We start from the raw sequence: 72089 nt of genomic DNA, 5'->3' as shown, positions 1-72089 counted from the left end.
TGATGTCATGAAAAGACATGATAGGATTATCAAATTAAAAAAAAAATCAACTTTTTTTCATTACAGTCGTTTTATGCTTGAATGGGGAGAACCTTCAGGTGACGGTGATCATCGTCATCTCAGATGATCCCAGTGTAGTACAAGATCTACAAAAATGGCGCTTTTTTGCCATTTTTTTGGTGTCTTACTACTACATTCTGTGCTTCTCTTTTCTATGTAATGCCTGTAGGGAATTTCAGCAGTGACTTGCACAGTGAAATAGCAGCAGTGAATTATTTAAAATAGGTATAGTCACTTCAGCAGGATTTAATAATTAAAACCCCCTTTTAAGAAAAAGCCACTCCACAGAGAGAATGGAGAGCCCTCGTTTGAGAGCTGGTGGCTCTGGCCAGGAGCCCTCAGGTTTCTGGATTACCATGGAATTGTCAGATCTGACGGGTACAGGAAGATCCTCTCAAGTGGCTTGAAATCTGTAGTGCTGTTTGCTTTTTTATCCCTGCCTAAATTCAGACGTAAATTATCATTGCACATTCAGATCATTAAAAAATACTTTTCTCTTCTTTCCATTGCTCTCTTCCATTTATTAAGTATAATTGTTTAATAATGTAAGTTAATTTAATAACTTGAATGTGTAACTTTAAATATTTTATTCACAAACCCAGGCTTTTCAATATAAAATGTGGAACACTCCCTCTCGCTGTGTACATGCACACATGTATCTGCTTAGAAAAGCCTGTGCCTGGCTTTTTATTTTCCTCATATGTAGGTATAAATCCCTGGGAAGCCCAGTGTAAATTGTGCTCTTAGCTTTGCATTACAAACAGCTTCATGTAGGAAACCAGGCCGAGAAAGGTATTGCCTAAGGAGGTCAAAATGTTTTATTTCCTGAGAAAACAAAGCGGTTGCTATGGGACAGAAAATTATCTGATGCTGGCTTTCACAGAGACCTGTGACTGGCTGGAATTAGAATATTCAAACCACAGTAGGCAAAAATGTTGATTTTTCTGGGTTGTATTTGTGGAAGATTTTTCTTAGTGGAGATCTGGAAACTTTCAAGAACAATAAAGAAGCAGATATTTTTCTGTAGGGTACAATGCAATTGTTTTTTCTTTTCAGTTCTCCTCTGCAAATGAAACATTTGTTTAGTCAAACTGCTTTTAAATACCTGTGAAGAAAATCACAGTCCTTTTGAGTGCTCAATGATGATTTCTTGATGTGTCACCTCATACAAATAATGATTTTGTGTGTGTGCGTGTAGCAATATAATTAAAAAATCTAAGCAATTAAGAAAAGTTATTATCTAAATTTAACAATAACCTGCTTAGAAGGTATTTTTAAATGGTGGAAAGCTGAAATATCATGTTTTTGAAATGCTGCTGTGTGAGGTTTAAAGGCATCATCTTTTAATTTACCAAAGAGAATTACTGACTCCAAGGTAGCTGGGCAGGCTGGGGGTTATTTGGCTCTGTAGAATGTCTCAAGATCCACCAAAACCCTTCTAATTAACTATCTTACCCCATCCTCCAGGTGTAAGAGCTATGGCTTTGTTTTTTTCCCATGATACTTCCTATGACACAGCAATTTTTAAGAGCCCCATCCTCTCCAGGGGAGAGGCTACAGTGTCACACCAGGTCTGCCTACGTGGAGACTGGTAAAACCAATTAATGTAACTGCAATTAAGCACCAGGGACATGGAAATGGTAGACCTGTATAGGTATTTGGTGCCTAATGCTACAGAAAGGTACATTTTGAAATGTATTTTTTTTTTCCCTGGTTGTATGCCTGTGCCCCATTGAAGTGTATCTTTCAGAATTCAACAAAAGGGACATAGAAAACGCATTTAGTGGTGAATCCACCATCCCTTGGCAGCAGTGCTTTTATGGGCACTTTTCCTTATCCAGAAGGATGACAACCTGGCATGTCCAGAAGTTGTGTAGAGGCTTCTCAGGTGAACCTTCATGGAATGTCTTGTTGGCTCTGTAATTCTTGCCTTGCCAGCCCCTCCTGACTCAGAAATCACGCATGAGCCGTGTTCCCTTCTGCTCCTTGGTCTGGGAATGTGCTGCAGAAACGCCCAAGCCCAACAGGGCGTGCTGGATTTTGCTCTGTGCTTGCTGCACTAAAGTGCTTTTGTTGCTCACATGAATTACTTAGTCTTGTACTATTTGTTATAAAAGATCTTAATGCCCTTCCTAGGTTATTATGGACACTAAATTTTAATGCCTATAGATTAGTAGTGAGTAAGTGCCTTGCTAATGCTTGAAAAAAAATTAATCTGTTCTTGACTGAAACAAAAAATAATGTTTTTATTCCTTTCCTAACTTTATTCCCAACAAATTGGAGATCTTTGTTATCCAAAGAAATTTCTGCTGTGGTCATGTGTGTAAGTCCCACTAGCTGAGTGTGCCTTGCATAACTGCATGCAAGAAGTGCTGCTCCACATCATCCTGCTTTTGGCATGAATAGCTGAGGATGTGATCTTGTAGCATGATTAGCCTTCTGAGATCCTCCCAAATTCCCTGAGAGCTTCTAGCCTCTACTATCAAGCTAGCTAAGTTTTCCTTGTGCTGGTGACAGGCTTTTTCTGAAAGTGCTGTATTTTGAAAAGTTACTGAAGTCAGCAGTCCTGTGAGAGAGACCATTTGCTGTTGAGTGTGATCATGATTTCTGTCCTCAGTGTGTTTGTGCCTCCATTTGCTCAGAAATACCCAGTTAGTGCCATCAGTAATGAATATCTGCTTTGTTTCAGTTTCCTGTCTTCTTTTCTGCATTTTTTCACAACTGTTCCCTAAATTTTATCTCACAGTAATCCTCAGGTTCCTGTTGAACTACTTCATCCCTTCTTTACGGTGTCTTTACTCAGTCCCTTCATCACAGGCTTCTCTGGAATGACAGTGTTGTTTTCTACCAGCCAATCTGCTGAACTATCTGTACTTACACTCCTTTTATGAGCTTGTGGGGTCTGTTCATCACTGCTAACACAGCCCCTGGACCCTGAGGTTTCTTCTCTCCTCTTCTTTTTTGTCTGTATGTGTTTGCATGTCTTTCCTTTGCAGTGCTACCTGTCAGTGAGGATGTGATTCTTACCTGGCATTAACAGTTGTGTGTTGGGAGGTTTGTTCTCTAGGCATCACCTGCACTGGGTAGGTATTGGAAATGCAGAATATTGATAGATGCCACGTTGTAAAAGCCAAGAAAATGCTCTTCAGCCACAGAGCAGTAGTTAGGAGACAGCTGCTTCCCTCCCAGACTTTTTCCTGTAGGGGAGAGTGACAGAAGAGATAAGAAAGATCAATTGGATTTACAGAGGTTTTCCCGGGCATAATAGTGCATAGCAACAAAATCCCTGGCAGTTCCACCCTTTAAGGAGCACAGAGGAAGGTTGGAATCGGTCAGTGAGTCTTAATTAGCAAGCAAGACTCTAAAATAAAATCCACACTGAGACAGAGTAAGGTGATGATAAGGAGAGAGAATCTGTATTTTGTTTATGATGTTATTTACCAGTAGCAATGCCTTTTTTCAGAAAAGGCTGTCCATTCTGGCACAATGATCAGAATGTCTCAGGTAGTCTCTTCTAAAGAAGGCTGACAACCTTTAAATGCTCAGCTTCTTGATTATGAAAGCTGAAAAAAGTACTAAGTCAGAGAAAACTCTGCCTGTTCTTTTAGATACAGGACTACTGAAGCACCAGCTAAAAATGAGTTTCCTAGTTAATATTTGGAACCTTGTCTATTGAAATAGTGACGTTTGAAGAATGAAATGGAAGGCTTACTGATTGTTCTCTTCTTGGATCTGTACTCTGGAGAATCTACAGTTGTGACATTTTTCACTTCTCCTCCACAGATTATTCCACTCTCTTGTTGGATCAAAGCAGCAAAAGGGTTTGCTTAGTCTAGGTTGCACTAGAATACAGGGCAGCAGGGGAGGCAGGAGTAAACTGCACTATCTGCACAGCTTTTGGATAGAAATATGACTTGTGGTCATGATGGGCTGTGGAGAAGCTACTTGGCTTCCACCTTACCTGTGTGCTCTTCCCAGTTACGTGCTTCGGTAAATCCATGAACTGTGGTTGTTCAAAGAAGTGATGGGGGAGAGGAGAATTACTTTTGAATACCTTCTGTGCTTTTATAGTGTCCTACATAGAACTCTTGTTCTCTGTCTGGCATCATTCAAATATTCCTTCTGTTTTTTGACAGAAAACTGAATCCACAGCATCAGAATCCACAGCAAAAGATACACCACCTCCACTGCACCTAGCATTTAAACACTTGTGTCTTTCCCTTTAGTCATTACTTGAAAACCTGTAGATGAAGAGCTGCAGGTGCTCCAGTGTCAGAGCTCTGTGACTCTCTCAGTGGTGGAGGAGCTTGCTCAGAGCCTTTGCTTTCTGCAGCGTTTCCAACACAAATTTAAATCACTAATTAGTCCCTCCTGCATCCTCGTCATTGACTGCACTACTTTTGGTCGCTGTATGGTTTGCTAAATCCTTAGCTGGTGGCTGGTGTTCAGTCTGAGAGAGCTCTGAGCAGAGGCTGCAGGAACTGCACTTCCCTGCCACGTGCAGCCTCCCAGCATCCACTGCCTTCTTGTTTTACTACATGACATACACTTTCCTGAGTCACTGAGGATTCCTAAGCATCTTAAAGCAGTAATCCATTTTCATTTTCTCAATTGAAAATCTCTTTCAGATTATATCTCCCAGATTCACTGGGAATCACTGGAATTTCGCTGTATTTTCTTCCTGTCTTCCAGTCCTTCCACCTCCATTTATACTTTATTTTTTGACCTCAGAGGTGTCTTGTGAGTCCCATTTTTTCTCCTCCTTTTCTGCTAATAACTCATTTGATGTTCCTTGCAGCTTCCTAGTATAAAGTGAAGTATGGTCCTAGCCAGGGGGACTTAAGGTGAATTACTTCTAAATTTCTTGCCAAATTCTTGACCAGGAAAAATTATTCAAGGTGATTCTGTAGAAATTTTCCTCAGCTTTATAAATTTCCATATATTCTTGTTCTGTTTCATCGCCTTCAACTAGTCATTTTCCAGCTGAGAAAATGGTCTTAGGCTTTCCTGATTTCCACTGGGAACATGGCATGGGGAGTGAGAATCATCTGGGACTGTGTTTCTGACCCCTGTTGCAGCAGAGGTGTCCTGGGGGCTGTGGTCAGCTCTCTGTTATCTCAGGCAGTGCATCCTGAGAAGCTGGAGCTGCTGGGGACTCTTCCAGGATTGCTGCACCACAAGATTCCAGTGAAATTGTGTCTGGTGTTCCCTGCTCGAGCTGAGGGCTGGACATTTCCCTTCATTTAGGTCTCGACCACAAATATTAGTAAGCAAAAAATACCCTGCAAATGATCTGAATTTGCTTCACAACTGAAGCTTCCTAATGTAAGATCTGAAATACGTATTTTATGTTACCCTGTTTTATCTGTCCTATCTCCTTTTTTCTTTGGTACACAGTGTATTTTCCATGGGCACTTTTTTGTTTATAAAGATATACTGTTTATTCCTTAAATTTCTCATGGCCCTGACCTCTGCCCTTGAATTTATGAGTACAATCACCACCTTATTTTAGGTGTGCTTCTGTAGATGACCACAGGCTGCATCCCAGGTGGCTGATGCCAGATGATCCTCCATGCAGTGAAGAATACATGTGCAGTTTGCTTGTTGATACAATTGCTCTCCTTTCTCTGATCCTGTTCTTTTTTAGACTTTATTTGCATCCCTTCTTGTCCGGAAGAAAACAGAGTTATTTTGAAACTTGAACACGGAAGTCAAATTTCATTGTAGTAGTCATGATGTCCGGGGGTGTGACTGCCAAATAATATCCAGAACACTTCTATTTTCATAGTAATGTCTTGGATGTCAGCCATGCATTTTCCACTGAATTAATGAATATCACATCTACCACTGCTGCCAGAAACATAAGAACAAATAGGAATGCTTCTGAAATAGGATGTACATAAGATTGCTTTTTGATGATGGGTTTAAAGCTTGCACCTTGTTTATACTTTCAATTATTTACCTGCTCTGACTTACTAACCTATATAAACAAGGAGTCCTTTTTTTGTATTCTTGTTACACAAAATCTGAGCCCAGCTGTCAGTGCAAAACTCGATCTGCAGGCAGCATCAAGAAACGGGGGGAGAGGGGGGAAAGGTCTTTCCTCAACATTTTCAAACATTATAAAACCCAACTGGTAATGCTGTGAACCAGGAATAGGTGTAGTATTGTGATATCACTTTAATCATTAATCCACCTCAAAGACTCTTCAGTGAACAAGCCTTCCTTTCTCAATGGGATTAACCATTGAGAACATTACAAATGCTGCAAACACCTACATATTTGTACAGAGATAACCCCCTGTTATGGCAGATACTTGCTTTTTTTATCTTTTCTTAGTTATACCAGCGTGATTCATTAACAGTTATTTTTGAGAGGAAGAAATCTAGGCTACTAATATAATTTAAAATGCTGTTACTTTAATGAATAAGTCAGCAATGTTTTAGTTTCTGTTTAACAGCGAGTGTCTAAATGGAACTAAGGATAGCGAGACAATTATCAGCGGAAATTATTGGGTTTTATCTTTTGAAGATCCTGCTTAATAACATGACTTTAGAGCTTGCTATCCTCTATTTAGAAGAGAAGAGATTTTGGGGGGTGAATGGTTGTGTTGCATATCTACAATCTTTAGCATACAAGACAGATGGAAATTTGCAGGGAGAGACTCTCTGCTCAGGTAACCCAAATGTGGTCTCAGAAGTGTCAGTGTGACTGAACTCGCTGCTCAGCTCCACTCTGGAGTTCACATGATGAGAATAAGAGCAAAGGAGGAATTCTTGAAGATCATAGAAAAGAGAGATAATGTGCAGAGGATAATGTGGGTGCTATAATGGTGTCCCTCACTGTTCACAAACACAGCTTCTTGCTTTCTCAGGTGTTGTGCAAGTGTATGGGGTATGGATGTCTGGCTTTTTCTACACTCACAACTCCCAAAAGTATCCTCTCCTTAAATTCTCTGCTCACTGCAGATTCATGGGCTTCAGGGTGGTTGCAGATTCAAAAATTTTGTTCTCTTGGTGCTTAGTTTGTGGTTTTGTTGGTAGTACCTGTGCCAGGATAAAAGTGGGCTCCTTTTGCTGCTCTGCTGTAATGTAAGGGTGGAAGTGATAATGCAAGTTTTTTTGGCATTAAATACATCATAAAGTAGTGTGCCCCTCTGGGAAGGCAGCCAGCAGAGTGAAAAGCTTCCCCAGTTCTCTAGTTGCTTTTCTGCCCAGCTATGTCTCCTCAGTAAAATACTGTATTCTTTACTCAAGGAAAATATTACCCTCAAAGTGCAATAAGCTGTTAAAAAATTATATTATTGTCATATTAGTGGCTTGATTGTTCCCTCCTCTCTTCACAACTAAATTTTGGCATATGAAGATAGGTTGATTTATTTCCACTGTTTTTAAGTGTTTATAGGTTGCAACCTCTTAGAAATCTTTCTCTTCCCAAACCTGTTTTCTTGTGGCCAGCTCCTCCTCCCTCCCTACCCATTTGTCTTGGTTGCTAATTTAATGTAACTTTGCCATAGCAGGGGATCTTCTAGAAATTCTCTCTTATATGCCATTTCTTTCCCCTTGGCTCTGGGAGATGGGAAGATCACCCTTTCAGAGCTGGTGGTGGAAGCAGTGAAAGGCAGCTGTAGCCATGAGAAGAAGGGAAAATTCAATTGAAAAATGGCAGTGAAGGACACCAAGATTTGAGAGTGGGAGATGAGGGAGGAGCTGGAGCTAAAAGAAGATATTCTGGATCTGTTTCTTTGCTGTTTCCTTATCATTCCTGCCTTGGCTAACTCACACCCATGCATGAATTCCAACAAATAAGTTTGCCCAATACTTCCCACCCTCTGAGTACACTTGTCTATGTAAATTGTACTGGACTAACACTTGTGCCTCTGTCACGACATTTGCCCACTTTGACCACTTACACATTTGGAAACTTCTACAGGAGTCCAGTCTTTTTTTTTTTTTTCTTCTCCCCATTGAGAGCATTATACACTTTTTAGTTATGAAAATGGTGTTATTCTAAATAAAACTGACATGATCCACCAACACTTTTGGAAGCACAGATGCTTTGTCCCACTATTTACTAAAGAGGTTCACACTTAGATTAAAGCAGTGAAATCAGATCACTGAATAAGGCCTGTAACAACATAATGATTTAAGGAATTCGTGGAGAGCTGCTGGGAGGAAGAAGGTTACACAAAGGCAAAATCAGATTATTTTCTGTACAATGCCAGAACACAGAAAGACCATGCAATCCAATATTGGTGCAGTTTTTTTGCTAAGCATCTTGTGCAGTTTTACTTGTCTTTGTTCTCCTCTGCAACATCAGACTGCAACCCACAAACTTACACCACAACCCACAGATTCAAATACTGCATCTGAGGCCCATCAGTGTCAGACATCAGAGGAAGAGTCAGGTATCTTTGTTTGCAGGAGCCACCAGCCATGAAATTCTCTGAATGACATGGTTTTTAATTTATTTTTTTCCTCAGCATAAACTGTGTGGGTTGGGATATGCACAGCCCCCTCATGTTAAATGATATTTTTTCCCAACTCAGTGTATACATAATGTGAAGAATGACATTAATTTGTTGTGTACTCAATGCTTCTGTGTGGTGCTGCATCAGGACAAGATTTTCCAGTGTATTATTAGTGGAGAAAATTTCTTCACCCTTTCACCAGCTTTATTTAAAGAGCACAAGAGTTTGTAGTGGGATGTAATTATAGTTGATTCATATTTTCTGTCTTATTGTTGGAGGTAAAAGAATGCAGCTTCGGGGGTTCACACTTGACTGCTTTCAGTTTAAGTCTGAGGTGAACAGATCTTTCTGTCCAGATACTGTACAAGTTGTCAATCTCTTGCTTCAATGACACTTCTGAGTAGCTGGTTGCTGATAGTCTGCTGCTGTATAGATGAAACATTCTGGATGAATTCTGCTTACTGATGAAAACAGACCTGGAAATCAGCCCAGTTCATATTTAAAGAAATCAATTACAACAAATAGTTTCATGTTTTATCAACTGCAAATCACCCCCTTGCCTTTTTTGAAAGGGTTCTCAATAACTATTTACTTCTTAAAAAATTCTCTTTTTCCTTGCCTTTACAGCCAGCAGAGAAAACTCTTTGTTATCTGTGTGCACAAATATATGGAGGACAGACACACATATTTACCTTTCTTATTTGTATTATTCAGAGTAGGATTGGATGTTGCTTTCAACCCAAATATGCACAATAGAAATGAGGGGCTGTGAGTGCTCTGGGAGCATAAAACCTTGAGAAACCCTTGTTGGAGCTGTCCTTCCCATGCCAGGGAGAATGCTCTGCAGGAACACATCTGCATAAAATACAGGCATTTGTTTGGCTAAGGTGCTGCTTTTACATCATGTACTTGTTAGAATCAAAGTGAGCCATCCACATTTTATTCAGATAGGCTGCTTGCTTCGATGTTGCTGATGGACTTGAGTCATGTTTTTAAATTCCCCTTCAGCTATTGTAGCTTTCTCTCGATGCATTTGCTTTTCTCTCTCTCTCTCTTCAAGCTGCTACTTGCAAGACATCTCCCTCATTATTGACCATTGTTTCCTTCCCCTTCCAGCCTTTCACACACAATTGGAGGGTTTCATTTTCCCACCTTTTAAAACCTTCTATTGTTCTGTTTCTGTCTGCACCCCTGACCCAGATTCGTCACACAAAGCAACCTCTCATCCTTGGGGACCGAGGTTTTATTTCAGCTCTCAGGTAAATTCTGATCTGTGTATCTGTATCGCTGCTGGCAGAGCTTCAGATATTTGCAGGTGCTGCCACACTGAGCCTGGCAGTTTTTCTTTTTAAAAAGGGAAACGCCATGAGATTCGAGCTCTTTTGGATTGGAATTTCTACTCCTCTTACCTTCTAACCTATCAAAGAGGTGTCAGACACTGGCTCTGACACGTGGCAAGTTTTAAGCAATACCCAGCGATTTTTTAATGTAATCTAAGTAGAAGATTCTCTGTCTTTACTTGATGTTGTATAAGCATCTCAAAGTAAAGCCCTGAGGTGAACATGTCTCCCTTCTGCAGACACGTGCAGCTCTCGGAATGTTTTTCTTGCATTGCTGCTGTAATCTGAGTGAAGGCTTGTTTAGAATCATGTGAGCATGGCAAGAGAGAAGGGTCTTCATTTCCCGTGATTTTAATTTCGCTTATGTATTGTAGCTGTACATTCATCAGCTTTTAAATTCCTTTGGAATCTACCTGCTTACACCTTAGCTGCATTGTTATTAAAATACTTGGGAATCGAGTGAGGTGTTTTCTGCAGAACTGGAGAGCTTGGCAGTGGCCAGTTAGCTCCATCACACGAAGAATTACCTGTGGTTGAGCTGTCCACAGGGCTGTGCCTGAGCTGAGCGCCTTCCCAGCTCCTTGGTGCTGGTTTTTAAGGATGTTGTGGTGAGAAGTTGCTGGGGAGAGCAGCGTGACACTGCCCTGCTCCCAGAGAGTGAGGGCTGGGGATGGTGATGGAGCGGCAGTGCCCGGTGATGGAAGGGGTGTCTGGCACATGGCTGTGGAACTCACACTGCTATTTTTTGCTTTTCCTTCTAATTGATAGCTTCTGCCATCTGTTCCCGAGCCATCCCTCTGCTGTCCTTTCCTACGCAGTCTCCTGCTCCCGTTCCACCCTTCAGACTCAGCCTGGCTGCCTCAAGGTTGCTGGTTGGTGCCACTGGCAGCTGGGTGCTGAGAGGTTACTGACAGTGGCAGCAGGGATACCACTGAAGTTGGTGCAGCTAAGGCTCCTCCAGCATGATTTTGGTGGGCTCACGTGCTTCTTTCTGAGAAAACTCCCCAGATATTTTTGCAGAAAAATACAAAACCCAAACCCTTCGCTTTATAAAATAGGTTTAATTGTGTGACTGAGTTGAATTCCTGAATCTGGGTTCCTGACCACCTTGTGGCTTTCTGAAATGAGTAAATACTCTAGAACACTGTAGCAACCTAGTTTAGGTCCCCCACTCCCCCCCCACCCCACCCCCAAGAGCCTTTATGTACTTTACTGTCTCTATTTGAATCTCTCTCTCCTTGCCTAACTCTCCATTTGGTGGCTTAACATACAGGAACCCTGTTTTATAGTGGAGAAAAATGCATTTCTACATGCTAAGAACTGTATTTTTAACAGAAACCTAGATGTTAAAGGGATTTTTTTCTGTCAAGAACTCCAAAATTGACAAAATCAAACAAGAATAAAATCAGAGTGGTCATAGCTGTGTTCTGCCATTATCTGAGGAGCCTTGGCCCTTGGAGGTGTTGATGGGATGATTATATCAGAGCTTTGGGCATCATTTTTTTGCTTCTTTAAAGGCATCCAAGTGCCCAAAAATAGATCCTCAAGAGCATGTAAGTCTGATTTTCCACAGATTTCTGATGGGGGCTGTGGACTCAAATACCTTTAAAAAACTGGGAGCTTATTGTTATAAATATACAAAAAATGCTCATCAAAATTAACTTTGGAGCCTAATTTCTGTTTGAGGTGGCTCTTCCCTCTAGACACATCCCCATGCAGAGCTGCCACACATTTTCCTGAGCACCTACCAAAGGAGTAGGGAAATGAGAGTTTACTTCACCTCTGGTTAAAAGGTCTTCGTAATTTTTAGGCTAAGGATGTTTATAGCTTATGGGCTATATTGGGGTTTTTGTACTAATATAATCAAATTATTAGGTTTTTCTCCTCAGACAACAATACCAAGACTACAGTTGTGAGGCAGAAAATCTTTCAGGAAAAAGTGGAAACTGCTGGAATATTTTCTTTCTAAATTTCCCAACACCACAGAATCCAGGACTTCAGTTAAAATAAACAAGTCCTAATAAGCTATAAGCGAAAATGAGGAAAAACTCAAAAACTGCAGCTGCAACTATTCACTGACTTCCTTGATTGTCATATTTTCCCACTGAACAATAGTGGTTATTGCAGGAGGCTCTGCTATGTAGGAAGAAATTATATTTCCTGTGTTGGGGAAAAGACAGACAGTTAAATGGAACAAAATGATATCAGGTGAGATATTTGCTGGTGTAGGTCGGAAAGAGTTCCCACCATTTCCATGAAACTCAATAATTTCAAGTGGCTTTCATATTTTTTTATGTTTTTCTAACGCTGATTAGAAACCTCGGGTGATGAAATGTTATGGCTCTGGCAAGAATCTAATAAAAATCCCCCTTGGGATTGGTTTTGATTGACTGCAGTCGCCTGTCTGTTTTTGTTTTACTGTATCTGAACAGACAGGAATGAGCACAATTGGGTTAACCCTGTCCTTGCTGGGATGAAAGACTTTGAGCCACTGACACCCTCAAAAGGAAATTAGGATTCCATTAATACTCACAGTTCCTTTGTCATTTGTGGCTCCAAATATAATCAGGGGAATTGAATGAAGATATTAGGAACTGTAAAGCACAAAAGCTTGTGATTCAAATTAGGGGCACAGTTCTGGTGTGGCAGTTCTTGCTCTGGAAATTGCGTTGGTTCTTCTGGGAAGCTCATTAATGCACATATTTATAAGTTAATGAATAAAAGTTCAAAGTTATTCTTTAGAAAGCTTTGCATCTGTTAAAAGTTAAGAAGAAGATCCTTCCTGTCAAATAAAGATGTTTAATGCTGTTTCCATCATTTTCCCGGTAAGATTTTCACCTGCTAAGAATAGTTTCTTTTTAAAAGAAATGGAATCAAAACATAAAATTTTATTAGAGAAGCATTATTTTCTTTATAAATTAGAGGCTGGAATGTTAAGTTTAAACTATTAAATTAATTTATGATTTCTAATTCTTTTCACTGTTACGTTAACTGTGAGATCATTATACAGAAAGACATTAAATTCATTCAAGTAATTTATTTTCTGTCTTGAAGCAGTTTTCTCATAAGAAACACCCTTAATTTTCAAAATAGATGCATTAGTGATCATCAGAGAAGCCTGAAATGGAATAAATATTTATTAACTGTTACATAGTTTATGTTATTATGGCAGTTTTTTAATGTAGGTTACTCTTTTTTTTTAGGCAGTGAATTTCCTGTTCTTTGATATCTTTGTATCTTAGGTTTAACTGGATATGCTTAAAATTTTTGTGCTTTTTAGCACCTCCCCCTGCTTCCTGTCTGCCTGTCTCAGTTATTTGCACTTCCTCTGGAAGCATGTTTGCACTGCCTGGAACAGCTATAAATCTATTTTTTTTAGAATTAGTACTTTAAAAACGTCACTGGTTACATCTTGTGTTTTCTGACATTGACAGAAGTGTGGCATTGAATTCAGCAAAAGAGCTTGATCAATTTTATTTATTTTTTCCCCATGCAAAAATAAATTCTCTTTTATTCCAGTGCAATGGAAGGGGAAGGGGAAATAATTGTGCTTTTATCTCTGTTTGAGACTGGAATATAGGCCATAGGAAGGTATTCTGTGTAGTGACAGGTTTGTCTCCCTTCTTAACGGAGTAATGGTGTGAAGATTCGTGTGACTTGTACTTTTCCTCAAATTGCTTTTGTGGAACATTGCAGTGAGCAAGGAAGTAAATAAATAGGGGAAAGGAAATAAATAGGGGAAAGAAGATAAATAGGGGAAGGGAGATAAAAGGGAAAGGAAATAAACAGGGGAAGGACATAAAGAGAGGAAAGGAGATAAAAAGGGGAAGGGAAAGGGAATAGAAAGGGGAAAGGAAATAAAGAGGGGAAAGGGAATAAAGAGGGGAAAGGAGATAAAGAGGGGAAAGGGAATAAAGAGGGGAAATTGAATAGCAAAAAGGAAATAGTAAAAAGTGAGTAAATTGCAACAAGAAAATAAACAGCAATAAGCAAGTAAGCAGTACAATCCTCTGTGCAGCGAAAGTCAGCTGTGCAGATTTGGAGCTGAACGCCTGTCCCCAGCAGCTCCCGCTGCCCAGGCTTCCCTGTTCCCAGGTGCAGCTGCAGGGGTGCCCTGTCCCACCTTGGCAGATCCCTGGTTGTTTTCCACCTTGGCAGATCCCTGGTTGTTTTCCCCCGGGCTGTGTCCGGCTCCCCGCAGCTCCCTCAGCCCGTGCTGGCTCTGCACGCTGCGGGCTGGGAGCGGAGCGGGAGCATCGTCTGGAGGCTGTGGCTGCAGGTTCACATGACTGATGCTGGGAACGAGAGCAGGAGCCTTTTTTTCCCTTTATTTTTTTTTTTTTTTTTGAGGAGCTCCAGTCTGTGCACAGTTGGCTCCCAGCTGACAGACAGAATGTGGGGTGGGCTTTGTCACCAGAACGCTGGGTACTGCATGCCCAGCTATGCTCGCAATTGCACGGTGCCCAGAAACCTGCTGCTTATGTCAGGGTGCAGCCAGCCTGAACACCTAGAAATTGGGTAGCTCAAGTAATTTTTTTTATTATTATTATTTTTTTTTTATATTTTTTTTGCCTCTTTCTTCCCAGCAAAGGTTATATAATGAGGGGATTGCTGCTAAAGTAAAAAGGGAAAATGAAGTCTTTGTTAAATGCCTTCACAAAGAAAGAAGGTAAGCGATGAAAGCAGAACACTTTGATGTTTCAGACCGGTGTTTTCTTGTGTACATTGAATATGATGGGTTTAGTGGCTCTGTAATTAATCAATTCCTGCAATTTCTTTTTCAAAATTATTTGATGTTAGACAGTCCATTTAGGCAAGTGGTTATTAAAGCTGGATGTGACTTTGTTCCTTTTAGGATTTTCTCTGAAGATTCAAGTACTTATAGAAATGTTTTTGTTCCCTAAGAAATGCATTTGGAGACACGTTAAGGATTTTCCAGGGTGAATTTTGTCAGTAAATGGTGCTGAAATGCCCCTTCAGATGTATGAAGTGCCAGGAATAGAATTGTGAGAGCTGGAGGAAGGATTATATGGTACTTTCAAGTATGCTTTTAGGGATGATAAATTTAAACTTTAGGGGCATGTAATTAGTTCAGGCATTTTCTTGTGGTTTTATATCAACTGTTTTTCCCAGACAAGTTTTGCAACAGTTAGACTTACAGTTCTGAATGTGGGGAAATATTAGGGAAAATCACTGTCCAACTGGGATTAAAGGGTGGACGTTTGCATTTCATCGTATTGTGTTGTAGTTATTTTAATGTTATTCTTGTGAAATTAATAAAAATAATATTGATAAGAAGAAGCTAAAAAAATATCCACCCACCTACAGTTTGCAGATTGCTGGGGAAAAGAAACAGTTGGGTGGAATATTAATCACTTCAGGCTCCAAAATGCTTATTTTTAACTCTTTCTATAAAAGATTTGTGTTAGACAAGCATCAATTGGTGTCATTACTCGTCCTCTTTCCTGATTATTTTCTGTAGTAAAGGCTAATTTTGCTCGTAGTTCCCTCCTTAAGAATAGAGCATCAGTAGCAAAGCGAAAGCTCAACTCCTCAATGAGCATGTCAAATCCTTCTAAGGCATGGAAGGGAGAAAGAGGAAAAGGGTACCTGGAGAGTGATTCCTCGTTTCTGTTGGTATAAATGTGCTCAGCAGCTTTCTGTCCATTCTGTCACCCTGCCCCTTGTGCTCCCTCCCCTCCCACCAGGATATCCCACCAACTTCTCCAGAGTGCCAGCGAACACCCCAAACCATTGGCAGGATTTATTTTATCTGGCTGTGGCTGGAAGGCTGGGCAGGCTGCTCGGAGTGGCCCCTCTTTAAGTTCATGGAAAATTAAAATCTAAGGGTCAGAGTCAATTTCTGCTGAATCCAAAGCAAACTTTGGCATGATTAGACCTTCAGGTGGCAAAACTGCCAAACGTTGCCTATATTCAGTTTTGTCTGCTTTCTCCTTGACTGGATTCTGCTCTGTTGAACCTGGGAAAGATCCTCATCTTCAGTGAGGTAATTCCTAGGGTCAGATTCCAAGTGTCAAAAATAGAGGAGTGCAGAAATGTCACATCTGTGTCCCCTGCATCAATCTAAGGATCTGTGTATGCCAATTTGGGAGACAAATGCTTAGAGTTTTCTTTAACTTGGCACTCAGCAGGGCTTTCACTGTGACATCTAAAGCACCCAGGGGCTCTGAGTGCCACACTCAGCTGCTTAGAAACATTGCAAAAATAGGAAATGGGAAAAACTTGAAATGCCATGACAATTATACAGAGTTTCTGCCACTTTCCAGCATAAATATTGGATTTCTCTGCTTTATCCCCTTGAACAACTTTAAAGAGTGCTTCTCTTATTTCAGCCTTGTCTCAAAGGAAATATGGATTTTAAGCCCTTTCTCTCTGTGCACACTGTTCTCTTGTTTGGTTGTTCTGATGTTGTTGTTTACTAGAGAAAGTTTCAGCTCATTAGAAATACAAAGGATGCTGTTTTAAAATATTCAGAATTGTAGTTAATCATAAACTGGTTCTGGTGAAAATTATATAAATAATTTTTCTCCTTGTGGTTCCATCTCTATTTTATGCTATAAATAAGCTCTCAGTTTTGCTCTGAAACCTTACATTTTGCTTTGTTCTCTCAATTAAAGGTTCTATTTCAAGGCAGGACAGATTGATTCCTATGTATATTCATATTTATGTGAATTTATTTACTTGCACAGTATGACAGACATTCTTATTCTGTTTTTTTTGTGTGGTTTTGAAGGGTATTGAATGAGTAGACATTTCTGGCACTTCATAAATGGCACTTACTGGCACTTTAGACATGTAGGATGATATTTTGTGGGCCTTCTTTCCCAATTTAAATATGACTTTTTTTTGAGAATTACAGCAGCTCAGTGAAGTCCTCAGAATAATGCCTGGCTGATAGTTTTACTATTGTGACTTTTCAGGTGTAAATATCTGCACTCTGGCTCAGCTCCTGTGACCCCACAAGCTCCACTGAAATAAATTAATGAGGGTGGTTGCAGCAGTGGGAAGCAAGTCAAGAATGAGTTTTTGTGGTCAAATTCTCTATTACCTTATGAAAGGATAGGAAATATCACATCTAGGTAATACCTGGGTGTCTTTTTGTGAGGAAATTTGCCTTTAAGTTGCACTTGGAAGAAACTACTACAGGGAGAAAAGGTGATCTGGAAAGCAGTATCTGCTTGTGCAGATGTCCCAGGAGCACTGATGAGGGGATGGACCCTCTGCTCTGGGTTAGATTTTTCCTGCCCTTGCCTCCTTTGCTGTTGTGACTGTTTCATTAATAAGTATTTTGCAGCCTTTGGATCCAGCCGTGTTCCCTTTGGGACAGGGCACGTGACAGGCAGTGTGTTCCCCTCGGGTAAAATGTTCTATATACAATAGGAATGGATGTGGTAGAAGTGCCTAGATTAGAAACAGGGGAATACCTGGGGATTACAGCCATGTAATAGAGTTCTGCCAGGAGAAGAAGCCATGGCCTCAATTTTTAACCTGGAAGATGGGGATAAGGTGACTATTAACACTACAGATTTTGGGTTAGGCCTGAACTTGGTGATGGACCAGTTTGGGTGCCAGCTGGGAGAAAGAAGGTGCAAGTTCACGCCTCAGAAGTTCTGCTGGTCAGCCCTGTTCTGTGCCTTCCCGATGGAACGTGACAACACGGCACGAAAATGAAATTTCTGAACCTCCAACTTGGCAATAATGAGGTGAATCCCATTTCCTAGACCATAGTTCAGGCTGTTCAGCTCACTCGTGCCACTGGTGTTGCTCAGCTGTTCATCCAAGCCAGTAAACAGGTCCATATTGCTCTGTTGTTTTCAATTTTACTGATGTTTTGAGGTTAATGAGTTCGATCAGCTCTGCTGGCAAGGTAGAGTTTCTGTCTCTGCAAAACAAACAATGCCATATGTTGCTGAATGATTTTATATGCTGGTAAACACATGTGAGTGGTGAAATCATCTGAGATTACCCTGAATGTCTTTCTTCACACAGTGCCCTTTAGGGAGGCTCCCACCTATTCCAACAGAAGGCGGAGACCCCCGAGCACCTTGGCAGCCCCTCGGATACTGCTGCGCTCCAACAGCGACAACAACCTCAACATCAACAACCTCCCTGAGTGGTCAGCGTCCTCCTCTGCCTCTTCACACCGCAGCCTTTCACCTCATCTGCTTCAACAGATGCAGAATAATCCCAATGGAACTGTAAAAACCGTAGGGAGTTACACTCCGTCCTCGCGGAGCCGCTCGCCGTCCCTGAACAGGCTGGGAGACGATGCCAAGCGGCAGCAGCACAGGCACATCAGGTGACTTTTATCTGCTTGAGATACCCCTAAAGCCATTGTGCTGCACTGCCACGTGTTTTATGTTATTTATGTGTCCACTTTGCACTCTCTGTAATATATAGGTATTAAATCTCAGCACAGTGGACCGTGTCCAAGTGTGAATATTTTAATTGGAAGCACCAGTCAAAGCCAGCTGTTTCCTCACAGGGCTCCAGCAGCCAGGCAGGCTTTAAAGTTCAGCAGAGCTCAGCAGTGACTTAACACAGGGTTTGCACCTTCAAATCAATGTGCTAAGCTCTCAAGATCTTTAATTGTTGAAATAAGGATTGAATTTAACAGCATAGTAAAATGTTTCTGAGATATCGGTCATGCCTGGAATTTATGCTGGAGCTGCTCATGGGTGATGGAACAGAGAATGTTTAAGTTCTCTCTTGTGTAGATGTGTGCTGAACCAAGGAGTAAAATGGGGGGAATAAATGGAAGCTGACCTAGAGCAAAGGGGGCTTCTTGAGATGGTGGTGATAGATGTCATGGACTTCTTTCATGATTATCTGTGCTGCAGGGTTTTGCATTACCTATGGCTTTGCTGCTCTTCCTTTCCTCTTGAATTACAAATGTGATTTAGCAGGCACTCTACACAAATATCCTGCAGCCATGTCCCACTGGAGAGCAAATCCTGACTAATTAGAGTGATGTATGTTTTGTAAGTAATATAAAAAACAGAGGACTGGGTCTGATTTTTGATCTCAAATGAGGGCTGCAGCTTCGAGAAGCCACTGCCCTGTGAGGAGGCAATTACAGCTCCACTTTGACTCAGGAACTCAATCTGCCAAGGGTGCAAGAAATGGAGCTGCACGAGGGTGAGGGGTGTTAAAGTGCAGAGCTGCCAAAGTGAAGGTATTAGAACTGAGAGCTGATGGAGGGAGCTAAAGCTTACATGTTCTGACCAAACACATTTCACTCACCAGTCATTTAAAATACCAGTCTTTGTCTGTCTTGTTTCATATTAGTAAAAAGAAATCCAGTATTCAGAGTAGAAAAGGACTGGAGCATTGTCAGGAAATGCAGCTGTTGGTTTCCCTTTGTCATTTGTAGGTGTCAGGGATCTTCACTGGAGCTTCCAAGTCAGTAAAACAAAATGCCATGTAGTTGACACTGTCTCTGTTACCTTGCACATCCTTCTTCTCTCCTTGGCCACGAGCACCCAAACTGACAAGCACTGTTTGTGATAGTAGCAATGCTGCTGCAGAGGCGAGAGGATGGGGCACTGTAAAACAAAGTTGTCTGAAGTGGAAGAAAGACTGGAATGAAATGGGAGGAACGGGATGGGAATTTCTTATGCCAGTGTTTTCATGCAGCAAGCTCATCTTTGGTGCATGCTGCAATAGTGGCAGAAGCTCTTTTGGGTGCAGTTAGGTTGGTGTCTCCTCACAGAGATCAGCATCCACTAAAACCCAGTCTGGAATGAGAATTCAACCAGGTGAGGAGGTGGCCATGAGGTGCTTTTCCAAGAATGAGCTCTTGTATTCCCCTGGATTATACTGGTGCCACCAGAGTGGGAGGTTTTACCTCAGAGTCAATGATTATTTCAGCTGGAAGGGATAAAAAGAGCCTTTTCATCTATATTTCTGGGATGAAACACTTCAAATTCTAGAAGCATGGTCAATTCTTAGAGATGGGGGTAACAATTAGGAATTTTTTTTGACTGAGCAAACATTGCTTTGCTTTGATTTTATTCAGCCACTTTCCTCTTCCCTTCCTAAAAATGAGCACAAATCAATGGTGGAAACCAATTTAATACCTGAGAGTTTGTGGAAATAAAATTTTGATCTTCCTCTTAGTGCATCAGTGTCACAGCTACGGTCTTGATGTGCCATCAACACTTGTTTCAGAGAAGTCCAGGGTATGTGCAAGTACTGAGAGGAGAGCTGGAGACTCTCTAAATTTAAAGATAACCAAAAGGATTTAATATCTTATTTTGCCTGCATATAATGCCTTTTCTTGCCACAGGCCCGTTTTGCAGTCATGAATGGCACCTTGCATGGCTTTCCTCGCAGATTTTTTTTTACCCCATGACCGCTTACTTTCAGTCAGCTAAATGTGGGAATTGTTGCTCTCTGCTTATTATTTGCAAATAATTCACCAAATTCACCATGAAGCTGTTGCTCCCCTTAGATGAAAAACCCTTTTTGACATAGCACCAGGTGGGGTTGTGGAGCAGGAGCATCCAGAAGGGGCAGGGGACTAGAAAGGATGAGCTGTCAAGGGTGGCCCCCTTCTTCTGGGAGAGAGTGGAACATGTCCACACATCTCCTGAAATCTCTGAAACCTTCTCCTGCCCTTCCTGGCATGGGATTTGCTGGGCTTGGAAGCCAAGCTGGGGAAAGGAAAGCTCGGTTATTTTAAAAAATGATCTCCGGCACATTGCAGCCCTGATTTCCATCAGTGGGCCTGTTGCAGGAGAAGTTATGCATTCACTGTGTGGGTTAAACGTGTCATTTCCTTTTTCTCCTTCAGTAAGAGAGAAAATGAATGTATCTTCTGATAGCAGTTGAAGTAGATTCTGGGAGAATAGCTGCTCCCAGACAAGGCAGAAACATGGCTTGATGCAAGTGGAAATTGGATATGTAGCAACAGTTTGTAGATCTGCATTTTTTTATGGTGATGACTGTTCCTTCACTTAGAAGGAAAAAGAAACAGAGCAAAGAACTGAAAACCAAACGTCATCTTTCCCAGTCTATCTATAAACGACTGTGAGAGTTGGCTGAGGTTTCTGATGCAAAATCCTTCATGGATATGCAACCAGAACTCCCTGTTAAACTCCTAAATATCATTATTAGCACCTCTTCACAGTAATGGAAGAACAGAAGGAGGTGAACAGGGGATGCTCTTCCAAAGGGTGAAGAAGTTACAGCAGGAAAACCAAAGTGTTCCTGATATGAAAGATTCACCACATTCGAGTTCTTCTGTATCCACTGACTTACTGACTCCTTTCTTAGTAGGAGATTGGTAAAAAAAAATGAAAAGGGTGAAAACCCAGCAAACTCCAGCCCTTTTATTTCATTTTAATGCAAAGCACTTAAAGCAGTTTGAGATATTTTCTTACCAGAAAGGAAGTGTTAAAATGCTAAATCACCATTAAACCAGGTTTCTTCCTTTGGCTTACTATTTTTTTTCCCCTATAAATCTTTATTAATATTCTCCTTTCTCATGAATATTTTCTGGTTTCAGACTTTCTGTGTAAGACCTCAAGTTTTAATGCTTTTTTTTTTTTTTTAAAGTAGAATAGCAGTGTACTGCAAGTTTGTTATGTTATCTCCTATAGGTTTCTCACTCTCTTTAATATTTGCCTCTTTTTGTATATTTTTGACAGTTCATTTGTTTTTCTAGAAGTTTGGTAATGATCTTACGCATTTTTCACCACCTTTCAATAATTTGTTCTTTATGCACCATAAGTGTGTTGCTCGATGAGCTGTGGCTTGTTCTGAAGTCATTGAGTGAGTTGGTGTTTGCCATCAAGGAAAAGTGATACTTTGGAGAATATTTGCCATAAGCACCATGGTTTGTGCAGGTCTAAATTGAGCTCCAGACCTTGGAGTAACTTGATTATTCAGTCCATTTAGTTAATAATCCAGTTGACTCACTTGTTCACTTGAAGATATCCATTCCCAACAATAATTGTAAATACTGAGGTTTTCAAGTCCTTCTGATGAATTGAGGTGCTGATAATGCATGATTTGCACATAAATTTTAGATTTTAGTAGGCTCTGTGAATGTGCAAGCTTAATTTGCAGGAAAACTAAAAGCTTTAATGTTGTGTGTTTTCTGTTCTAGGACATTATAGTCAGGTGAATATTGATCATGTTTCATATTGAAAGATATCAACCCTTAAAAGCTTCTGCTCGTTATGAAAACCATGTATTTTTTCTGCAGAGTTGGATGTCTTACTGGAAGACAATTAATTTGCTTAATTTAATCCTGCTAATGTGATGGTAAATGATTAACTTTCCCATTTTAAATAAGCTGTTAATGATGTTTAATTTCAATTTCCAGTGCCATTTACAGTCCTAGTGCCAACAAGGATACACTGTCTGCCTTGGATTATCAGGGTCCCAAACGGAAGCTTTACAGTGCTGTACCTGGAAGACTTTTTATTGTAGTAAAGCCATATCAACCTCAAGGGGAAGGGGAAATTCACCTGCACAAAGGAGACAGAGTCAAAGGTGAGTACCTAGTTGATTCTGAATACGCATTTTTCTTCTTCTAGATGGAAATTTTATAACAAAATGCTGTTTTAGGGGGGAAATAACCTGCTCAGTAGAAGTGCTTTTCTGCATTTGTTTCTTTCCAGGGTATTTTGCTCCTAGCTGTGTTTTGGAACCAATGCATATTCAGCCCCCATTTTATCTTCCAAGTCCTCCTAAAAAATCCGAAGTTTGTGCAGTAATAGCACTGTCTCTTACCCAGAGCACATAATATACTCCTGTAGTCATTACAGATTGGCCACTCCAGGGCTTTGAAAGGCTGGAAACAGCTCAGGAAGGAAACAGGGATAAGAGCAACTCTGTTTTCAGCCCTTTCCTCCTGGAACAATTTATTGGCTAAGTAGAAAATGTCCCCTGGTGAGACTCAGGATAAGCAGGTAGGTAGAACCCGCTGGAAACACTTTGGGGAGGAAGCGTGGTGGTGCATGTTTAATTCCTGTCCTCTGGGGTTCTTCCCCAGCTAAGACTGTGCTTGCAGCAAGGCCAGGCTTTGTGGTGTTATTTTGGAGGCAGTAAGTACATCCACGTACAGGTGAGAAATTGGCTGATGTGGTTTACAAGACTCACCTTCCTGAGGGTGAGGTGTGATGCAGTTCCAGCTCTGATTTTGCATGTCCAGGTGGAACTAGTCAGGGAATAAAAAAAAGACTTTTTTTAAGGCATACGAATCAAACAACAGTTATGGAAATCAAGCAAAAGGGAATAAATTCAGTGTCCTAAATAGAAGTGTTAAGCTGCTGCAAATTTTCTTGTACTGGAAACTACTTATCTCACAAAGGAAAACTTCAAATACCTCCTCCCTTGAGCCTGCAAAGAGTAGTTGGAAAAAAACTAGGGAGCCATTAGAAGGTATTTTTGCATTTTTATTTTTGGATGTACTGATTCTGAAGCGTTTGTGGGTTTAATAATTTTTGTTAACTCAGAAGGTGTAGAACTGAACTCTAAAGAACACTGCACTTGAAGATAAAACATGTGCAAGATTCATTTTGAAAGCAAGGATGAAGGAGGAAGGTTAAACTTAGGAGAGTCTGTAGGGCTGAAAAGACAATTTTGCTGTTCTCAAGCTTGTTCCATGATCAGGTAGGAAGTAGTGAGTATAATTTCCCAATTAATGGAAGTTATCTAGGCTAGAGTCCAGTAGAAGACAAACTCTGAGGTTGTAGAATTGCTTGGGAATGCCAAATATCAAATTTGACAGCTTTGCATGTTTGGGAACCAGCTTTGCAGGCATCCAGTGTGTGAGAATAAATGCAGGAGAAGTAATGCAGAACAACTTCCTAAAAGCCTTCAGGTGTCAAAAGAATGGGTATATCTAGAGTTTGGAGCTCACTGGAAGGGTGAAGGAACAAGGCAGTTGAGAAAGATGCTTGTTGGGCAGCTACATGAAAAGGAAAAAAATGTTGCGTGGAGTAGAAAACAAAAGATTAAAAACAAAACAAAAATAAAACCAGAGACTTAAGCACACCCCAGAGCTCTTTGCTTATTTATAGTCTCTGGAATTTGATTATAGCGGGAAAAATTGCCAGTACCTTCAAAGAATGAAACTTTGGGGGGATGAGTGGTAGTAAATAACTTTCTGAGTGTGTTTATGGGGATTAACGAAGTGCCAAAGGACACAGAATGAGTGCTGTTGAGCACCATCATCTGCTCCTTGGGGGATCTTGTACACAGAGGTGTTCTTGTTGGGTTGAATTATGTAAGAAGATGTTTGTTCTGTAGAGGATGCAAGACCAACAAAGATTCCTCTCACTAGAATAAGACACCAGACAGTGCAGGCAGTTCTGGAGAGAGACGAGACAGAAACTGTGTGTCCTGGCAAAAGAGGAAACACTGCTGAATTTTTTAGAGTTATTCATCATCTGGCTGCTGGTTTGCAATGGGATTGGAGACTATTATATGCAAAAATATCCTAAGAATAAGGAGTTTAAATTTCAATTCCAAGGAAGAGTTTAATATTTTTAAAAAGTTAATTCAGGACCCCTTGGTTCTAAGTTGTTATGATAGTAACAGGAAAACATTGCAAGAAGTAATTAGTCCACTTCTCAAATTTTCTTGTGGTGGTTTGATGTAAGTGGTGAAACCAATGATTTTGGTGGGGGCAGCAACCAATGGATGTCAGAATGCTGAAACAGAAAATGAGATTAAGGCTGTTGTTTTTGGGTTCGTGTGTTTGTTTGGTTGGTTGGGTTGGGTTTGTTTTTAATTATTATTTCTGGGGAAAATGTAAGTTTGTTGAAGAAAACCTGTAAATTAATTATTAGGGTTAGCAAAAGGGGGACATGCCCATCCAACATAAAATCATCCCTGCAGGGGTTATTTTTTCAGCTTCAAGAATATGGTTTACACTTAGAATTAAAATCTTGCAGAGGTCTAGCTTTTCCAGGTATGTTTGTTTTAAATCATTTTAGGGAACTTTGCTGCAGTAAAGCCTAGTGAGGTTCCTATAGATGTCAGCCTGCTTTTGGGGAGTTTGGGAAAAGAACAAATCTATGTAGGGAATTTCAGAGTTCCTGCTTAGGATTAAATCTGGTGAAACACAATTTAAGGCTGTTTGCATGGCAGGGCTGGGACACTGTGTGACACCCTCAGTGCTATCAAAGGAGAAACTTCCAGAACAAGATGAAATCCTGTTTTATGTTACCATGTCAGTGGTTCCTCAGTTGCCACCAAAAAATATGTCAGACTGAACACAGCAAGGTCATGTAGAGAAGAAGGAGTTCAGGCAAAAAGACAGTAACACTTTAAAAAGGTCTCAGTTGTGTAACAGTGTTGAAGAAGCCACTCAAAGCCAGCATTTGTGTCAAAAATCCAGGCCCACTTAAACCTGGATTCCTGTCCTTGTTCCAGTAAAATGTAATTATTTATAGAGAATAAGTGTAGTGATAGGACAAGGGGGAATGGCTTTAAGCTGAAAGGTGGTAGATTAAGACTAGATTTTAAGAAGAAGTTCACTCCTGTGAAGGTGGTGAGCCCCTGGCCCAGGTTACCCAGAGAAGCAGCTTGCTGTGTGCTCGGAAGGAGAGAAAGAACAATAAATCCCATGGAATTCAGTTTTTACTCACTTTGGAAACACTTTCCCCTCACCTTTGGAAAACAAAAGCTTTGACTTAGCCCCTCTCCTCTGCCAAGCTGGTAACTGCACTGTTCTTACAATGCACTGATGCCAAAGTGCTGCCCTCTGGCATTGTCTGTGGAATTCCGATGTGTTTTGGCACTTGCTGTGGGATTCTGCCCCGTGCTCAGTCTGGCCCTGGGGAGATGCTCATCACATGTTCCTCCCATGAGACTAATCACAGTTAAGATGTAGCAAGGCAGTTATTACAGGGATAAAAACCACAACAACATATTAGAGAAGGGGATTAGTTGGGAAATGTTTTTATGGATTTTCTTTTTTAACTTGGTAGAATTAGAAGGGTCACAGAGAGAGGGATGGATTCCTAAACTCTTGATGAAAAGTGTTTTCATCAGATGGAGAGGGAGCGATTTGTTTTTTCCTTTTTCAAACTGGTAGAAGTGTATGAGTGACAATAGTTCACAGTGTATGATACAAGGAAGCTGCTCAGAGAAATCTGTGAATGGGCAAAGTTCAAAGGAAATGTAAACTAAACATTGTTTTTAAACTAAAATGGTCTTGTATTAAAAGGATGTTACGTAGCCTGTACCAAAATACCTTCTTTATTTTTAGTTGTTAGTCATACCCACTGACATCATCTGTGTGTCTCCACTGTTGAGAGAAGAGCCATGGCTGTTGTAAAAATAAATCTGATATCTTTGTTTGTACCAGAACTATCCTAATCTTATGTTTTCACATGAATGAAGCCACTGAAACAATTTTAATTTATTTTTTATTTTCTTTGTTCTATGTGAAAGCCCATGGCAACAGATCTGCCCCGAACTAAATGCACACATATGTACATAAAGTATCTGTAAAATGAATTTAAATCTACTTTTGCATTCCTGAATTTAACTATTACACTGGAAATCAAGTGGTCTCACAGCTATTTTTTTTTTTTTAATAGAATCCCAGAATGGTTTGGGTTGGAGGGAACCTTAAAGACCACTTAGTTTCCCCCCTCCCTGCCACGGGCAGGGACACCTTCCACTAGTCCAGCTTGCTCCAAGCCCTGTCCAACCTGACCTTGAACACTTCTAGGGATGGGGCAGCCACAGATTCTCTGGGTAAACAGTTCCAGTAGCTCCCCACCCTCACAGGGAAGAATTTCTTCCTGATATCCAATCCAAAGCCACGCTCTGCCAGTTTGAAACCATTCCCCCTCGTCCTGGCACTACCTCCCTGTGGGAAAAGGTCCCCTTCCAACTCAAGCCATTCTGTGATTCTCTGATAGGACTTTCCCTCTCTTCCATAAGCTGTCTTTAGGTGCTGAAAGGCTGCAAGGAGTTTTCCACAGCCCCCTCTTTGTTCCAGGCTGAACAGCCCCAGCTCTCTCGGGGTCTCTCAGTGTCAGACACCTGAGCACCTTCCTGGCCTCACTGCACCTGCTCCAACAGCTCCAGGTCTTTCTTGTGCTCAGGACTCCAGACCTGGATGCAACCCTCCAGGTGGAGTCTCAGGAGAGCAGAGCACAGGGGGAGAATCCCCCCACCTCAACCTGCTCATAGTACAGTTTGTCCACCTGTATATTTTTGTTTCCTGCCCTGGTATTGCTACCTGCTGTCTTTCACTTGGGAGCCAAACAGAATACAGGCTAGTTTTGGTAAATGATCAGTTCCTTTAGCTCTTAATGTGATTAAACAACTTCTCTAGTGCTTAGTATCTAGAAAAATGGGGAGTTATTTCAGTATCTCAAATATGCTCCAACAGACCTTTTCGTGAACCTTGTGAGATGCCTCCTGTGCAAGCACAATCTGCACATCAGAGAAGAGTTTACCACAACCAAACTCTGCTCTGAGCTACGTTCCTCAGGGTCAGAGAAGCAGCAGTAGTTCAGTAGCAGTGATTCAAGCATCTGTTCTGGGCAGGAAGTCAGTAGTTCTCAGCATTAGAAATAATTGACCCTTGTGACACTGCTTTTATTTCAGCATGCTCTCAGCCAGTAGGGCAATCCAAATGTATCACTAACATTTTAATTTCTCATGAAATCTACTTGTAAGTCATTTTGAAAAGGAAAGATTATTAAGCCCCTGCTGTGCTTGAAGATATTGCCAACAGGCAGTGCCCGTGGGCAGAAGGAAAGTTGGTCTCCCGGGCTTTTGTGCTTGTTAGATTAGTAAATAAAATCCTGGAAAGGGAAGAGCCTCAGAAATGCTGTTTTGTTTCTTCAAGAGCATTTTGTACCTCGTGTGGATAAGTGTGGCAGAAAAATTTAACCTAAGAGGTTTGCATAAGTATTGATTTGCTGCTCTTTCATGTGAAGGATGGAACGAATATGAAGTGGAATACTAATCTCACCCAGATTCATTGGTCTGTTTTGCTTCCATACTGTCTCCTGACTTGATTGGTTTGATTTAAATTCATAACACAATAAATTATGAGTTGTCACAGATAATATCCCAACTCATTTCCTCAAGTTGCTTGTACCTGAAGAGCAGGAGAGAGCAGTGCCATCGGAGTGTTGTAACAAAGACGTGGCCTTGCTCCTGCTCCAGCAGGAGAGCTGGCTTTGCTTTCAAGGCTGTGAGGAAGTGATTAGGATGTAAAAGCATCCCCAGATCCCTGCTGTCTTCACTCTTGGCTACTTTAAAACAGCATTTCTTGAGTAGTGAGCAACTGGCCTGAAATATTCAGGAGACAGAGTACCAGCAGCTGTCAGTGATGTCATATGAGTGCACTAACACAGACCAACACAATAGTGCAGCCTCTACATATGAGCTGCTTTGGGACCTCCTCTCAATTAATTCTCTCTGCTCTGCATCCTCCTGATCTGAAGTTTGTGCATCACAGTGGAGAAAAGCAAATTTGACTCTTTCTGCACTTTCCTCAGCAGAGATGGTGATCAGCTTTACAAACAGATGGATTTTTGTAACACTTGATTTGAATTTCTTATCAAAATTCAAATCAGTGCATGAGATTTGTTTCTCATCCTCTTTTTCTCTCTGCTTCACTTCCTCAAAACTGTTTAACAGACACCTAAATAACAGGGAAAAGACAATATTCATAGGAAGTTGTTGGCAAAGATAAAAAACGGATAAAAAACCCCACAGGGCCAAATGTTGAACAACAGAGCTCACTCATTTCTATCTCAATTGAGCCGTAGTGCCTCAGATTTAGAGGGTCATGTGCAGATTCCGGTGTTTGTTGATTCTAATGCAGTGAGTGGTTGCTCAGTTAGTAGTCATGGTCGTCTTCTCATCCCAAGGTCCTTTTCCTGAATGTTGCTTGTCTGCACCACCCCTTTCTTGAGAAATTAGGGATGCTAAAAGATGAAAAGCTGGTTTAAGCCAGGATCTGGTCTGACTCTGATTGTGGCCACCGTGGTTTGGGCTGGTAACAGGCACCCAAAGCCTGAGATGGACAGGACACAGCGAGAGATGTGCAGAGAGCTCAGGGTATGGCAGTGAGACACTTGGGAGAAGTCAGATGATTGTGGGGAAAGTAGATAAGGAAGTTTTTCAGGTAAACAGCGGAATCACTTGGATTACACAAAGGTTAACTCCTTGAAGCCACATTTGGATCACACTTTTGTTTTGGAGGCAAAACTGGGAGTTAAACGTAAGTTCAAAAGGTGAGGAGTATTTTCTGTCCCTGTTATTTCCCTAATTTGGTTTCTCTGTGAGGTTTCATAGCCCAAGGTGGGAAAGAACTGCTGAATTTCCTTCTCCACCAAAAGAAATGTCTATGGAGCCACAGTCCAGTCTGACTGCTCAGGTCAATTAGACAGAATCATTAACTACAGACACAAGAAGTTTTCCTTCCAGATTGTGCATGGGCTGTACAGGAACGTTTCCTGCGTGGCAGTTGGGGCACAGTCACTTTTTTGCCCGCTGGAGCATTTCAAACGGTTGTCATCAGGGTGACAGGCAGTGATTTCCACCCCAGTCCTGCTGCACTGACCCCAGGATATGTCAGTCTCTCTTGATTAAGTCTTTGGGAGCCAGAACTGGGCAGGGAGATCCTGCCCATCATTAATCACAGGCAGGGAGGGAGGAATTGCTATCAGGAACAAGTAGAGGTAGAGAAAGAAACAGAGGAAGAAAACTCTCTCTCTTTAAGAGACAGCAAGATTAAGAACTGTCACCTGGAAGTTCTTGTCTCTCGATGGTGTTTTTGATTTACCTGGTAGTAAATACAGCAAAACCAGATCACACACTGATTTTTTGTTTAAATTTCTACCTATACTTAGGAAATAAGTTGCCATTACAACTCAAGGTGAGGAGCATATGTTTTTAGGTTGTAGATACTTCAGGGGCTGTTACAAGCAAAATTGGTTTTATCACTGAAATAAGTATTCTTGCAGCGATTGTCATTTGGAAGCTCTCCTTCCAAAGTCAAATAACTTTGAAAATTTGTATCACACAGCAGATATTTCAACAAGAGGAAAGCCCAAGTTATTATAGTAATTATTCTGAGGTAAAGAACTTAGGTTTGTGTCTGCTGGAAATGAAAAACTTACTTAAGTTTAAAGAAACAAATCTAGAAGATGGTTGTGTCAAGACACATAACCAGAGTTCAGATTTACACTGAACCCTTGCTTAGCTAAAATTCAGGTGAAATCCCTTTGTGTTTCAAGAGGTAAATGGCATTTTTTATGAATAGCAGAACAATGGGATGAAGGTAAATACCATTTCATGCTGCAGTTTGAATGGAGGGATACTTTGCTGTCATTTTGGTAATTTGTCCTTTTTTTTCTCCTGGTTGTAGAAATGTTCTTTTTTTTCCAGAAAATGATCTCTCATTCCAATCCATATAATAATTTATTTTCCCAGGAAAGAAAAATGAAGTTTATAGGAGCACCAAAAATTGATTTAGATGTTAAGAAGACATTTCAGGTACATCCTGTAGTAGCTGTAAAACATTGGGCTGAATTTGGCTGTAAATTTCATTGACATTTTTGCAAGTAAGGCTGCCTGGAATAATCCACTCATTGACATTTCAGTATCTCAAGGAATTTAGAAATAGTAGTCACCACAATTTAATGGGAAGAAATATTTCTTTATTGTGGCGTCATGAAGGGAGCTATAATGTGGAAGAATACAACCTCTATGTTCTTTTGATTAAAGTGATTTTTATAGTATATTAATTAAGTAGTTTGAGATTAGTATGTTATATTAATACCAATTACAATATATACATTGCCAGTGCACTTACAAAAGTTGCAAAAGACAAAACATTCTATGTTCTGTTCTATAATTTTTTCATATCTAATATTGTAAAATATGTATGTAATTTTCTTATATTTTTCTCTAGACTTTGGCAAAGCAGAATCTGGCTGATTTTAAGCATAATACTTTAAGTACTTTAAAAACATTATAATACTTTAAAAACATTAAATTACCAGATCCTGACTGGATCCATGGTTTCCCGTTATTCTATTGTTCAGTATTTTTCCACTTTTGATTCACAGTTTTGTTCACAGAGTTGAACATAATTCTTGTTTTAAACTACACTTTTGTCATGAAAAGACAAACCAGGATTCATGATGTTACTAGAACTTTAATTTTACTGTTAAAACATCATCTTCTTTCCATAATTTATAGATTGTGTTGTATATAAAGACACTCTGACCTCTTCTTGCCATAGCAATCACATCATTTGTTTTTACTAAAAGAAAAGGAAAAACTTCTTGAAATGATAACGCCTAATTATTAATTTTAGGAAAGTTATCCTTTGATTTACCATTGTTATGTCCTTCAGAGGGAAACTGTTGATTACAAAATCTCTTGCTGGTAACCAATTACGTGTTACAATGAGGCTCTTCAGCAATACTGGGAGATGGAAAACAGAAATTAAAGCCTCATTCTAAAAAAGCATTCATGGGTACAAAAGATAAGTTACAATTTTACTTATCCTCTAAGATGCAGTTACCCACCCTGGAGTATGGGAAGTGCTGAGAGTTTTTATAGACATTTAGATTATTCTGGCCTTGGCTCTTGCTGCAGAATTTCTTATAAATGGCACATCTGAAGAAGATTAATTCAATAGTCCGATATCTGAGATATCTGAAGATTATTTCAAGTTTTCTTAGTAGTGCAGAACCACCTAGATCTCAACTTCTACATTTTGAGTGCTATGAGCTTATCCTTTACCTCACCAACAATTTGTCTCTTTGTACCCCTGGATATCCCTCATCTCTCTCGTGTCATCCTTGTGCCTCTCGCAGTTCCATCAGCCTTTCCCTTCTTTTCCTGGCCCCCATAACAATATTTTTTCTTGGTAAGTCCAGAGCCCTTTTCTGGCAGATTGTAATGCTTTAGACTGACTGGAAGCAGAGTGGGGAAGGGTGACTGCACTCCAGCAACACCTCATTTCCCCTTCCACTTTTTTCCATGGATGTTATGTCTTCAGGCAGGACTACATGTATTTTCCTTTGCTCTTGCTGTTAGTAATGGCTAATATTTAATATTTCATGCAATAATGGTCTAAAGTGGCTCTGGTTCTGCTCTGGGGTGATCACTTCTCGCCTTGCACTCACTCCCAGATAGAAAGCGAATTTCTTCTCCTGTGTAGATTTGGATCTGCTGCTGCTGCCTGTGACTCCATGTGTGTGAAATACTCCATGGCCTCCTCACAGTGCGTCTCTCCTTTTAGAGATGGGAATATCCATGTTGTTTGGAGCAGCAAAATACCAAATCTGACAGATTAATAAAATGCCAAAGTAGGGAAATGTGCCTCAGTCTCTCAGTTTTTGCTCTGATCATCTTCCCAGTTTGTGGTGTGAAATCAGGACTGAGATTCAGTGCTGAAAACTCCCCTCAAAAAAAAAAAAAAAAAAAAGGGAAAAAAAAAAAAAAAGGCAGCAAAAACCTAATTACTGGCAGTAGGAATCTTTTAATGTCTAGCATTTTTATATTTCTTTTGGCTGGAGTCCTGCACTCTCTTTTATGACTTGAAGGTAAATCAGTGTACAGTAGCATCCGACCATAATTCCAGATATATGCATGTGTTATTAAGTTTTCCTAGTTCTTTATGTCATATATAAGAAGTGCAGTCTTATGTAAACAGAGGTTACATTGTTAAAAATGTATTGGAAGCTGCTGACTATTCTGTATATTTTGGATATATATTGGAATAATGATCAGGCTTCTATTTTACGTAACACTGATTTATCAGATTGACAATGTGTGTTAATGTGCACAGGTTTTAAACATTTTTAAGAATTAGATCAACATATTTTTCCTTAATTATGCCCCATAACAGATTTTTATTAAAATAAACCATAAATCACTAAGTAATTAGTATATATCAATATTTTTATATTATATATTATATATTATATACAATACGTGTATAATTTATAATAAAATAAATAATATCTATTTTATATAAATATATATTTTATAACGTGGTTTCTTCATTTGTGCTTGCATTTCTGTGTAGAGTTGAAATATTTTCTGCTTTTCTTAACAGTATCTATGGATGTTAGGGAAACAAAAAAAAAGGCTTGCTAGAATTTTTTTATTCAGCTTAATATTCAGTGTAGAGTTGTTGGAGTCATCCAAGGCTTGTGCTCTCCCCCATTATCCCATCACTCCCTGGGGAGTTATAGGTTTCCTCATACATGTCAGGAAGGTGTTTCAGAAATTGCATTTGGGAGCTCTCCAGGTGTAGGATTTTTCCTTAATGGATGTTTCCTGGGGCTTCTTCCTGAGAGTGGGGTGTAAATGTGCATTTCATGAAATCTGTCTCTTGGAATACACGACATTAAAAGGCTTAAAATTGACATATTTATAAACATTTTGCTGTCAGATATTCATGTTAGTAGATAATCTGTGCTCTGTAAGTAACACCCCAAATAGTTGGAGATTGCATTGGTGAAACAAACCTGGTAAACATTTACTTTCAAATGCACCTTTAGAGGTTCTGGTGTCTCAAAACGGATTTCTTACCTCCTTTTTAATATTACCATAATTTTTTGTTACTATTTTTGTTGGGCTACCATTTCTTTGGTGTCCATCTTGCCCTGGAATAGTGCAGATTGGGTTCAGACTCAGTGCCCCTGAGTCCCAGCAGTTCAGTGATGCCAGGTTCAGTCACGGCCAGGCAGGGACCAGGATCTCAAAGCAAAAAGTGCTGGTGTTGGAGGTTATCAGAGTAGCTCTGATCAGCTTAATTACCCCTCCTGTGTTGAAATGCCCTGCAGAGACATTATTCCAGGTCTTGGAAACCATGTGCACACGTTAGCAAAGATGTGCCTGGGCTCATTAGTCTTGATTTTCAGCAGGGGCAGTTTGGGCTTAGCTGGCACTCAGAGAGTGGAACTGGGCTGCTTCAAATACTGGGCTGCTTTAAAATATTAAAAAGTATCTTTTCAATAGTGCATGTATATTCTTCTAGTATATAGTAAATATACAGTGGTTTGGAGGAAACTTCTGTAATATTAATTTAAACATAATACCTGGCAAGTATTTAGAGTCCTTTCGTTACCATAATTCACCTCCAATTGCTTATCAGTAGAAACATGCCTTATTGTCCTGCAGGCTTTTTGTCCTTGCTGAGTCCTAGAATTAATATCAAGATAATTAGAACTACAGGATAAAGCTTTTTCTCCTGATGGTAAATCCTTCTTCTCCATCTTGTAGTGATCTTCTGTTGAGAAAAATCATCGAAATGTTTCAAAAGACATCTACCTTGTTTGTTTCACCTGGATGAGGTTCATGTGTTTGCTGTGTGCTCAAACCCTTGAATCATATTCCTCGACATTGCAAAACTCTGGAGCTGCCCACTAAATAAAATAGCATGCTTCCTTAGAAAGTGGGGAAAATATGGGATATCAGGATATGTACCATTAAAATCCATTTCAGTGTGAATTCAGTTTTACAATGAGTTCAGCGCTTTTGCTTCATTTGAACAGGCAAGACAAAAGTTTTGGTTGTGGTATAGCCATGCATTTATCCGTGAGAAAGCTGAAAATGGAAAGAATTGTGTGAGGGCCAAGAAAACTTGTGACAAAACCAAATTTGGGATGAGGTTACAACAGCAGACCAGGGAAGGTCATGTTTAAAGTTGCTTTGTGCCCATTTTGGGGTAGCAGCATTGGAGTTATTGCACGTGGGCTTTTACCAACATGATGTTCAGTTATGATTGAATGTGTATCTAACCTTGTATTTGTGGGAGAAGGTGAAGTTTAATGCTCCCTGTGTCTCTCTCTGTTCAGTTCTGAGCATTGGAGAAGGTGGATTCTGGGAAGGCAGCACCCGGGGACACATTGGCTGGTTTCCTGCAGAATGTGTTGAAGAAGTTCAGTGCAAACCCAGCGAAAGCAAAGCAGGTAATTAGACCAAGTTCCTGTTGGCTCCTGACATGACAAATGCCACGTGTCTGTCCCAGCATTGTGTTGTACAGCAGTGTGTCTGTGAAATACTGGGAATGGGAGGATTGAACAAAGCTGAGCTGCTGAATTGAAAACTAAAGGTGGGTTTATTGAGCAGATTTTACTGTCTGAGCAATCAGACTTTCTCCTGAGTGGCTACACTGGGTAGCACTGCAGAAGCTTTTACACAGAACTGAGGGTGGACATTTTGTAAAGGATTGTGCTGGGTATCATTTTCCTAAAGTATGGGAAGATGGCTATTTTAAGCAATTGAACAATGAAAGAAAAACTGGACAGTCTTCTCCCAATGTGAGATACTCATACAATGCATTTAGCTCTTCCCAGCAATAAAGATCCTTCTGTTTGCCTCTTCCTAAATTTTAGAGGAGGCACCCATTAGAGGGATGTCTCATATACACCCTTACTGATGGCAAAGGAAATAGAATCCTCCTTTCTTATACATGTATGTTGCCACAAGAGACTTTCAGCAAGGAGTCTTTACAGTTCTGGTATAATAAAAGAAAAAGAAATCTACATTAAAGCATGTTATTTTAAGAACTACCTCCCATCTCATCGTTTCTTTGCTTCTAAGAATTAAGATGTGAGGACATCCTCTCTAATTAAAAGCTCATTACAAATGAGCTCTGAGAATATAATTAATGTTCTCTGGGAGTGGATGCAGTTTTAAATCAACTATTGATATGGTTTAGATCTCTGTTGTATTGATTAAGAGCTTTTGGCATTGCACAGATGATACACTGAAATTCATGTATCATATTCATTCACAAATGGGGCTTTTTGATGAATGTCGTTATAAACCACGAGGTATAATTTTCTTTATGTATATATAGATAAAGTCACTGTATAAATGTGGTAGTATGGAACAGAATGCACTGGGCAAGGTAATAGTTCCAGAGTAGTAAGGATTAGGCAATATTTCTAATATTTGAGAGGTATTTTAATTTCATTGTTTTTAGTGGAAGCTGTGGTAAGGTGGAAGAGAGTTTGAGGGATGAGCAGAAGAGGAGGCAAAAAGTTAGCTTTTGAAATATGAAAACTTGAAAAGAATGAGGGAGCAAGACTTCAGGGACACTGCTCTAGATAACTAAACACTGTGTGAAAAGGTTATGCTTCCTTTTCTGTTTCCCTTTTGAGAGAGGAAAAGAGGAGGAGGCAAAAGCAGATGCACTGTTTGGAGAGAATGGATTCACACTCTGAGTACTGAGGGAGAACAGTTGTGTAGCTCCTCAAGGGCTTGAGAACATAAAATTTAAAGATGGAAGAATGTTAAACGAGAGGAGGATTGAGGTTGGAATTGGCCAATTTAGGGGCAGTGAAGCTTTCAAAATAAGGTGTAAAAAGGGGACCACAATTTGCAATTTTAGTGTGATTTCGTTAGTTGGAAGACCAGTGAATTCAGTCAGTGCAACATGACCTGGGAGTTGTTCTAAACGCCCTCCAGTAAAACCACTTGGTGGAAAGCCTTCAGAAAGATGTGCTCTGTATGAGTAAGTCATCAAAAACACCTGTCTTGAGTCTGTCATGACAACTTGGCACTGAATTTGAGCTGTACACGTGTCTCCAAATCAGAAGGAAATTATGGGGAGGGCATTAAGTGAAGCTCTAAAATATGAAAGAAATTTTACATCTTTTTAGTGGTTTTGAAGAGAAGGTAACTACACCTGTCAAAAATCCTTAAAGGTCTTTCTGCGAAATACTTCAGGAAGTAAATTCAATCTGTGACACAGTTGCTTTAATATATGACGAGATTTTTTTTGAGCAAAAATTCCTTTGAACATTCAAAGGAGAACAAAAATTAAGAAAAGAATTGTCACAAGAGTAACAAAAGGATTACCAAAGTTGGAAGCAATAAAATAATATAAACAGAAGCATCTTACAAATTTTCTGATGTGAAATTATGAAAACTTAGGCCACGTGTCTGACAAAACACCATAGTAATTTATAGCTATTTCATACTTTCTGACTGTTTTCCTATTTGCTTATGGCACAGTGTGAATAATAATGGTTAATGATTTAAATACACCATTCTTTTACTCTAAAAAAGATGAAATATAATTAAGTAGGCATAAAATGGACACTGTGAAATTGGGCACTCCCATATTTTGCTGGTCTGTCTCAAAAACTGTCCTGCACCCAGAAGGAGGTTCAGTGCTCCTCTAGGTAATGTGATAGAGGCTGGAGCTGGGCTTATGAAATCTCTGAAATGCACAGTATGTGCCATATTATTATTGAAATACGGCGTGGAATGAAAGCAGCTGATGACAGGATTGCTCTGTGCAGTTTGCTGCATCCCCTTTGCATAGGAAACAATGGGAATGAAAGAGGAAAGCTTCACAAGCAAAAATCAGCCAGTGCTCCCTCTGAGTACAAATGCAGAAGTAATTTAGAAAAATGTGTTAAGCATGGTGAAATGATTAGAAATTAAATTAGGTCTACTGGGATGGCTGAAAGAACATCAGCTGAGAAGCATCACAAACTTGTGCCAGTTGCAAGAATTTGCATCGTGGGCTTTGCAGAGCAGCACAACTTCCTTATGGTAATGATTTCAAAAGTAGACCATTTCAATGTGGAGGAAATGAAGCTCAAACTCAGCCTTTTTTCAGAGCAGCCCCACAGTAACAGTTCTTTCCCATAAATGAGATTTGGGAACGTTTCTTCCAGCAGCTTCCCTTTGCTATTAAGTTGGAACAATTGTGTTTAATAGCAGCTTGTCATGTGCATGCCATGAATGAGAGAGAGAGGAATAGTTCTTGGAAAAAAACAAACCACAGTTAAACACTCCATGCCCAGTAAAACTGGTGGGCAGGTGTTTCTTGTCATCCTGATGTGTAGTCTAACTTCTGAGAGAAGTTTAGTTTTTAGGGAACTTTATTGCCATCCCGACTGTTGTCTGGAAGTGGGGAGTACAGAACAGCACCTGGCTCCTGTGCTCTCTTCCAAGGTACCATGCCAGCTTGGCAGGCTCTCTTCTTCAAAAAAAAATTGTCATATTGACTGGCATTAATTCTGTTTCCCTTCTTTAATCCTTCATTATTTGAGTCTTGTAGAAATTATTCTGTTATTTTGCTAGGATTGATGCCAGGCTTATGGGCTTCTAATTACCAGGTTGTCTCATTTGCCCTTTAATTTCACCAGCACAGGACCTGCTGCCTTCCAGTCTGAAGAAGTTCCCTTGACATTTTGAGATCTAATGGAAAAAGAACAACAACAAAGAAAATCATTATTTTGATCTGCTAAATTCTTTTGCCTGCTGTTAAAAAATCCTTACACACAAAACCTTTGTACTATCTTGTTTTAAAAGTGCTTTTAACATTTTCCAGAATTATCTTCAAGTGAGAGTGTTCCTTCAGATGAGATTAGTACAACATCTTGCTTTTTTCCTGCACAAACTCAGAATACAAATGTTACATATTTACTCTTTCTGCATTGACAGTTTTCCTGTGTTATTCAGTAATGAACCAATTCCATCCTTTAATGTCTTTGCATGCCTAAATGTGTTAAAAAAAGTTTCTCCTGCCTAAATGTAGATGTTTCCCTTTGCTCTTCTTCCATCACAGGGTATTACTCCAGCTTCAGAGACTTAGTACAAAAATGTTCTCTGTTAGGCTTGGGATTGTATGCTCCATGTCCTTCAGAATTCAGAGCTCTAGATTATCTGATTACTCATAACTGAGATGAGGCCTTCATTTTCAGTCAAAGAGTTATCTTTAACTGCAGTCTGACTTTATAATTTTTTATTCCTTCCTCCCTAATGTGCCTGGAGAACTCTTAGATTTTACAAATGCTACTGAAATGAAGGCAGGGTCAGTGTGTCTCAGTAATTCTTGCAGTCTTTCAACTCTTGGCCTCCTCCATGTACCTTTCCTTGAGTTCCAGCCTCGTTTTTAATATTGCCCTAGGATGATTTTTCATTCCTTAGCCCCCACCCCACGGCCCTGGATACACCTTATTAGCAGTTGCAGTAGCCATAAGAGTCCTGCAGTTTAGTTCAGACTGGATCTAATCAGGACATGTGGCTCGAATGACCATTGAACAGCCGTTCAAGAACCCATTTCTCCATGAAAAGATCCGAGTCCAAACTCTGGGGTGTCTCAGTCCTGGGGGCTGCAGCAGAAGCAGCGCTTGCAGAGCACATTCCTGGCCCAGCCTAAAATGCAAATGTAGATGCTCCCATGCTGACCTCTAGTGTCTCTGGTGCTCCCAGCACGCACTGAACTGGGATTTCTCTTTCAAAATACCCCACAATCATTCAGGTTGGAAAAGACCTCAGATCATCAAGTCCAGCCTTTGACTGATCACCACCTTGTCCACTAGACCACGGTACTAAATGCCATGTCCTGTCCTTTCTTGAACATCATTTCTGTGCTTAAATGTTTGGTATCACTTACTCCTGAGTTTCCAGCAACTTGAAAATATGATCAGGGATTATCCAGTAATACCATAGTTCCCTTGCCCATTTCTTTTTACATATGTACCTATCACAGGAGTTACAAGCAGAAATTACAGCATTTCTTATCCAACATTCCCTCTAGATTCCAGGAGTTACCAAACAAGCCCAAACTGTATAAATAAAATGCATCCTTTGCTACACAATTTCTGAAGTACAGAATTTTCTGTATTCCATATTCTTAGTTTTTAACACCTTGTGCATTCAGTAAAAACAGATTTGTTCTTCATTTCCACAATCTCCATTTTATAATTAGCTCAACACCTTCCCTGGCAATCTTACCAGCCAGGCTTTTAGAGTATTATTGGTGTTCCTGCAAGAAAGAAAGTTGCTTTACCAGGAATTTTGGAGCAGAGATCAGTAGTGACAGCTGGCAGCTGCTGTGTCCTCTGTTGACAAGGGGCTTGGCACGTGTTAGATGTTTCCACCTGCCGTGTCAGAGTTGCTTTCTCTGTGCTGCCTTTTGAAACAGTCACCACTGTCGTTACTCCATGGAAATATATCTGTGTTTCAGAGAAGAAGAGTTGGTTTGAGTGGCAGTTGGGCCAAGGAAACAGGATGTGACAAGGACAAGCAGTGAAACAGGGTGGATGCTTATTGAGAGGGCAAGATTGCCTCGCATATAGGTGGGCTTATAATTGACAGTGTGCTGTGATTATATACAAAGTCAGCCGTTTAAAATGGCTTGAAAACTGAAGAGATCGATGTTATACCTTCATAATGTTATATTTTTGTAACCCCAGTCAGGGTCCTACACGTGGGATCTGCCGTCACACTGATGTGTTTAGGGAAGTTTATCTACACCTGATGGTAAACATTGTCCAGCTGACAAATCCTGGTACCCAGAGGCCAAACTGACAGGGATTCAGTAAGTCTCCCTGCCTTGAAGTATGCTGGCCACAGCTCTGACCCCTGAAATACTCTTTTCTGCCTGCCTTCTGTGGTCACAGAGCAGAGCACGAGCTGCAGCCTTGGCTGTGTCCCCTATGGACCTATTTCAGCTGCTGGAAATTAAAAACAGATGAGTCTTGCACAACCAACCACAAATTTGCCATTTAAAGAAGTGAGGATAAGTGGCAAAGCTTAGCACAGGGATCATCCATACAGATATTCTGTGCTCTGATTTATGGTTTAGAAAGATCAGAAATATGGCATATACCATATTTTTGCATTGCCTTCCATCAAACAGTGGGAAAGCTGCTTTATAGTGAAACAAAAAAAAAAAAAAATCAATGCAATGGACTAGATCTGAGGTGCTGGCAAGACAGCCCACAGGCCCCAGCTGACACAGGAGCTTGGGCAGTAATATTGAACTGATCCTGACAGCTCGCTGCAGCTGAGCATGTAAATCAACTGCACTTTTTGTCTCAAGTGATGGAAATCCAAAAAATGAACCTCCTCAAGTTTCTGCACTTTAGCTTTGCTGCACAAAGCATTTGTGTTCTCACTAATGATAAACAGCAGTTTTGGAAAAGGCTTGGAAATGAATCACCACTCAGCAATAATGGGAATTTGGAGGCAGAGGTAACTGGAGAGCTGTTTTTATCTGCGGGCTATGGGATGGAGTTATCATCTTCCTACACAACCTGGTAATGCTTGTTGTGCCCTGGAAGCCCTTCCATTCCTTCAGCCTTGGCCTTCTGACCAAGATGCAGTAGAATTTTCTTACTGTGATAGGAATATTTGTTAGAAATGAAACACTGAGTCTACCAACTCATTTCTCAAATGACAGTGACTTTCATTTGCTAATAATATGAGTTTAGTTTGAAGAAAAAGTAAAAGAAAAAAAGGATTCTATGGTAATACTTCCATTATTTGTCCAGGTTTTAAGAACAGCACAAATCCGAAACATCAAAAAATTTTTTCAAAAGAAAAAAAAACCATGAAGCAAACCTAGGCCTAGAGCTTGTAGAAAATGTAAGCCTGTCTGCATCCTTATCTCTGAATAAATAATTTTTAATTCATAATATTTTACTGTGTGGCTCCTCAGCTGACATGTACTTCATCCCTTTCACTCCGATTTCCATGCCTGCTAAGAGCCACTTAGGAATAACTCTAATCAGCTGCACAGGAGCAGCACAATTCTCTCCAGCATTAAAACAGGCTAAAAATAAATTGCTCAGCATATAAAATGTTAGGAAACTCAACGTTTCCAGCACATCTGGGATTGCTGAGCTGTGAAATTGGACATGCAGGTGTCATGTTTTTCCTTTTCTGACTCTTTTTTCCCTCAAGAAATTATCTGTCAAACCATACAGGAAAAAAGAAGGGCAGACTCTGGGGAATGTCTCAGAAAGAATGGAGATACCATATTAGTGCCTTCTAGTGATGTGTTCACATTTGCTGTTCAAAATCACAGTCCACCTAAGATTTTAAAGGGAATATATAGACATCAAAAACGTTTCATGTCACAAATTAGTTTAGAAGTATGGAAAAGTTAAAGTGAATGATTTATAAAGTGATAAAGTCTCCTGGGGAATTTAAGCCCAATTATTGGTTTAACAGAGGATATTTCATCTTGTGGCAGAATTTGAGCAGCCCTGATAGGCAGTCTGGTAAATATCTAGAGATAATACTTAATTTTTGATTCCCAGGTGTTCTTGTGGAAAATACATATATAACATGGGGTTTTTTTCCAGCCATCCAAATCTGGGTCAAATTATTTGAATTTTAACAAATTTGGCAGATCTCAATGATTGCTGGTAGGCAAAAATCCTTACCTCTCACCATCTGGAATTTTGGAGCGTTTCAGATTTCATAAAGAATATATATTTTAACATTAACATCTCTTGCCTATACTGATAGTTTTGTTTGTTTTTTTTTTTTTAAAGTAAAGACAGTTCTTAATGTCTTATGAAGCTATGATCATACTTGGTCTTTGTTCTTTCTATAAATATCTTAATTTACAGTAGCCATAGGTACTAGCTTTTATTTTACATCCATTTTCTTCCTGAAATTCTGTTTTGTCAGGATTCCCTGGTTCACCTGTGCAAATATTATTTGTATCAGAACACAACTTCTGGTAAAATCATTTTAGGTATCTAACAGGATTAAATAAAAAGCCATTTTCTGTTTAAATAATTTCATTTAGCATTTTTAAAAGAATTTCCTTTAAACAGATGAAAAAAAGCAAGGTAAGCCTTAGATCTTTATACCAAAAGTGTTGATAAGTCATCTTTTTCTCCCGTACTAAATGACACATTAGGGTTTTTTCCCTTCTGATTTTTAATGGCTTAGATAAAAAGCCTGAAAACAGAGCTGAAAACTCTTTGAAACATTCCCCCGTTATTTGAGATCAAATTCTTATTAATTTAAGGAAAATGATAGAGCATCTACTTACCGTAATGCCAGTGATCTGGTGACCAGGAAAATGATGCCTAGATAGAGCAGCTGTCAGATAATCCATATTCTGTTCTTAAATTATGGCACTGCTTTTTGCTCCCTTACCTGCCTGCTGCAAAAGAGAATGGAAAGGGGCTTTTTCCAGCTGGCTAAAAGATCTGCCAATACCTGATGGTGAGAAAATGATTTGATAATCATAAATCCTAAAATGGTTTGGGTTCGAAGGGACCTTAAAGCTCATCAGGTTCCAAGCCCTGCCATGGGCAGGAACACCTTCCATCAGCCCAGGTTGTGCTGCTCGATACCAGGGGCTGATGGTGGTAAAAGCAGCATGAAAACCAGTGTGTTAATGTGATGCATTAAAAATCCCAATGACTTATTGCATTACATTTTCCTTAATAATTTTATTCTGTAGTGCCATGCTGGTGAAATCCCTCCCTCGCTAGAGAGCTCAGCTAATTTTATTATCAGATCAGTATCAAAGGGAAAATCTGGGTCTCACCTTACCTGGTGAATTGTTAACCCAGACTAACAAGTGTGGGGTTTTAAAGTGTAATTTCTCTAAATGAAGGTAGTTTTCTCTCTGAACCTTTGTCTTGGCCTCAGTCAGCTCCAGACCTGAGCAGTAACTCAGATGAGCTTCAGGATGGTCACAGAGATTCCAGAGAGACCTTTCCCTGCTCCTTGCCTGCCCTTTCTGCTGCTCTGAGTCCCCAGGTACCTGTTTTCAGACACTGCCGCTGTCAGAAGGGGCTGCTCAGCGTGGCTGCAGCAGATTGTCCCTGGTGGTGGTTTTAAGGGCTGTGCCTCCAGCGTTGAGCTTTGAAACTCTCTGTGCCAGGGCTCTTCTCGCTCTGACCTCCATCGTCCCAGTGTTTATGTAGCTGCGTGAGAGACCATCACATCAATACCCATACTCTTATTTTTCAAGTCAGAAGTAGAAGATTTGTTTTCAGGTGAAACAGACATGTCTGAGTAAAGGTTTCTAATTCTGGACTCACCAAATATAGTGAATTTTAAATGGTAATGGGGCTTGATTGCATTATTTACAAAAGCATGTTTGTTTTTGTAACTGAGCTTGAAACTTTGGTTTTGCTTTCTGATTTAAAGAGGAAGATGTCCATCAACGTTCTTAACCCTCAGTTCAGTCAAATATATAGTCACAAATTTATATTCACAAACATGAAGCATGGCTGCAAAAGTCAAGGTAAATTTGTGGATTATTTACAAGCAAAAGGACTACAATGTATTGTGTTAGTTTTTTTTTTGGTAGCCAAAAGTTCAAGTATAATTATGCAACAATCACATGAAGCTACAGAGTCTCTACCTCACGTTTACAGTTATTTGTTGCATGTATCAAGAATTAGTTTTAACACTGTCCAGAGGGACATTTAAAATAGTTACATATTTTGGCTGTTCTCCTGAAATAATAAAAGTAATTACATTGGATACCCTCTACAACATGTTAGTACTTTAAGGAAATGAAATATAATGTATCTTTGTCTCATTTATCTAAAAGTTCCTTAAAAAAAATTAGGTTTTGGAGCAAAAGTTAAAAAAAAGCTGCACCATTGGCTGAGTAGTTAAAATGTTGGATATGAGTTAGGAAAAGCGCTTCTACTCTGTTGGACACAGTTGTGTGGAGTAATAAACTGCAGGAGATGGAAAATTTTTTTTGGGTGCAAATCTTTTGTGCAACAGTGTTTTCTTTGCCAATTACATTTTTTTTCTCCTTTGGAGTTGTTGTGGCACAAAGCTTTGTGTGGCTGCTCTTTGGACTGACAGGGTGGTTTATGAAAAGAAATGTTTGTAGATTCTGAGGCTGTTCTGTAAACGTGGAACTCACCCCATGGACTTAGGGATGCAAGTCAATCCTTTGCTGTTCACATCTAATGAATCAAAGCAGAAGAAAGAATAGGAATCTTCATCATCTTTTTTATTTGCCTTCAGAATTAAACTTCATGATAAAAGATTCCAAAGAAAAGAAACTTCAGAATCCAAATTTTGCATTGTAGCCACTGTTTCCATTATAAAGATTTTGTCTCTCAGATAAGTTATAAAACTGGTTGTTTGGTTGGGGTTTTTTTGGTTATATTAGCATTTGTTAGTTAACACTTAAAGAGAAAAAAATAGCTCTATTCGTGACTGTAAATCCCTGTATATTATACTTCTTCTTTCATTTACCAGGACAAAACCTATCCTTTGGGTTGATCTTATATAGGACTTTGAGGCCTTAGGCCACTGGTGGAGGGGAAATAGTTATGAAAGTCCAAGACTCTTTCATGAAAATCATAAATCTATTTTGCTAAGATATTGTCATCCAAATACAGGATACAGTTACATGCAGTGAAAAAAAGACTATGAGAAAAAACAGTGATTGATTTATTCTTAAGAATCAGAGGATGTTGCAAGTATGATATAAAATAGTGAGTTTTGCTACCTTGCCCTAGAAAAGAGAAGGGCAAATTAAAGATGAGGGTACTGGTTAGTGCTGCAGGAAAAAAACTGGGAGAAAATTGGAGGAGAGGAGCAGGGCAAAATTGGAAGAGAAATTTAATCCTGACAGTGTCTCTGTTTGCTGGTAAGTACTGGTGTGATCCCAGATGAGGGCTGTTAACTGCTCCCAGACAGAAGGGAAATCTGGCTAAAAAGTGAGACAGTGAGTCTGGAGATAAGGAACTCCTTGGGCTGGAAAGGGGCTTGTGGTGCTCTGGATCTTTGGTGAAAACATCTCAATGTCCAGTCTAACTTTGAGCACTGGAACTCCTTCTCTTCAGGTAGTCCAGTAAAGGGCTGGGAAAGAAGGATTAATTTATATATTTTTTTTAATAATCAAGCTTCTGTAGCTCTGAGATAGTTCTGGTTCTTCCTCTCTGTGTTCCCATGACCACCACACAGCTCAGGCTTTTCTGTTTCCTCTCCCAAACTTTTGTCTTTTCTTGGGAAAACAGAAGAGAATTGAGCCCCCTTTTTTGCCCTTAACTAGCTCACTGTGGCTCTTGACCTCTGACAAAACACTTGTAAGCTTTATAATTATTCCCTCATTCTGAACCACTTACCAACCATCCAGACATCATTATCACAGGACACAAATTCATATATTCTCTCTGTTTTTTCCCCATTTTTATTCACTTACACAAATAAGAAAATAAAATTAAAAATCTTCTAGAAATGTAGCAGTGCCCAATGCTAAGTTATTAGGAGGACTTTTGCCAGGGCATGATACGCTGGAAGGCTGCACTGCCAGACAATGGAAGGAAATTCAAATTCCTAACTGCTAATTAGTTAGGAAAACTGGTAAATCAGATGAAGTTTTGTTGGTTAGTTTCTCATTTTTGTTTTATTTTTTAGTAAATAAATTTTAAAGGGGTAGTTCGCTTTCAAATGGACACTTGAAATCTTCATATTACTCTTGTAAAATACTCTGTTTTAATTCTTTGATTTTAGATGAATCACCATTTTCATGGTATATGCAGCTGAGGAATTAACCTGCACTCTGAGCAGCACGTGGACAGTTGGAAGAGGAAGAGTTTTATTTTCTTGCAAATGTTTTTGTTTTTTTTTTTTTTAATAGAGAAAACAGTAGAGTCTGTGGAAAAATGGGAAGGTGGGAATGAGTGTCAGGAGGATGATGTTACTGCTCTGCAGTTACAGAGTAGGTAATGCCCATTTTCTGGTGTTTCTCAGTTACGAGGTAGTCCAGCAATGGGTCCCCAAAACAGATTGCAATGTTGCTAAAAAGGGCAGACTCCTCCCAGTACATACACACAGTCCAGACCTTGCCACAGGGGCTGCATGACTGAGGAGCTGGGGGTGGGAAATGTTTCCATGCCTGGTAAGGAAGGAAAAACACATCTGGGAAGGAAAATAGCTGAGGTGGCTGCAAGTGCTGTTAGTTCTATAAATTTCAGTGTACCAACTTCCCTTTGGCTTTGTGTGTGTGTTTAACTGTATGTTTATTAGTGCTACTAACCTGTGAAATATATATATATATATTTATTATTTTTAGGTTTGTATGTAAAACACTGTGTAAATTGTTTCTAAAATACTGACTGACGTGTCTAAACTCTGAGTAACCTTGAACCTAAATGTGTGTTTCATCATGCTATGTTACTGGATTTCTTTTGCTCATTAACCAGGAGTTATTAGCATATCTCAGCTATCTAATAAGTGCAGGTGATACTTATTATTTAATTAGAAGCTCCATCTCTAACAAGATGTTTTTAAGTATTAATTTTGATAGATATTTTAGCATTCAGTTCTGAAAATATACTAAAGATGAACTTCAATCACTTCCATGAGCTACACTGTAGTGGCTGGACTGGGTTCAGTGGGATTTCACCGTGTAGATAGAAGGGGAAAATTAAAATGTATTATAAGTATTCTCAAAAAATAAATCTTCAGAATTTGTTGAGGTCCTAACTTTGCTTGGGAGGATGTTGCCACTCATACATAACATTTAACATTAAGTAGAAGTGCTTAAGTTAATGGGTTTCAAAGCATCAGCCAAGTGCTTAAGATAGTTCTTGCAAACCTGTTCTGACCCATTAGGTAAGAAATTTATCATATTTGTGTTTTTTTAAAACATGCACCAAACCTGACTTTTCTGTAAAATGGAGGTCTAGTGTATGTGTGTCTAAACAAAAAGGAAGAATATCACTTACTAACCAATGATTCCAGTGTGACAATCTTCCTGCTAGTTTGGTCTGATAAACCACTGAATCCTTTAAAATAATCAATAACTTGTTGATTATCTTTCTTCTAGATTGATCTGGGTAACAAATAAGGCAGCGTGGAAAATCTACCATTAGAATCAAAAGGTATTAAGAATTTTCCTTTAAAAACAGTATCCAGTCTCTTGTAAGAGACTTACATTTCCTGGAAACTGTTTTTTTCTGGAGCTAAACAGAATTTTTCTTGGAATATGGCTGATACTAAGCATTAGGACACTTAAAAATTCTATGATTTCTAACAAAAGATATTTTAAGGCTTTAATTTTGAATGTGTGCTACTGGTAATGTTGTTTGTTTTTAAGGAAAGACTTTAGCTTTCAAAGATACATCTTAAGAATTTTATCTACAACGTGGACAGTATAACGTTGTGATTTTCCCTCCTATGAAACATATGCAGACCAGATATACTTTACCACTTGTTTTTGATGCCCTAAATCAGGTTTTATTAGTGACTTTGCAGTTTTTTTCTTATGTGGTCAAACACCCTTTTAAGTGAATATGAATGCACCAGTGCTTTTTATTGATTTTTCTCCTCCTTGTTCTTAATCGCGACTGAAAACTGAGATATTTTTGGAGGTTTCCCCCCTAATTTTCTTGGTGAACTATTCTAAAAGGAAAAGAATATTCTATAGACCATCTTACAGACATACATAATGTGTGACCTAATGCTCAACATTTTTCAACAGAAACAAGAACATACTTTGAATTGTTATTCTGTGCATTCCATGGGCATATTTAATGATTTGATGACAATATTAAATCAAGGCCACCCATGTCCCTGGAGGTTTTTAAGATGAGGTTTTTAAGGCTGTGGCAGTCAGGGCCATGGTTTAGTAATGATGCTGGATCAAGGCTTGGACTTGATGATCTTGGAGGTCTTTTCCAACCCAGCTGATTCCATGATTCTGTGAAGTTAAAATATTGTATTACACGAATCAATTAATTCCATTAGTATACTAAAATGGGAAGCATCTGTTTAGGAGCTTATTTCTCAGTAACTCTGATGGTTCTGGTATCTCTATCTGGGATATCAATATTCAAAAGCCTTCCTACATTCTCAGTGTGCTGATTGCATCTTTTCCTTGCAGAAAATCAATTACCTTTACCTACAACAGCAGAATTTTAAGAAGATACAAGAAAAGCTTGAATTTCATTCTCTGATGTAATTTCTGGATGCTCTGTGTGTGTGTACAAATCCTCTGTGCCCCTTGTTTAAATTCTCTTTGGGCTCCAGAGAAGGTCACTATTGTGCTTATTCCAAAAAAATGGGTTTGAGAAGGTGCTTCTTTCTCCTGAGCCCTCTCATCTCAGCCCTTACAACTGTTACCCAGAGAACACTGCAGTTCTTGTTGGTGTTTTCTTTGTTATTTTCCTTATCTTTCATTCAGGTACTTTTTTTTCTGGTGCTTTATAATGTATCTATACAGAGGAAGGTAAATCCCTGTGTAAATACTCATATTTTCCAGGAGGGGCTTATCTGGGAAAGAAGAAGAATGAAATGTTCTTTAAGTCTCTCAGGTATTATAGTTTTATTTACATGTGTTCTGGGGGATCTATCCTGATACTGTGCAAAAGACTTTCCTTATATTTCCTAATAGACAATTTCATCAGGAGTGTGAGGACTTTGCAGGAGTTTCTCTTTGCTGTCAAACTGAATATAGAACATGACCTTCCTCAGGTTTTCCAAAGAGCCATCCCTAGTCAGGTTTCTCTGTGACAGCTGAATGTGACTTGATTCTACATTTATTGCTGATTTGGGATTAGCATCCTACCAGCCCAGCCTGTGTTCTGAGTGCTCACCTCCCCTCCTGTTACCTGCTATCCAAAGATGACTTTTTTACAAGTATAGTCAAAATTAATCTGAAAAAGAGCTTTGTAAGAATTAGCCTGTTAATCAAAAGCCAAATCTGTTATCCAGTATCAGTATAAAACTAATGGCAAAAAAGAGGAGTATTTTAAAATAGGAAAATTCTGGTAATATTATTCAGAAAAAGCTACTCTGTTTTCCTGAGCTCATTTTATTTATCAGCATGCTCCTGATATTTTTGTATAGTACACTTCATGCTATTATTCTGAGCATTAGCCACACAGCAGGACACAGTCCCTGTCTCCTAAAGGAGGGAAGGGAAGTGCCAAACTGCTGAAGTATTTACAGTCTTCACAAAATACGCTCTTGTGAAACAGGAGGTGACCGGGATGATGAAAGGGTTCTTTCAGCGTTCTGTGTGGGATTTGGGTAGCAAAGCCAGTAGGATGTTTTCCTGTCTAGAAATTCTGGGAGCCCAGAAATGCCTCAGTGTTCGTCTGTTTGTAGATGCAGACGGGGACAATTATCCTAAAACCATTCTGGGAGGCAGAAGCCGCGTTCCGGATGGAGTAGTTGGAGCATGGAGGAAGTGACAAATGTGCTGAGGGATGTCAGATGCCCTCGAGTAAAAATAATCTGCTTAAGAACTTACCCTTTCTGTTTCTCACGTACACACACACTCACAGAATGATAAAGGGAAGATGCAAATCCCAGTTAAATGTGTTAATAGCTGTCTGATTGCGTTGTTGGGAGCAGTTCTGGTGTTTGGCAGATGGTCACTAGATGGCATCTTTGGGTACCGAATTTAGGGGAAATCATCTCAAATATTTAATTTGTATTCAGCCACGTTTCAATTCACTGTTACTTCTGCCTGAGTATAAAAACTTTAGAAAGGACATGTCAGGGCAGTAGGAGAGGGGGGGAAGGAAGCATTTTACTCTGTTTTGTTATTTCAGAGGCTGCACTTTCTAAGCAGTGTAGTTTATTTTGAATTCTAATAATAATGTGTAAACGTTTTTGAATACTTTTCCAGGTGGTATCTATGGAAATAAGTTTTCATATTACAGAATAATGCAGATCTAGGAAATCTGTCATGTGTTATGTCCACATTTCTTAGGGACCATAGTCAAACAGTAGGAAATGTTCCAGGTAAAGAACACATCTTCAAAGCACTTCATACTGAAACAACCAGTCACCAAGAGCAGAATTGCAGGAAAACTCTGGTAACCAGAGGATGAGTGGAAGTACTCACTCATATTGTCTCTCCTAGGACTGCAAAAGGTGTGTGTGGACTGTGATGATAACCAGACTCTCAGAAGCTCATCAGAAATTCCACCTAGACCTGAGGACCATTTCTTGATAAAACCTGCAGCCAAACTATCAGAGAGCTGCAGAACTGAGGAACAATCACACTCCTACTGCCCCAGTAAAAGCCCTAAGGACTAACTGGCTGCACAGCAGTTGTCTTACCCTCAGTCAGTGGCATATTTGGGGATGAGTAAAAGCAGTCATCATTGATTGCTTTCAGGTCTGACTCATCAATTTTGTTCTAATTCAGAACGAGAGATGCAGTATCTCAAGTGGCTGTAAAGGCTGTGCCGTGGAGTAAAGTGGTTTTTCTTGCAGGCAGTGCTTTGCCAGATGGCTTTATTGCCTCCCTGGCACTGAGGAGAGGGCTTGCAGAGGTAGAACACTCTACTTTTCATGCTGGCTGCACTGCTTGGATTCTGCACTATAACTGGGGAGATTCTGGGTCTCCAGCTTGTTTGGGATTCAAGATTATTAATTTGCTGTCTCTCTCTGTGCCAGTCTCACAAGTGCCCTCGTAACAACTGAGGAACTTCTTTAGTTTTGAGCCATATACCGGAACAACTTCTGCAGCAAAGAAAAATTATATCCAGCGCTCTAATCCATACAAATTTAGATACCTTTTTATGTCTTTATGTACCAATAACAGCTCATTATTTGAAGGTAATGGCAATCTCTTTCCCAATAACAGATGAAGATGAGGGTAACTCAGTAGGTGGCAGTCCTCTTAAGCCAAAGAAGAAACAGTGGGAGTATAAGGGACTGGGATTTGAATTCAGTAAAGTGTTTGTCAAACATTTCCATGCCCTCTGAAGTCAACAGAGCTTGCATCTGTTATTTAGAATCCTCGTAGCTATTCATGGTTTCTGTTTTCTCTCTTGAGCTGTTTTGTAAAACTGAGATAATAACCCTCTAAACTATTTTTTATCTTACCTACAAGACAGAGTGGCAGCCTCAGTAGTGTGCAAACTGTCTGAAAACTAATAACACAAAAATACATTAATTTAAAAGAAAATAAGCCAAAGCTTTACTGGTATAAACCAGCATGAGTTCTAAACGTGGTAAATATAATTCATATTGCCTCCATCCCACTGTGTGCTTGCTTCACTCCCAGTCCCTTTCAAACATCTACAGTCACTCCTCCTCTCTGTGAAAGGAGTTCTCTCCTAAAATAGCTTAAAATAAAGCCAAAGGAGCTGCTTACTTTCATGTAACACAGAAGGTGTGGGTGGTAGAGGCAAAAAGCTCTGCTAACTCGCTTAAGCTGCTGAGACAGTGGTGGTGGACACATGGGAAGCTCAGGTGGAAGGGAGATTTTGAGAACATTTGGGAAGGTTTGGCAGTGACCTGAACTTGTTAGGCCAGTTGTAGAGCAAGAGGAAAAAAATGTGGCAAAAATACAAATATTGCCTGGAGGTCACTGAAAATGAGACCAAAGGGTCTCTGGATGATGTGTGAGGGAAATGAGTGTTAGAGGGAGACCATGAGGATGGCATGAAAAGAATCTACTACTTTCTATTTTCTTCAGCTGCAAATAGGCACCAAGGAAAGGAATATCTGGTTTCTCATGGAAAAATCCTGCAACTGTTGTGATATTACAGGTTATTAAGAAATATAGGAAATAGGGAAGGAAAAATGTATACATTATGGGAATATTTACTTATGTTCCTCAACCTTGTGATAGATACCCTTAAAAAAATAAATCATTTAGTACAAAAAGCCCTCTTCAGGGTGGGTCTCTTGTGCCTCTTAATCCATCTCATAGGATCAGAGGCTAGATGTCTGTGACAGATACTGTCTGTATTGTAGTGGCCTAACAGAAATAATTACATTATTTTTTACTGTCTTGCCCACTAGTAATAAATATTGTTTTTACACATAGGAAGATTCCATTAGTTCACATAATTCACTGGAAATACGGTCAGTGAATTTGAAATACATGAAAAGAGAGTGGCTGATGGTTCTTTAATCTTTTTATATGCAACATAAATGCCAAGGTAAAATACACATTACTGATACCTACTTAATTGCCATGCAGGACGTTGTGCAGTGGGGAAATAACTCTGTAAATTAACAACTGCAACAGAAAACTTTGGAAAAAACGTGTAAGAAAGTGACACAAGTTTTTACAGTGTGAAAGTATAAAATAGATTGGAGTGTGATGAGACCCTATCACTGCTGTGCTTAACTGAGCAGAAGTAACACAAAATCACCTTCTGTTATCTTGGTGACTGTCTTAGAAGCCTTTGGTGATCAGAGCCATAATCTGGGGCTTTCCAGTGTCCATGGCCCTGCTTTTGAGAAGGGAAAAAATCAGATTCTGGGATTGCATCCCAAGCTGCAGCTACGAATTGCTGAGCTGAATAAATCTTTAGCTAAATTCTGTTTCCAAACAGTTGTATATGACAGTAGATCTCATCTTCTTTAATTGCTGGTGCTTATTCCAGGTGGTTCATGTTGCTTTTGGATATGGAAATTGCCAAAATTTAGGCCTGCTTACTAGGCTTCTAAAATGTCTTTAATAAGTGCCTCTTCCAGAGGAGGACAGCTTGATTTGTGCACTTTTAAAATTCCAATATTAAAATTTCAGTGGAAGTTTACTTTAGAAATGTGTTTATTAGCTGTGATAACAGAGGAAAATCATATTGATTCAGAAGTGTATTTTTTAAAAGTAGAAACAAAGTAAGACAGGAAATACTTTGGCCTACTAAGTCTCCCCCAGGATTTTCCAAATATCCATTGTAAATATAGATTTAAATTGTATTTTATTTATAAATCAAGTTATAAATATGCTATGTATATATGTTAGAGGATTTTTCTCCCCTCTCTATTTTGTACTTTCCACAAAGCTGATGAGGCTTTTTTTTACTCCAACTAATTTCTACTTTTCTGGCTCTTTGGGTAAAGAAGTCATTTTCATTAGATCTCTGATTATGTATTTGGGAGACTCCTCATTCCTTTATCTTTGGGTAAGTAATGACCATTCTGCTTCACTTTATCTCGAAGCAAAATGTATGATGGTTTTTATTCCTTGAGAAATAAAGCAGATGGCATTCAGCACAGTATCTAGGGGCGAAAAAATCAGATCCTTGAAGTGTATTTAGTCAAGTAAACACTGCTAACATGAAATGCTGGATTACTGGCTTTACTTGGAATATCCCTGGATGGAAGGCAGGTTGTTTGAGTTGCTACCTGTTTTAAGTGTTTTGTAGCTACAGACAGCATTAGGAATTGATGTGTACAATCAGCATGTCAGTTTATGACATTTTTTGGAGAAAAAGCTTTGAAAAATAAATGTTATTCCCATTTTAGTTCTTGGAGGAGCACCTGCTGCTCAGTTCTGAAAACACCTTGATGGAACTGGGCTGGTGCTGTCAACACATGAATTCTCTCAATTGATTTTTATGATTGCAAGCCAGGATGAATAAGGAATTCAGGTCTAAAAAAAAAACAAAACCAAGCAACAAAAAAACCAACCAAACAGAAAACCAAACAAACAAAAAAACAAAACAAAAATAACCAAAAACAAATGAAAAGAAAACCACTATGAACCTGTAACCTGTGATAGCTTCCACAAGAATCCTACAGAGGTCCAAGCATTTGTGGGGTCATGTGGATAATCTGAATTATTGATCAAATAATTTCCCCAAACAAAATGCACTTAAAGCTGGTGGACCTACATTTAACTATAAATCCTATCCTGTCAATAGCAATTCTCCCTTTAGCTGCCTTATCCCATTTCTAGATTAGGCTTTTTCATTCCACCAATATTATCTTACAGTTTTGACATCATAATGTCATTGAGGTCACAAGTTGTCAACTTCAGGTTGTGTGATGGGGAGGAAGACTATTTAAAAGCATTTATTTGTCCTTTCTCTCCTAAAATGGTTGTGATGTGTGCCAATAACTTGCAGTGCCCTAGAACAGTAATTAGACAGTGATGTATTAAAGCATGATTTAACCAGTTGCATCATTCTGAGTGTCAATAGAACTCTTCAAGCTGTGCAAATCATTATCACTGTTGGGTGATTCTTCCTTGTGCAGGATTAGGGTAAATAATGAGCTGGGATTTTTGAAATATATATTTGGGGGATTAGATTTTCATGGTCTCTTTGAGGATTAGGTTTGAATATGCTGAGATGCCATTTCTATGTGAGAAAGAGATAAAGGGAGCAGGGTGAGAAGGTGGGAGTGTGATTATCAAGTAAAGAGAGATGGCTAATGCAGGTGGGTTTAATACACTCAATTACATTTTTAGAAAGGAATAAACTCACTAAGTAGATACTTCAATTAAGTGCATCACATGTTGGAGGCACCACTGCAAAACAAAAGTTCACAAATTCAAAATCTCTTCCCCTTCTCTTTGTTTGTCTATTTTCATTCAAACATTAGAGGTCACAAAGTCCACAGCAGGAAAGTTTTTATTAGGTCAAGGCTATATTTTCACATTTGCAGGTCTGAAAGTGGTTGGGGGAACTCCATTTCAATTAGGAGGTTCAAGCCTTTTACATAATTTTTCTTTAAGATAGGGGAAAAGAAATACATTCTGATTCTAGAGAAGCCCCTCAACTGCAGGTTAATAGGCTGCAGAATGACCTCTCTGTTATTTTCCTCTTTATTTTGGTGGGGAGAAACTCTTCTGGCCCTAAATGCTTTGCAGGAATCTTCTGCCCCCTCCAGGTGTCAGCCCAGACTTGTCCCTTTGGGTCTGGGCCACAGTAAAGGAGAGCTGAGGGACCAGGAATTTCCCTGTGATCCAAGGCTGATGCCACCTACAGCTTTCCCTTTTTGGGCTGCAGCTGATGGGCACTTCTCCTTCCCTGGGACTGACTATAACACTATCCCCACCCCTTCTTGTCAATCAGTTCCTGGATATTTTATTTTATTTTTCCACGACTAATATACCCAGAGGATTTGGTTTCTTCAGTTGTAGCATTTTACAAATCTCATAACTAAAATTCTCATAAGCACAAAGATGCAACATAATTAGTTTTTTCTTATTAGTTTCTAGGTATTAGGCAGGATACATAATGGAGTTTCGGGAATATATCAGTCTTAAGAGAATTCATTCACTTGCTTCCAAGAATTAGTCATTCAGACTTACAGAAAACATCCTGAATTCAGAACAATTTTATTTTGCCATTCCTGCATCCGTAACCTTTGGAGCCTTAGAAATACATTTTGATGTTTCTGTAACAATCAGCAAAAGTACATTTTTATCATTAAGGTATGAAATTAAAGCTCATTTTCAGCTGATTGGCTTTAAAACAGGTTTATTGCCTTCCTTTGTCATTTGCTGGAGTCTCTGGACTGCTGTTTGCACTCCCTGTGCCTCAGTTACCTCATTGTCTAAATCACAAGCTGTTAGGAGGAGAAATACCCTGAGGAGTTAAAAAGTCAGAGTGACTTTATGAATGTTGACCTGCAGTAATAAGCTTGTCTTTTACTGTTCACTGTGATCATTTCAGTGATGATTTTCACTTATATTTAGACAATTTCACCCTAATGGCATTATTTGAATTAATTTTTTTATGTAATTCTTGTATATTCCTACAATTACGTGTTCAAATATTATTCCAAATTTGTGTGTAATCATACACTCTTAACTAAGCAAGACTGGATTTTGGTAAGAACTGGACAAGTTACTCTCTCATATTCTAAAGCCACGTAGTTTTCTAGTGATCCATTCATGTGTTTTAATTTCAAAGTGTATTATAAATGAAACTTCTTAAGTTTCTGTCATAGAAGAAATCTAAAATCTTAACTTTGATAAGAATTTTACTGTCACTTTAGAAATAAATTCTTAATCTAGATTCCACTGAGTGTAAGAACATGAAACTTGAAAGGTTGTGTCTTGAGGTGTAGATAAAAGATTAGATTTGAGCAGGAAGCCCTACTTTCTACTCCTTTTTTGAAGACCTCAGCAGATGAAGAAAGGGCATTTAAGTGAAATTGTAAGAACTAACAAACTAAAAGCTAACATAAATGATAATATAGAAATTCAAGCTGATGTTTAGTATGATCTTTCAGTGTTCTTATTTACATCCTAGGAATTTGAATCTAATTAATTGGACTTTATTCCCAGTGGTGCCTCGGTGTCAGCTGTGGGAATGAGTCCAGAGAAGGAATGGAGATGGGGAAGGTGTCAAGGAGCAGCTGAGGCAGCCAGGGGAGCTCATCCTGGAGAAAAGGAGGCTCAGGAGGGACCTTCTTGCTCTCTCTAACTCCCTGGCAGGAGAGTGGAGCCAGGTGGGATCAGGCTCTGCTCCCAGGGAGCGAGGGACAGGACAAGAGGAAATGGCCTCAAATTGTGCCAGGGAAGGTTCAGGTTGGACATCAGGAACAATTTCTTCACTGAAACAGCAGCCAGGCACTGAAACAGCTGCCCAGGGAGGTGGTGGAGTCCCCATTCCTGGAGGTATTTAAAAGCCATGTAGATGTGGCACTTGGGGACACGGCTTAGTGGTGGGCTTGGCAGTGCTGAGGGAATGGTGGAACTTGATCTTAGTGGGCTTTTCCAACCTTAATGATGAACTCTGTGATAAGGAGAGGCTCACCTATGCCTGACCTGTATCTCAAAATGGATGGACGTGGTTACAAATGGATGCTACAAATTGATGTTTAGTATTGCATTAATCAGAAGTTATATTTAGATCCCATTTTTTAAGGCTCATTAGCCCTTTAATGCAGATTAAAGTATTCTCTTTCTTATTACTCATCGAAGTGACTAAAGTGAAGTATCTTTGACCAGGAATGAGAAGAGAAATTTTTTGGTACCATGTCAAAACAACTGTGAGGTATTAACTCCATTTGTGCTCTGCAACTGATACGGTCTGACTTCATTGTGTGCTTGTTACGTGAGAAGTGCTTTTATTGGTTTTTCTTCTTTTTTTTTTTGTCCTCTTATAGGCAGCAAAAGAGTGGGTTTAAAAAAATAAAGCAGCATTGTTTTTAGAACACTGCAACAAAATATAGAAGTGATAGCTGTGGCACATTTCTAATAGCTGGGTTGAATCATTTCTCTGCCTCTAATGACATGCGTAATTGCTCGAGGTTTTCAGGCGTCCTTCATCTGCACTTATTTAGATTAGTGACTGATGCATTTCCATGGAAACCTGCAGCAGGGAAAAAAAAACCACCCTTGGTACAGCGTGGAACTGAAAGGACGTGGGCTTTGAGCCTCAGCCTGCAACTTGTGGAAAATAAGACTCCTCAGTTGTGGTCAGCTCACTTTGGGGGTTTGGTTGTAGCTGTTCTCTAAAAAACAGGAATAGTTGCCAGCAGCATTTTGTAGAAAGATTCAGAGCACTTGTCAGATCCTGCATTTCTTGAGAAGCTTCAACATTTTTAATGTGGTTAAAAGAGTACATTTTGAAATAAAATGTCTGGGATATTCTTCTTCGTGAGGATGCACATAAAACTCAAGAAAGATGGTTAGAAATTGTGGCTGAAAAGTTCTCCACGTGACTGATTGAGCAGAAAGCATTGAAAATGTTGTTCTTGTGTTCCTGCTGGGCTCTCAGGGCAGGCAGGGGGCTGTTTGATGGCAGCAAAAGGAGAACTAGGAGCAGTTTGATTTGATAGCTGAGTGCCAACCTGGCAAAAAGAGTTTTGAAACCCCTGTGTACGTCAGGGAGTGCTGTGGTGGAAAAGATCCTGAGGTTCCTTGAAGTTGCCACATGCACAGCTTATGAGAGCTTCTTATGTATTCAAAATGTTATCTATTATTGAAGTGGGAGAATTTGACAGATCATTGATCCTGAATGCAGCTGGAAAAGATTTAGGCTTAGATGAGGCTTCTGCAAGGGAGGAAATTGAGGGGAAACATTTGTATCACCACTGATGATGAAAGTCCATAATAACTCCTGGTGAAACTTGCTGTACAGGAAAATTAATGATTTTTGAAATGGAATAGAAGAATGGCTTTTCAGGGCCTGTTTTTCCTTACCCAGGCCAAAATAATTCTCCATCTGTTCTTTCCACCTTAGAGTGCACAATGACCATCTTCAAAGCAGTTGGTTGCCTTTGTGTGGTTGTAAACATCTCTGGTAGGAGTAATCTGTGTCAAGGGGCTCCTGCCACAGAAGAAAATAGAGTTGCATCATAACATTTTTAAGGAATTTCTCTTTAATTTAAGTCGAAATGACTGAACATTATTAACAAAATCAGATAGAAGTTTACAGAGTAGTCATAACTATAAGAAAAATAATATTAAATTAGAGATGTCAAGTTTTAAAACATTGGATTTTTTTTTCTTTGAGTTTTTAGGTAAGATGTGGAGATAAACCAGACTTCTTCTTTGTGGATGGTGAGGGGTTGAGCTTTGGTTGGTTGGTTGTTTTTTTCTTTTTAGGGCCATAAGTAAAAATATGGATAATCTGAACCCTGATTAACATTCCAACAATTAATCCTGCAAATTCTTGCCCAACTTTGCTCCCACCTCTAAGCATGTTGTCTCTGTTTGCAGTGTAGTGGGTTGAGACTTTAGATGGATCTTGCTGCTCACAGATATGTCCTCCTGACTTAAACTGATTGACATGGGCTGAAATGGTGGAAGTTCCTGTTTGTGTAAAGTTCAGCATGTGCAGAAGTTGGGGGCTGCAAAATTAACACCTACTGAGTGTGAAAAATAAAATCCCACAATTAAGCAAACATTAATCCAAGTTTCACCCCAGTCCTGCCCATTGCTACATTCTGTTGTTTTGGATTATGCTGCTGTTCCCAGTGAGAACACTGATGTTTGCAGGAAATACTTCCAGTATTTGTTGGAAAGATGAATAATATGAAATAAGGTGTCATGATTAAAAACATTTGTACCACAAGTCAGTTCTAAAGAACTGGAACATCTCACCACCTGAGCTTTGTAGATGAACAAACCTCCCTGACCTTCAGAATTAGTAATTTCCCCTTTTAAGCTTTGGATGCCTTAGTCAGTGTTAAGCAAATGTTTCCACAACTGCTTACTGGAGTTTTTTTGAGGTATAAATGAGCTTTTTGTTATATTAAAGGGAAAACTAATGACATGGGAAACCTCTGTTCTTCCATAACTTCCTCTCCAGTAGATCCAACTCACATATTTTAGTTATTAAGGTTTCTCTTGGAAACAAAATTGCTGATTCACTGCATTTATCAGCCTTTTCAGCATCCTTTGTGGGTAAGCTAATTCACTGTATTCCAGCTAATCTTTCTCTAAGGATGCAGGAGGGAATCAACATCAGTCTTCCTTTCTTTTTTGGAAAAAGGGTTTAGTAAAGAGGAAAAAAAAAATAGAAAAGAAAGGCAGGAGATCATCCAAGGATTTGCTGTTCTAGTCAAGGAGAATGTTCTCAAATCTGAAAAATTTCAAAAACCACATAAGATTTGCTATTTCCCATCTTTAACTGAAAGAAAAATATTTTGAGAGCACCCCATCAACTGAACACTGGGGTTTTAAAAGAAATTCATCTACAACCTTATAAGAAGACAGTGAACTATGAATTGAAGGTTTTCATTAGTTTATCATTATAATATTTTCATCATGTATTTATTTTTTCCTGGTCCTTATGGTTTATCCCTTCAAATGAAGCATCAATGTGATCAGACAGTTAAAAGAGAAAGTTTTCATTTATATTTCTTCAGCCCATATTTACATTTTTTGTATATTTTTTAGAATCCTTTGTCCAACTTTGCTTGATTTGGAGTAGCCCTGAACTTCATCTTTTCTACGGCCCAAATGCCTGCTCAAAGAAAGAAATCTGCAATATAATGTTAAAAATTGTATCATAGGCCTGAAAAAACTCTCACTTATCATTATTTCAAAGTACCATATTTAATAAAAAATTCAGTTTTGACGAATCTCCATTTTCTAAGGGGGAAAGGGAATAAATGAAATAGCTTACTGAGACTTCACAGTATGTGGTATGAAGATTATTTTTATCTTTTAACTTGAAAATTTTCTGGAAAAAAGTTTATAGTGTATCTGTTATCATGAAAAGCACTTATTACTCAAAAGCAAAATACACAGTGAACTAGCAATGATTTAAACCCCAAAAATCTGAAAGTTATACTTACAACACTCTGAAAGGAAGGAGTAGGGTGAGTCTTCAGGGACAAAAAGCTTCTGATTTCCTAACTGAGACATTTGTTTCCTTAACATATTTCACAATATATTATATTCTCATTTAATTCAAAGCTTTGCAAAGCTTTTTTTTATGCTGTCATTTGCTAGTAACGCATTGGATGTTAATTTGTAAGCAATGATGTGCTTAGTTTATTGACAGATAAAAAAAAAGCAGGCACTAAGCAAGTTTTGGGGTAAGAACACCCGCTTTAAATTAGTTTTTTTGAGACATAATTTTGCTAGCAAATCTTCTTCCTCTTTTTGTTTGTTACTTCCTCTACAATAGAGATAATTTGGCAATACTTTGAATAGAATATTTGGAATAGAAAAATATATGCTCTTAGTGATGTTTTCAATCCCAAATACTTTTTCATAGGGTCAAATTGGGAGCAATTTTAGGAAAAAAATGCATAACATAAGAACATTGTCTTGTTGCAAACAAGTGTTTAGATAATAGCCAGCACAAGTGACTTATGAACTTCCCTTAAGTTTCTGTATTATCTGATTACCTGGAAGTAAAAAAGAATTTTTAGACTGCTTTCTTTAGCTTTGAGTGATTCCTGAATAATAGTTCTCCAATAAATGGTTGGGAAAAGCACTTGTCCCACAGGAAGAAGTTGCACAGTGAAAGCCTTAACCTCTGTCATTGCTGGGTGTTGTGGAGTGCTGTACCTAAATCTGCTTTATCAAAGGACATCTGTTACTGTCTGCTGATGAAACATGTCTCAGAGCTGTCAGTGGGGAAGAGGGAAGAAAGAGAAGCTGCATGTTTTGGGATAGTGGTAAAATGCTGAATTTACTGTACCCAACTGAAGACCAAAGGGAACGATTCTGGCTTTGACTTTTTTAATTTATTTTTTTCAGTATGTTTAGGGTTTCAAAAGCATTTCCTAGTGTACAGACCTTTTTTTGTTTCTTGCTGGAAAGTGGCTTAGAACAGTCTGAAACCACTTCTTAAATTCTACCAGCATAACAAGGGCAACACCCGGCTCAGGGCAGCGGCACAACCTGACTTTCCCCATCAAGGATATTTGGAAGGGACTTGCTGCTCTCTGTTTTCTCTCCAGTATCACACACTAAATTATGCTGTTACTCTTTTAGTTCCTTTGTTCATCCTATGGATCGCTCTAAACCCTTCCTAAAGTGCTGGCAAGCCTCTGACAGCATCCCCACTGGCAGAGCATCCCTGTGCAGTTTCCTTGGAAACACAGCACCAAAATGCCCTGTGAGGAGCAGCAGGGAGAGGAAAAGGAATGAAGACAGTTGCTTTGGGATTTTCCCCCCTTAGTTTTTTAATTTTCCAAACTATATCAAATATGTAAGCAATCTACTACAAACAGCAGAGTCAGTGTGGTAATCGGGCTGTAGTTATGTGTTAATCACTGAAGAAATAGAGCAAGAGTGGCCTTGTCTGTCTGTGTGGATTAGAGTCCAAATTTTATTTCTTGCTTTCCATGTCAGTGATTTTTGCAGCTTTTGATGTCTGCAGGGGCTGCTGGAGTCCTGTGGTCAGTTTTGGGACTAACACAGTGAAGCTGCAGGAAGTCCTACGTGTGTTTGTAGGTCAGAGAAAGCCCTCACCTCTCCTAAGGTGGAAAAGGAGGAAATGTTTTCCTCCTACACTTTCTCCATGTTCACATTTCTTTGAACCCTATAAATTACATTCTGCAAGGGCAGGTTTTGAGCCTGTTGCTTGCTGAAGTGTCTGCAACAATAAATGACACTAATAAAGAACAGCTGGAGTTTTATTATTTGTGTTGCCACTGTTGCACAGTGCCCACAGCTTATTTCTGCTGCAGCTCCATTGGCTTCAGTGGAAAACAGAGCAGGAGAAAATTGCCATGTTATTTTGTTCCTTGCAGACTCTTTTATGGCTTTCATCATATCAGGACTTGCATTGCTCCTGAATGGCATATTAACTGATGAGAATAAAACCTCTTACCTTGTTTTGTTAGGTGTCATCTTGGGGTTGGTTTTGGTTTGCTTGTTTGAGTTTTCCCCCCCTGATTTTGTTTTGGGGTTTTTTGTTTGGTTGGTTGGGGTTTTATTTGTTTTGCATTCTTCTTTTAGGAGAAATTGAGGAGCATTTCACATGCATAGATTTTACTCTGTATCCAGCATTGGAGTACTGTGAGAACAGGGTTGTTGGCTATAACTTGTACCCTGACACTGCTTGCACAGGTATATCCTATTGCTGAAACCTAGAGATGGCTGAAGGCCTGCAGAGACAAAGTTTTCTAACCAAATGTAGATATTAGGGAAAAATCCAATGGTGTTGACTCTGGTAAAATATGGGCTTCTCAAGAAATCTAGAAACTTCAAATAATACACTAATAATAATTACAAACAATCCACTAATACTTTCTGTCAGTGCAGAGCAAACTGCACAGTTTTTGCAAACCCTGGTATTGTGTTCTCCATTCTAGAAAAACTTTTGAGCTGATCCGATTTGATGGAACAGCTTTTCATCTGTGGTGACAGCTGTTCTTCTCAGTGGGAATGCACTAATACAGACACTGCTAACAATGGTTTTCTACATCTTCTTGTTCACATCTTCTTGCTGGTCTTAACCAAGTTGAAAAAGAAATCCTCAAAGGATTCTGCAGGTGAAGACTTCTGGAGGGATGGTAGGGTTATTAGTCTTGGATGGTCCTAATTTGCTGTAAAGCTCTCAGAGCGCTGGCCTTCAGAAAACCTGGCACATAAAAGTGGCAAAAAGTCCAGTGAAACCTGGAGCTAACCCTGTGATGCTTATGTATCTAAATGGTGTTATTATGCTCCATATGGCTTGAAATCAGAAAAGCAGTTATTAGGCAGTTGCCTGTAGCTTTATAGTATTCTTTTGTCAAGTTAGAGACTGGAATCTTTCTAGTTTTTCTCTTCTAGTTTTTCTTGTTCATTGTGATGGCAGATTCCTGGTCCTTCCCCCAGCTTTTGTCTGTCTGTACCTGTGCTGTGTAATAGGACAGCCTGGAATCTGAGTCCCAGGTTAGGAAAAGTGGGTAAGTAAAGAGCTTATACAGCAGCCTGGCAAACACAGCCCTTAGCCTGCAGGGCAGGGCTTTGGGAGGCTGATGGTTTCCCAGATGATCCCAGTGAATATGATTGCACACAAAGAAGTGGGGGGAGGTAAAAGGGTGGGAAATGGGAAGCAGATACAAGCTGCAGCTGAAGGATGCTGGCTCTGCAATACTGAGGAGCTGAACAAAGCTATCTTTCTGCTCCTCCCACCCACTTTGTATTCCTTAATAGCAGTGGAATATCGTGCTATAGAAACCAGTTTCTGCAAGGGAAACATCTGGCTCCTTAAAGCTCAAGCAGTGGCTTGAGGATTTACAAAATATTCATAATACTTTATTTCTTTTAATCATATATAAGGTACTTCTGAAAACAAACCAGGGGAACACTCGAAGTTGAATCCAGGTTTATATTTTTCTGTATTTCCTCTGATTATGTCTCTTGCTATTAATCTGATTTTTAGAATGATATGAGAAAGAATGTTGCTCAGTAGGCTGCAATTCCTTCAGATCACTTTAGTCCATGTCACTGCAGAGCATTGGATTTTGAACCTAAACTTGTAAACTTAACAACAGAGGCGTGACCTGAAAGATTGCCTGAACCCCTCACAGCACATTAGGAGTTACAATTGTACAGTCAGATGCTTCAGATCTCTGTGAGCATCTGTCCTGAGCCTTGGGTGCCATTGCTGCTGATGCACTTCCAGCTCTTATTCCATGAAAAGCAGGGTGGTGTCCTCCAGCCCTGCAGCTCCAGGCTGGCTGAGCTTTGGTTGCATCCAGGGAGGTGCCTGGGGAGTCCTGGAGCAAATTGGGTCCTTTTGGGTGTCCCAGAAAGATGGGCAATAAGGGCAGTAGGAGCTGGAACTTCAGGGAAAGAAAAGGCCTCTTTGGCAGAAATTACAGGTTGTAGGTGAGTGAGAAAGGGATAAAATAGGCCTGTACAAAATTATCAGGTAGGATTCATACTATAATAGGAATTTTCTCCTTCTTTGGCCACCCTGTAGGAAAGAGGCTGGCTGATCTCCATGGAATTCATATAAATGTAAATATTTCTGCTTTTTCATAGGACTTCTTTGCTTGTACTGTTGTGAAGAAATAACTTGCTTACACTTTTAGGCAGTTGCAACTTTTTCAGCCCTAATTTCTCTGCATTATGTATATATTGTATTCAAGTCCTTCTGGGGGCATGATCCAGTTATGTCAGCTGCACTTGTTAAAGCAAAGAAAAATGCATTTTGTCCACCCCAAATCTGCCTCCCATTTCTTGCTTGTGCAAGATGCTCTTTGTCTGTGTTTGAAGCCTGTCACCCTGCCTTGATGTACTTTTTCCCTCTGCAGACTTGGTCGTCTGACAGCGCTGCCTCTCACAGTAATTTGTAACACCCTTAAAAGCTGTGACACAGAGATGGTGCAGCTTGAGGGCTCTGCCTGCCTTGGAGAGCCAATAAAATCTGTTTAGATGGACTCAGGCTGTCCTTCCATGGCAAGTTCCTCAGCTGTGCAGATGAGAATTTCAGGGTCACAAGCTAAAGCAGTGACTTTTCCATGTGATTTTTGATCTCTCTTAGCCAAACTTAATGTGATTGCATTGAAGGACCAACCTGTACTTAAGCAAAAAATAATGATTTTCATATTTTGGCTACTTTTCCAAATTTTACAAAATTTTTTCTTTTTTCTTTACCCTTCCCTTTCCCTTGCCCTGCCCTGCCCTTCTTCTTATATTTTGCCTCTTAGCCCAAACTATAAAAGAGCCAAATATGGGTCCTAAAATGTTTTGCCTCTGAAAATATGAGTGGAACTTTAAAACTTCTGAATGACAGGATAAATGACCTACAAGAAGTTCTCCTTATTCACTTGATGTGTGAGATATGATAAAAGAATATCTTTAAAGTAAAATTTTTTTTCAAAATGCCTTGAAACCACATTAATTCCCTGCAAGGGAATATAAACAAATGCTTCAGCACTTGATTAAAAATACTGGAGTATTATAATTCTCTTTTCTTTGTGCAGAAACACGAACAGATAGAACAAAGAAGCTGTTTAGACACTACACAGTTGGATCCTATGACAGCTTTGATGCTTCAAGGTAAGAATTTTTCCTTTTGGTCACAATGTTTACAAAATCTTCCTGGGTTTTATTTAATTGTTACTTTTGGTTTAGATTTTGGAGGGAGAGAGGGGAGCAGGTTATTAAACAGAGCTTTTTAGGATATCATTCATCATCAAAATTGGTTTTTGTAACAGCTTGCTTTGTTCATGTGGGATGGGTCTGCAGCAATAGTGAGTAGTGAATTAATGTGTCACTGTTTTGTTTCACGAGTGGGGAGAGAGATCAGCCTTTCACAGGAGCAGTGCCAGCTGCCTCTGCAGTCAAGGACCACTTCAGTTATTGGATTCTTCACGAGATCAAACCTTTTATCTGTTCTGGCTGACAGGGAAACCAAAATAAAATGTTGCCATTTGTTGTTCTGAACAAATCTTTACAACCTAAGTAGACCTGAAACTGCTGGAAATGAGGCATTTAGAAATTGGGTGATTTATGTGCGGTTTCTGCTGAGAATTCATAATTTTTAAGCAGGTTCTTCTCCCATGTCCATATACCTTGGACATCCAGGACATCCTTGTAGATAGCATGGTTTTTAAAACACACAGCCTCAGTTAGCTGTTGGTGTCCTCTTGGGAAAATTTGGGTGGCGTACTGGAATCCTTACGGTTTTCAACTGACTGTTCAATTACAGCTTGAGGGTTTTTTTTGTTTTCAAGAAAAGCACCTGTATTGTAGGAGAGGAATTCCGAAATGTTCAAAGCAACGGTGGCACAATATTCAAAGAGAAGAAGAAGGTTTATTAGGTGATCTTAGTTCTTGTTCTGAGGATCATGTGTTGTTTTTCTGTCAGTTAAACAATCTGAGGAGGGAGGAAGGAGTTCATGCTTGCTGAAATAGTTTGAATACCCAAGATGTCCTAAGAAGTATTTGAAAAACACATCAATTTGTCATCCCTTGAGTTGTGATCTGATTGAGTGTTGCAGTGTTGGCTGGAGAGGGAAGGGTTGGTGAGATGGTGCGATGGGGAGTTCCCAAAGCTTTGCACCGCTGGACACAAAGATTGGCTGGAGAGGCTCATAATGGTGAAGGTGTCAAGAGCTGGCAGCCTGTACTAGGAAATAAATAACAGCAGAGTTCACTTTTTGCAAGATTCTTTGGGGGATCATTGTTCTGTAAGATTCCCAGCCGTGGCTCTGTGTTTCAGTGCTAATGGATGGGGTGGTTTCTGCCCAAGCAGAAGCTGTGGCCTCAGTGTGTTGCCTCTGAGATACCAAACAATCCCACTTGGAAAGCTCCTGCTACTTTCTAACAACATTACAAAATGTCAGTTCCATCAAAACCTTCCTGTCTTTTTCTTTTTGGAGGGAGGGAGCTATTGATTCTAGAGCATTTGGATTTTTTGTTGTCCTTTTACCAAGAAAATTCAGGTCCATTCTTGGGAGAGAATAGTGTCGTCTGAAATGTGGTTACAGAGCTTGTTTTGAAAGCAGGAGGCCAAAAGCCAAATTCAAACCAAGGGCTTGAACCTCATTTCAGTGGTGCTCAAGTATTTTTAACCTGTAAACTGTTGGGGATGAGTGGATCATGCTCTGCTTTTGGGAAGTCACAGTAAGTGTGTGAGATGTTGGGGGAAAAGTGATTTATTTTTATTTTTTATTTTTTCCTAAGGTTTATGTAGTGCAACAGTAAAGCTCTCAAACAATTCACATTACTTGATTCAAGACTAGAGCTGAGAAGGAAAGTTTATCAGAAAAAAATGAGGGCTTGTACAGCCTTATTATTGATAAGTTATTTATTAAATATGTCTGCAATTGTTCCTGATTCTGGCATTGATATCTTTTAATTATCTGAGCAGTGAGAGGGAAAGCAATAGAGTTCTCCTGGCACTTTGTGAGTAAAGCAAGTCTTTGATGAAAACTCTTCAGTGGATCCATTTTGAGCAGTAAAAGTGGAAACTGAGAGGGAAAGGTAGGAGAGGGTACAATTAATGGGAAATTCCAAGAAATACAGTGGAAAGGTAGACTTGCTTAACACACTTTTAAGCAGAGAAAAGTGTGGTAATTTAGAATGTTTATCAGTAACACTAGAAAAAAATACAAAAACTGGTTTGGGTGTCTAAGTTTCCAAAACTAATTAACCGCTGGAAACAGAAATGCTTGTTCCTCTGAAGTAGATTTAACAACTGATTGTAATTATGTATTTACAGAGAACTTACACTGTGGTGAAATTTAAACTTCTTTTTGCATTCTTTACAAAGTGAATGCTGCTCTGATACCTTTTTCTTGCACACACAAAAAAGAGAATTTGAGGACTCTCTGTCCTAAACCTGCAGTAGCACTCAAAGTTGTGTCTCAGATACTTGACTGAGGCTTCAAATCGGCTTTTTGTGCATTTAAATGGAAATTTTCCTGGTGCTTACGTATTGCTGCTGAGGAAAAAGAATTTGCATGTAAGAATCTGGCTGGAGATTAGTATGTCTTGTGAGTATGTGGAGATTAATTACCTCACATGGGCTTCTCCAGGGAGGGGTATTACTAAAAGAGGCAAACAAGGTGTCAAACTAACAGCAATTCTTGGTATTTGTACTGCTTTGATGACTTTCTCTGGTATCATTTCCCATCAAAGTAGGGGAAAAATACAGTAAAACAGATTTAAGGCAGGCAGCTGAGGTTTAATAAACATTTGTCAGAAGGCAGTTGTTGCCTGTGTGCTAAGTAAGAACAGCTCTGAATCTGAAGTATTAAAAAGCTGCTCCAGTCCCTTTCTGGGGATGATGTGGGGGAGTGAGGGGAAGTGCCTGCCCTCTTCTTTTTTTCCTTCTCCCTCCCAAAGGGCAAAAAATTGCTGAGTAGAAACACTCTGTTCAGAAATCTGTGTTAATGGGCTTATTCACATTCAGGAAAATACATTGTACATGGCATTTTTCATCTTTAGGAAAATGTGCAGCTTGAGTAATGGAGGTTCATTAAATCCTATTCCAGCTTTGCATAAGAGATCAGTTAACCATACATTACCTTCAGGAAAATGGGGAGGATACTTACTAATAGGAAGGAAGGCAGTGAGACTTGCTTACCAGTGCAAATAGTCATTAAATATCACACAAATATAATATTTGAAACTCCCAGGTCCGATTTCTTATCTGCTTTAAGTGCTGATAACAGACATTAATTCTGTTATGCAGAAGTGGCGTCTCTTGCTGCTGTTACTGCTTCTGTTGACATGGATTTCTTTACTATTTTATTAAATCGTTGTAAGAAATAGTCCCGTTCATTTTCCTTTGATCTGATGCAGATGGACAAATGCTGGAGGGGGGGATAGGCTTTGTTGCAAAGACAACATTGAGAGGAGGTAAAGTTTGTTGTGCTACCAGGAGCTCTTGTTGGACAAACAGTAAATACACATTCCCTAAATATTTGTGGCAGGCTGCAGCTCTGGGGGCTGAGATGGCAAGTGGGATGGGCAAAGATTCCTTCTTTCCCTGGGAAAGGCTTTCAAAGTATTATAAATACTCTTCACGTCCATTTAAAGTTCGTGCCTACTGTTAATTCAAAGAAAATTATTCGTAGGCCTTAAATCAGTTAGTTCAACAAAGCTGGATTCCAGTTTAATAACAGAGATGGTGCTAAGGCATAGAGCAGACGTTGAAATTTTTTAACCAAGTCTATATTTAAAAAAAAAAAATAAGGTAAACCTTTAGAAATGATAATTTTTTAATCTGCTTTTTAAGTGAAGTGAGGGAATTGATTAATTCTCTCAAGATAGGACAGTGAATTGTTCTGTCAGGAAAATCAGAGGAAGCAAAAGGAAATTATCAAATTAAAATATGTGGGATTAATTTGTTTAATTTCAATTGTGAAATGTTAGCACCTTTTAAAATGTGATGTGACTGATAATACAGTGATAACAGACATAAATAATATGAACTATTTTGGTACTTGGTAAAAATGACAAACCTGATTTGGTGGAAAACATGATCCAGTTGCCTCCATCAATTTGGAAACTTTAGAACATGGCAGTGGAAACTTTTCCTACTGCATTAATTGCATCATCTCCCTCCCACCCCCAGCAGAGCAGGGCATAGCAAAAGTCAATAGCAGAACTGAATGCCAACTTCAGTGCAGTCATGAAACATGCACACAAATCCAGGCTTTTCTGCCTAATCTGTGTCTTCTCTTCCCACTGCTTTTGGCTTTCACGTGTGGGATTTTCTCTCCCCACTTTAATGGTCCTGCTCACTCCATGGCAGAGGTTTTCTTGGTGCCATCCCTTGCCATCCTGTGGCTCCAGCAGTATGAAGAAGCTCACAGGAGAGGATGTGATGACAAATAACCCTTTCCAAAGGCTTGTTGGCACAGAGTTAATGACAGGACCAAACTGATTTGCCTTATGGTTTTTGCTCTGTTTTTCTGGGTGGAGAAGAGGGAGGTTGGATGGTGTAGCCTGGGAGGTAGGTGTAAGAAAGCTTAATTGAAAGCTTAATTCATTAACCCTAATGTCCCTCCTTAGAGCCAGGTGGCAGCACCCATGTCCCAGGAGCGTAGAAGTTGACAGAAGCAACTCTTCCAAAGCCAATTCACATACAAAAACCTCATAAAAAAAGAGAGGGATTCTTCTCAGATGTTCTTACCCAGCAATTCTCTGTTGATGATGTCATTCTGCACTGTTAGGTAGAGCAGCATAAGCTTTAAACTTAAACAGCTCAAAGACACTCTTTGGCACAGCTGGAGCTGTCTGCCCCTGTAATTCATGTTGTGGAGAGCTTTTTAAATTGAATTTTTTTTTAACCCACAGAATGTGCCTGTTGAATTTGTCCCAAAGCTGTGATGTAAGCGGTGCTGTCTTGTTAGTTAAAGCATAAGGTGTGTTGTGGGGACGGAGGAACACACAACGACCTCACGATCAATAAGCGCGTTCGATTTATTATCTATAAGGCAGTCATTTTATAACATGTGTAATAAGCTCATACATATTGCAAAAGCTAAGCTCAGGATTGGTTGGCCTTTAATATTGCTTACATACTTCTGAAGTTATGTCTGGAGTTTTAGTCCCTTTTCTTTATCTTCAGTACCAAATCCTTTTTTAGACTCTCGGTTCCCTCCCTGCTACATTCTCTCTGTCACATTCCCGTTTTGCTCCATTCTCTGTCACGTCGACAACTTCCAAGGACACCATCCTTCAATGCCCCCTCTCTGTTAACCATTCTTGAGCCACACCATCCAGAGACCCCCCCTCCACAGTGTGTTACACATTTTTTTTTAGTGGAAACTCTGAATTTGATACAGAAATATTTTCATCTGGTTTGATATCTGCTTTCATGCGGATCTTTTAAATAAATAATCTTCCTTGTGGAAAAATGCAATTACTTATCTGTTTAAATACGTATTTAAAATTTGACAGAAACTTTTTGTGGAGTTCTGGTCGCTGCAAGTGATGAGGAATGTAGGACTGAGAGGGAGCAAAGGGCTATTCCCTTGGTTATGGTCTGCAGTGCTCCTGTGTCCATGGTGGGGTGAACTTGGCATCTGTGCTTGCTGCATGCTGCTGGCTTGGCAGCAATCCACTGAATCCTGGCAAATGGACCTTCCCAAAAACTGAAGGGATGCATGAGAGCTGATATTTTATCTCCTGCTTCCCCCATTTTCCTGTTGGTTCTCCCTAGGCTGGCAGAACAGTGAGAGGCACTGAGAGAAGTGTCATTAAACAGAGAATAAAGAGAATAAATTGATTTTTCTGCATTGGAGTTATAAGTAAATAATCTGGGGTTGGAACTGGATGATCTTTAGGGTCCTTTCCAACCCAAACATTCTATCATTCTGTGAACTGATCTTTTATTTGTTTTCTGTTGCATGGCACCAGTTCCACCAGACTTATGTTTCCTGTGAATTTTTCCTGTCCATGTGATCTCTTGCAGGATCTGGATTAAGGATATTAAAATAGTGCTGTTCACTTCTGACAATAAATCCACAATTCCTCTCACTTTATTCTGTGATTGCCATATTGATAAGAAGTTGAAAGTGATTTTGCAGTTGTTCTTACCTGCAGGCATGTATATTAAACATAATTCTAGGTTTCCTCTGGTGGAAAGAAATAAAAGCAGCAGTGTTTTAACTTTTTTTGCTTATATCCATAGCTCAGTTTTTGCCTGCAAGATGGTAGCAAAAATATCTGAGTAGGCTTATAGTTGTAAAGAAATAGATATTTAGAACCGTGTAATGCAGAGATGTGGTTACACATGAGTGTTCACTGAGAATTTAGGGATTGAAAATCTCTGCATGTATGATATTCTTGGTTCTTTTAGGCACAGAGAACAGTCAGCACCAGCCAACTTGTAGAAACAAAGCATGAAAAATATTTTATGTGTATGTTATGTGTAAAGTTGTCTTTTTGGACCTGCCTATTGTCT

At 39.5% G+C, this 72089-nt stretch overlaps 1 protein-coding gene across 1 annotated transcript; it reads left to right on the top strand.

Moving 5' to 3' along the window:
• Nucleotides 1–14295: 14295 nt before the first annotated feature.
• On the top strand, nucleotides 14296–69038 carry LOC114066087 (SH3 and multiple ankyrin repeat domains protein 2-like). The gene is made up of 6 exons (XM_027900491.1): nucleotides 14296–14539; nucleotides 17881–18190; nucleotides 22223–22392; nucleotides 34707–34820; nucleotides 65650–65725; nucleotides 68978–69038. Exons 1-6 carry the CDS (start codon nucleotides 14503–14505, stop codon nucleotides 69036–69038), a joined length of 768 nt encoding a protein of 255 aa, XP_027756292.1. The 5' UTR covers nucleotides 14296–14502.
• The last annotated feature ends 3051 nt before the right edge of the window (nucleotides 69039–72089 follow it).

Source organism: Empidonax traillii, unplaced genomic scaffold (genome assembly GCF_003031625.1).
Source record: "Empidonax traillii isolate 1590-97213 ecotype Southwest subspecies unplaced genomic scaffold, ASM303162v1 scaffold733:size745334, whole genome shotgun sequence".
NCBI classification, from domain to species: Eukaryota; Metazoa; Chordata; class Aves; order Passeriformes; family Tyrannidae; genus Empidonax; species Empidonax traillii.
This window is presented reverse-complemented; position numbering and strand designations above follow the sequence as displayed.

What these genes read in the sequence shown, in the direction of transcription:
- LOC114066087 (XM_027900491.1), top strand. Translation starts at nt 14,503, where the DNA reads ATGAAGTCTTTGTTAAATGCCTTCACAAAGAAAGAAG. An exon ending in TGCCTTCACAAAGAAAGAAG is followed by an intron (nt 14,540 to 17,880) that starts GTAAGCGATGAA and finishes TTCTTCACACAG; the next exon opens with TGCCCTTTAGGGAGGCTCCC. An exon ending in GACAGCTTTGATGCTTCAAG is followed by an intron (nt 65,726 to 68,977) that starts GTAAGAATTTTT and finishes GATCTGATGCAG; the next exon opens with ATGGACAAATGCTGGAGGGG.